The sequence below is a fragment of the Nicotiana tomentosiformis genome, chromosome 3 (genome assembly GCF_000390325.3).
Source record: "Nicotiana tomentosiformis chromosome 3, ASM39032v3, whole genome shotgun sequence".
NCBI lineage: Eukaryota > Viridiplantae > Streptophyta > Magnoliopsida > Solanales > Solanaceae > Nicotiana > Nicotiana tomentosiformis.
Window position 1 is genome coordinate 21,774,859 of NC_090814.1, and position 72,089 is coordinate 21,846,947.

The 72,089-nt window shown below is 39.1% G+C and overlaps 2 protein-coding genes and 1 long non-coding RNA gene across 3 annotated transcripts; 1 reads left to right on the forward strand and 2 right to left on the reverse strand.

The window, feature by feature from the left end:
• Window positions 1–13,270: 13,270 nt before the first annotated feature.
• On the reverse strand, window positions 13,271–14,314 carry LOC104118929 (non-specific lipid transfer protein GPI-anchored 14-like). Its single transcript, XM_009630320.4, has 3 exons — window positions 13,884–14,314; window positions 13,565–13,657; window positions 13,271–13,464 (listed from the first exon to the last, which is right to left on the reverse strand). Exons 1-3 carry the CDS (start codon window positions 14,209–14,211, stop codon window positions 13,352–13,354), a joined length of 534 nt encoding a protein of 177 aa, XP_009628615.1. The 5' UTR covers window positions 14,212–14,314; the 3' UTR covers window positions 13,271–13,351.
• Window positions 14,315–14,871: 557 nt separating this feature from the next.
• On the reverse strand, window positions 14,872–26,462 carry LOC104118930 (carbon catabolite repressor protein 4 homolog 1-like). The gene is made up of 12 exons (XM_009630321.4): window positions 25,827–26,462; window positions 20,349–21,099; window positions 19,790–19,876; window positions 19,635–19,718; window positions 19,452–19,538; window positions 19,271–19,357; window positions 16,617–16,670; window positions 16,443–16,534; window positions 16,193–16,307; window positions 15,838–15,985; window positions 15,519–15,670; window positions 14,872–15,368 (listed from the first exon to the last, which is right to left on the reverse strand). Exons 1-11 carry the CDS (start codon window positions 25,988–25,990, stop codon window positions 15,525–15,527), a joined length of 1,815 nt encoding a protein of 604 aa, XP_009628616.1. The 5' UTR covers window positions 25,991–26,462; the 3' UTR covers window positions 14,872–15,368; window positions 15,519–15,524.
• A 27,529-nt stretch (window positions 26,463–53,991) lies between these two features.
• Window positions 53,992–57,650, forward strand: LOC108946434 (uncharacterized). The gene is made up of 3 exons (XR_001970736.3): window positions 53,992–54,108; window positions 54,189–54,258; window positions 57,352–57,650. It is a non-coding gene; the product is annotated as an uncharacterized lncRNA (long non-coding RNA).
• The last annotated feature ends 14,439 nt before the right edge of the window (window positions 57,651–72,089 follow it).

The window sequence follows — 72,089 nt, forward strand, 5'->3', positions numbered from 1 at the left end:
TGTCTACATACTTCTTATCCGGACAGATGTATTTATTTAATTGATTCTAATTGCTCTTGTTATATGCTTGTGATATAGTGACACCAAGTTTTGGGCGCTTGTTGGATAGTTGTGGCCGTATTTAGATATTGTCATTGATTTTGTACTTATGATATTGAATTTACATTTATTTTGCATTGTTATTTATATATTGAAACGGTTAATAGCTTAATAATTGGATAGTGCGATGTTAATTGAGTGTTGGCTTGCCTAGTGAGCGGGTTAGGCACCATCACGGCCTTTGGTGGTATTTTGGGTTGTGACAAGTTGGTATCGAAGCTCTAGGTTCTAAGGGTCTAATTAATCATGAGCAGGCCTAGTAGAGTCTTGTGGATCGGTATAGAGACATTAGTATCTATCCGCGAGAGGCAATAGGGCTTTAGGAACTTCCCCTTTCTTGATTCATTATCATGCGACTTTGCTTCGACTTGAAGCCTACATCTTCAATTCCTTCCTATTCATTCAGATGTGATGTTGAGTACTCGATATCAATTGTGCACCTGGAGCGATGATGATGATGCAGAGGTAATGTGGGATGAATTTTTCCATGTATTACGATGCCATACTACTTCGTCGCTTTGTGGAGGGATTTTCTATCTATAGCAGCCCAGTCCTAGTGTTGCCCACATGTTTTGGGACATACACAGTGTATTGAGATATTACATGCGCTGGCCTTGGCGCAATGTCGCGACAGTTGAAGCTCGTAACGTGATTGGAAATAGAAGCCATTGTGCATGTATTTAAGACTTAGAGACGTTATTCGTATGGACTGTCATGAGAGGTTTATACTGACCATCAAAGTCTTCAGCAACTGTTCAGACATGAAGATGTGTATTTGAAGCAGAGGAGAGTTTGGGTAGCTTGGCATTTACTCCGGTGAAGGGAAGGCATTTGGATATGAATGTTTAGGCCTTGGCTTATAGATTTGTGAGATTAGATATATTTTAGCATAGTAGAGTTATTGCTTGTGTGGTTACGCGGTTGTATTTGTTTGAGCGCATCAGAGCTCATCAGTGTGATGATCTTCATTTGCTTGTCCTTAGGGAAAGGTGGATCTAAGGAGGTGGTCCTTTGTGATAACGGAGTATTGCAACTTCAGGGTCAGAGTTATGTTTCTAGTGTTGATGATTGGAAGGAGTTTATCCTTGAGGAGACTCATAGTATGTATTAATCTATGCATTTGAGTGTTGTGAGGAGGTGTCATGATTTAGAGAAGCATTATTGGTAGGTAAGGACGAGGACGGACATAGTTAGACATGTCTTGCGGTGTTTGAATTGTCAACAGGCCAAGTACGAGCATTAGAGACAGAGTGGTTTACTTTGGGAGATGGCTATATTGGAGAGAAAGTGGGAGTGTATCATATTGGAATTTGGTTGTAGGGTTGCCACGGACCTTGAAAAAATATGATACCATTTGGAACATTATGGACAATTGACTTAATCTGTGGATTTCACTCTGGTGATGACTTCTTACATTTCAAGAGTTCAATCATGACGAGATGGGGTTTTGCTTGAGATAAAATGGAATGTGAATGCTTGATTGTTATCTTGATATGCAATACGGTCTCGAGTTTTTGAGATGTTGATGGATCCTTCAGTTGTTCATTGGTGGAATAAAGCAGATTCTTACAGGTTATGGTCGAGTGTAGACTCGGGAGGATCAATCAATTGCATAGTGGTTGTATCCGAGGCAAGGTCATAGAAAGATATTGATATAAGGTCACATAGGTGGGCTATCTCCCATGAGAAGGTTGAAGGTTGCATGATTTCTTATGAGGTTCATATAAAGAGTTTTACCTTCTACCCAGTGGGATGTATGTACTACGATATGGGTCTAGAACGCTTGAGGAAGATGGCATGACTATCACAAGGTTGAGTGTGCATTGGGTTGATAATTTAGGATGTGTTATGATTGGTTTAGCATGAGCTTATGAGAAATTCAGCCGAGTAACAGTGTGGGATCATGGACGTTAAAAAGGAGCAGTCATTACGAGTTCTTGGGTTATATAATTGTGGCTTGAAGCCAAGTGGGTGCGTCTACCATTAGTGATTGGGTAACCTAGTCATTTGTTGTTACAAATTCTGGACTAAGGGGCGCATGTGGATTAGATATGTCTTATGGAGGATGACTTCAAGGATGGTTCGAGCAAGGAATTGTTGGTTACATGTTGTATTTTACCTTAGTGATATATGGAGGTAGTGGAAAGACTCAAGTTCGATGTTGTTCTGTGGAGATAGTGTGCAACGGAAAGGATTCGCTCGGTTGTTTCTTTTTTGAATATTTATATGCTAACAGAGCACTAATCATTCAGCTTGATTGGCTATGTATCGGGACAAAGACTGAGTGGATGACTCTCGAGAAGGTTCTAATGTATTTAAGATTCGGTATATGGTATCTAAGGATTTCTGAATTTTTGTGTGACTAAGGATATGAGATTTGTGTTGGATTGTGAAAGAGACTTGGAGCACTTTTGTATCATTATTGGTTCTGCGAGGAAGTGTTTGAGAGATAAAAGAAACAACTTCAAATGCATAGAAGATCTCTTTAGAGCAGATATTTTAGTTTGAGGTACTATTTGGTGTATAGGAGGGAATAAAATAGCTTATGAGTCTTACGAGGTTGAGATTTCATATTGGGATCACTTGGGATGAGTTTTGATTGAGGTCTATAGTGTACTGGGAAAGAGTAATGTTGTCGTGAAGGCGATTCATGAGTAATCTAAAGAAGTTAGGTCCGTTTAGCAGTGGCTTGGATCAACATAGTAATAGAGATGATCGGTCCTTTGGTATAATAGGGTTTTACATGTGCTTTTGTGGTAAAACTTTTGGATCTAGAAGTCTATGTGACTTGGTTGATTTAAAGGGATTCAGTTCATGGCTTGGTTATGTGCAAATGGATTTTGAAGAGTTTGTGATGATTTCTGACCACGACTAGGGAAGTTTGTTGCGTTGTGATTTTGTCACGACCCAAAATCAACTAGTCGTGATGGTACCTAGCCCAACCCGCTAGGTAAAAGCCAACTAACAATCAACATATTCCAAATGAGATTAATGAGAAATAAATGATGAAATAATTAAACTTTTATACAACAACCCGAGAACTGGTACTACAAGTCATGGGCCACTAAGACCTAGATTTACAAAACTACAATGAAATAATTACAACATCTGTTTGGAATGTACATGAACAGAATTTGAATCTAAAGCTACCAAGGACAAGTGATAGCCATGACTGGAACGCGGGTACATCTTCAATGCCAGCTCTCGCTATACACAACAGCATCAACTCCAAGATTTTCACGCAAGCTGAAGAAGTGTAGTATGAGTACAACCGACCTCATGTACTCAATAAGTATCTTAACTAGCCTAGGTGAGGTAATAGCAGCAAGAATTATAAATGATACTCACCAGTCACTTGTACAAATTCTTAAATCCAACAGGTATAGAACAGATATATGATTAAATCAAGAAAACACAGGTAAAATGACCTTGGTGCTCACAATACTTTGTTTTAAAGTGTTCTACTCAGTCAACAATCCAACATATAAGGAAGGTATGCAAATAAATCAGGTAAACAGTTAAGGAAATTGCAAGTAAAGATGAAATATAATAACCAAATATCAGTATGTTGTAGCTTGCAACCCGATCTAAATAACAATAAGCCAAAAAGGCATGTTGCGGTGTGTAACCCAATCTAAATAACAACCAGAAACTTGTCGGTTTCTCACAATCTGTGTGTACACCATCAAGAGAGAAATATGAGTGGGTGACCCTTGGGGGATGGATCTATATCCACACACGAGCACGGCCAACTCAACGTGCTATCAGCCCGGCGTGGTCACAGGCTCAATATCATAATCCACCCAACGTGGTCACAGGCTCAATATCAACCGCACGGACAACTCACGTGATACATGGACAACTCACATGCCATAATATTAGTATCTGGATCTGCACAGATAGCTCATGTGCTGCACGGGCAACTCACGTGCTAATAATCACAATGCGCTCGGCGTGGTCACAGGCTCAATATCACAATCCGCCCGGCGTGGTCACAAGCATAACAACACAATCCACCTGGCATGGTCACAGACATAACAACATAATCCGCCAGGCGTGGTCACAGGCATAACAACATAATCCGCCCAGCATGGTCACAGGCATAACACCACAATTCGCCTGGCGTGGTCACAGGCATCCAGTCCAAATCATATCACATAGAAGCAATTATATACGAACACATGTATGTGATGAATAAATAACAGATTTCATGCTCCTAGACTAGTATAATGACATGCTAAAGTGTAGGCATGTGCAAAGTGCGCTATCATAGCTCAAATCGGCAATTTCATAACAGAAATAGCAATTTTCAAGTTTATTCAGGGAATTAGCCTCTATGTAACCTCAACATGGCTCAAATAATTCACAGCAATGTTACAAATACGAGAAACAATATAGCTTAAGGCTTAACAGTCAATTATAGTCTTATCATAGCCTAAGCGATATTCCGAGCATGGATAAATAACCCGGTGCTCGCACAAGGGCTCAATCCCCACACATGTGCGCACCCATAGCACGTAGCTATCACAAATAACTCAGGTAACTAGTGCCTCAACCAAGTTTAGATAAGATACTTACCTCAAGCAAGCCAAAGCAAATACCGAGAAAGCCAAACAATACTCTAAAATTGTCATCCCATACAAATCAACCTCCGAACGGCTCAAAACTACCCAAAAGCAACTCAAAAACATCAAATAATGCCTTAGGAAACAAACTCAAGAGATAAAGGTCGAATCTTTAATCAAATACCCAAAATCAACCAATCGCGAGAATGGCTTCCGTGATCGCGATTCACAATGCCCAAACAACAATTTGCTCTTCGGGAACGTAACCCAAAGTCCGCGATCGCGATGCACATCCCTGTAGCCAAAAACCAACAACTAAAAAAGGGCATAGAAATGGTCTGAAACTCACCCGAGCCCCGCGGGACCCCGTCCAAACATACTAACAAGTCCCAAAAACTATTACGGACATACTCGAGGCCTCAAATCACACATAATAAAATCAAAACCATGAATCGACGATCAAGATCAATCTCTTAAGTTCATAAACTTTGAACCAAGCGTCTGATTCAAGCCTAACCAATACGGAATGAATCCAAACTTTGCATACAAGTTCCAAATGACATATCGAATCTATTCCAACTCCAAGAATAACAATCTAAACCTATTAACATCGAAGTCAACTACCAGTCAAACTTATGAACTTTCCAAAGCTTCAAATTGCCAACTTTTGCCAAATAGTGCTGAAACCTTCTAGGAACATCCAAATGCAAATCCGAGCATACTCCCAAGTCCAAAATAACCATATGGACCTGAAGGGACCATCAAAACTCCGAGCCGAGTTCAAATACACAAAAGTCAAACTTGGTCAACTCTTCTAACTTAAAGCTTCTAACATGAGAATCATTCTTCCAAATCAACTCCGAATCACCTGAAAACCAAAACCAACGATACACGTAATTCATAATACATCATACGAAGCTACTCATGCCCTCGAACCATCGAAGGGAATGCAAATGCTCAAAATAACTGGTCGGGTCGTTACATTCTCCCCCACTTAAACATACATTCATCCTCGAATATGCCAAGAGTCTTTCTAAAGCCATCAAATCACTATGTATATTCACCATGCTCATACCCGGGAGTGATCACATGTCACCCCAATCCATATGCGTCCGTCAACTCAACATAACCGAAGATTCTTCCTTCAACCTTAGTCCAAAAACCTTGGAACCCGCTTTCCAACATCCGGAATTCATTACAAGGCGCGAATCTCGAATCTCGCATCCATACATTGTGCAAGTCTGAATAAGATGTACCAAGACATAACCATAACCCAAGATATAATCACATAATACACCACATAACTCAGATACTCATAGCAATAACTTCCGGCCACCATAGCTGCTCAATAACAAATCAAGTACCAGTAACAGACTTTGTATCAAATAAAGCCTTGTTTTATCCCTTTATATACTACCAATGATGAAAGAATCACGCAAAAACTCATAACCACTCATCAGATCAACAAGTCATAGAGCTCTCTCATCCGACAAGAACCATAACCAAATTCTAAGCCGATTAGTGACATTATCCTTCCAAACATACTGTAATCAAATCTGATAGCACCATTTCTAGGTCTAATGACCTCATCCCATCAATTACAGCTGATCTACTGGCATGCTACACCAATACAGCCTAAAGCCACAAGCCGTGCAATTCGTACACCAATAAGCAACAACTCAAGTGTACTCAAATATGGAAAATAATTTAAATGAGAGAACCGTCTTGCAAGCTCAACAGGTACCGCCACAAGCGCAATGCTATGAACCCATCACAAATAGTAGAACTAAGACATATGAATCTAACACGAAGGGTCATATCCCAACATGACTCCATCGTAATACGTGACCTAATCCAAACATCGGTCCATATGAAATACCTCGAGCTATAAGGCTCCAAATCAACAACCGTACACAAATCAACAACAAATGCCTAAAGTGTGTGACCATAACCATGGAGAAACAGATAGCACAATATACCTCAAATGGGAAAGACCATAACCAAGGCACAATCAACCATTCACACAACCAAGAACCATCTCGTTAGAATTTCTCCACAAGGCCCAAAGAGAAGCATCTTATGAGCAAATAAACAATAGATCACAAGCCATTGTAGCATAGCAAAGTAACACATAGAACCTATCAAAACACGAACAAGCTCACTCTAACCAAATGACATACCCCACAACAATAGCAGTGCTAAGTAAACAAATCTGACTCAATGTAGACTACATATCCTCAATAGGCCTACCTGTGGCCTCCAATCAATTTCGATCCTCCCGAAATAGATAGATAACCTTCCCAAAGATCCGCTAAAACCTATCCATATCACATACCATCAGATGTCTAACTCTGGTCATATCTTTATAGTCCGCAACTAAGGAATAGTCCTCCTCTGAGACCCCCATTCTCCAAATCACGAGAATATAGAAATCACCATATCAGATCCCAACTCCATCACTCGAATAACTAACATCTCCCTCATACACAATCATCTCACAAGAAATACGTCTATCATTCTTCCGTGCCATATAGAAAAATATGAACATCAGGAGTTGATCAACCAGGCGAGTACCGCAATACCAATGAAGCATCTGTAAGTCAAAACACAAGGCGTCTTCTGAAATGCACACTCTTCTCAGGTGATACCAGATAGTGACAGCATTCTTCTAAACATCATAAACCATCCATATTGTTTGGAACTCATGACCTTCCCTTCGAAACTGAACTACAACCATATACATAAAATTCTTAATTCCACACGTCGCACCACATATATCATACCATCATATGAAAATACGAGAATTCCATTATCAACTCTGAATCACAAGGAGAATACACATTCAATCATCCGAAAACCTTCCAATTGATCCTATCTAGGAGACAATCACGGTACTCAACATACTCCTCGTGGTGATAGAAAAATATCCATCTCAAGTCGTGGTAGAGATCACCGAGAACTCTTTGAAATCCATTAGCACACGACCAAGCCATCAGAACTGAATCCATCTAACTCAACCAAGTCTCGTAGGTCACCAAACCCAAGAGTATTTCCACAAAATACCGGTAAAGCCTCACCACACCATAAGAACCAAAAGAACCGATCATACCATTATCATACTGATCTAACTTACTACCAAGTTGCTCTATTTATCTGAGTTCCTTCCGAATTACCTTTAAGTTAACACTTCTCCTTGCCAGTAGACTACGACTCTTAATCCAACGCTCACCACAAGAGATCCTAGCATGAAACCACATCGCCCTAAAGCCCATAAGTCATTGTATTCCCTCTTAAGCACCCCCAAAGTACCACAACTGAGATACCCACTCTAAGGAGACATTCTGTGAATCTGAAGTTCTTTCCTTAACCTCTCTGATACCGAAATGCAAAATTCATATTGATACAAAAATATCGCGAGTCCTGACACCACCCAATACTAGTCTCAAATTTTTGCCATTTATAACGAAAATTCCTCAAATACCACATATGCATCTTGAACACATTAGAACCTTATCAAGGGTCATCCACCTTATTCTAATCTCATATGCACCGCTCAAACAAGCTGAACGACATATGCTACATTAGCACACCAATACCCAAAGAAGTAACCTCACCTTGACGCACTAAAGTGACTCTATTTTCTTATCACATTACATCCATCACGAATAATAAAACCAAATCATTCAAAGATTTACATATATCCATGAATTGTAATACATAATGCATCCAGAAACTTCCTTACCTAAGTCAACCTCAACATCAACATCTGCAAGTCATAACTGATCCTCAAGCATGCCTCAGACCGAAACTAATACAACACATAACCATGCAATCTAATCGTCGATAGCTGGCTCCCCCACTTGGCTCAAAGCCATAGAACAAAGCATCTGATAACCCACAATACCCTTACTCCATTGCTACCATAATCCCACACTGAAATTCAACTGAATTCTTCATAAGCTCATGTAACACAAATCATAAAATGCCTTAAACCATCTGCTAAGCTTACATTACCCTTACTCTATTGCCTTTTTGGGCCATGTTATATATTCTGAGGGCATTAAGGTGGATCTTAAGAAGATTGAGGCAGTTCAGAACTGGACTGGACCTACTTCAGCTATAGAGATTTGGAGCTTCTTAGGTTTGGCAAGTTATTATCATTGGTCTGTGGAGGGGTTTTTTATCTATCATAGCCTCATTAACTAAGTTGACACGGAATGGTGCTCTTTTCAGATGGTTTGACGAGTGTGAGATGAGCTTTCAGAAGCTCAAGACTTCATTAACCACATCCCCAGTGTTGGTATTGCCTATAGGTTCAGGATCTTATACTGTGTATTGTGATGCATCGCATATTGTGTTGGCGCAGTATTGATGCAGGATGGTAGGGTGATTGCCTAAGCGTCTCGACAGTTAAAGGTTCATGCAAATAATTACCATGTGCATGATTTAGATTTGGCAGTTATTATTCATGTGCTAAAGATTTGGAGGCACTATCTATACGCTGTTCCATGCGAGGTCTATACCATCCATCGGAGTCTCCAACATATGTTCAAACAGAAAGACCTTAATTTGCAGCATAAGAGATGGTTGGAGTTGTTGAAAGACTATGATATCACCATATTATATCATCCGAGGAAGGCCAATATTGTGGTCGATGCATTGAGTAGGAAGGCTGAGAGCATGGGCAATTTGGCATATTTACCGGTAGTGGAGAGGCCACCAGCCATGGATGTTTCAGGATTTGGCCAATCGGTTCATGAGATTGGATATTTTGGAGCCTAGTCAGGTTCTCGCTTGTCTTTGTGCACAGTCTTTGTTGTTGGAGAGCATCAAGGCTCTCTAGTTTGATTATCCTCATTTGTTGGTGTTGAAAGACACGGTGTGGCGGGTGGTGCTAAGGAGGTTGTGATTGGTGATGATGGTGTTCTGCGGCTTCAAGGCCAGGTTTGTGTTCCAAATGTTAATGGGTTGAGAGAGTTGATCCTTGAGAAGGCCCACAGTTCACGATATTCCATTCACCTAGGTGTCACAAAGATGTACCGTGACTTGAAACAACACTATTGGTGGTGGAGAATGAAGAAATATATTGTTGCTTATGTCTCTCGGTGTTTTAATTGTCAATATGTGAAGTATGAACATTAGAAACCAGGTGGGTTGACTCAGAGATTGGAGATACCAGAGTGAAAGTGGGAGCGCATCACTATGAGCAGAAACTGGTGGCTATTCTAGACCGGCAGGTTTGTAAGTTGAGATCTAAGAGTTTTCCTTATGTGAAAGTGCAATGGAGAGGTCAGACAATTGAGGAGGCTACATGGGAGTACGAGTCTGATATGCAGAGTAAATACCCTACTTTTTTACCAGTCCAGATACTTTTCTATGTCCGTTCGAGGACGGATGTTTCTTTTAGATATGGAGATTGTGACTACCCGATAGGTCGTTTTGAGTACTAGCCTTAATTTATGTGTTCCGAGACCTCTCATAACTTCATTTGATTTTTTTTATTTCCGTGCATGATCCCTGTCATTTTCCATAATGTTTTACGTAAAACTTTGAAGAAAATATGACTTTTGACTTAAAATGAGGCTACAGTTGACCACGGTCAACATTCTTGGTAACTGAGGCTAAAGTTGACCACGATTAGTGTTTCGCAAAATGCAAGCTTCGCAATTGGGAACAAGAGTTCGCAATTGCGATACCTGCAATTGGGTAAAAGAGGGAAAAGAGAGGACTTAGCTCATTTTACACCATTTCTCAATCCCCAAACACTCTAGAGGCGATTTTTGAAAAACTTTTCTTCCCAAATTCATTGGTAAGCAACTCTAATTCATTTTCTATCAATTCTCCATTACTTTTCATGAGTTGTTAATATCAAATCTATTAACTATATGGTAGAAATTAGAGGTTTTGGAAAGAATTTAGGGATTATGTAAAATTGAGATTTAGACCTCAAATTGAGGTTGGATTTCAAAATAAATTACATAATCGGGCTTGGAGGTAGATGGATAATTGGGTTTTGGTTCGGATATTGGATTTTAACCAAGCGAGCCCGGGGTTGACTTTTGTTGACTTTTCAATTTAGCTAAAAATTGAATCATTTTCACTCGTGGGTAGTTTCTAAAGCTTATTTTGAATTGTTTGAACGATATTTGGCTAGATTCGGTTGGTTTGGAAGCTTGTTCTAAAGGAAAAGTCATGGTTGAGTATTAATTTGGTTACGGAAAGAGGTAATAATCGTGTTTAACCTTGACTTGAGGAAATTAGGATTTGTTGATCTATTTACTTCGTGAATTATGTGTGGGGACGGCGTATATGCGAGGTGACGAGTGTATATACGTTGTCATGGGTAAAAGCATGCGGGTTGGGCTATTTACCTTTATGTCATCACCTATTCCATATTATCTCTTGTTACATACTTTGATTGCTACACGATGTTACTTGGTATCCATGCCTTACTTGTTACCTGACATTTAGTTGTTACCTGTTTTGATTTATTCATTTCTCACTCAATATCTGCTTAGCTGTTATATGTTACTACCTGTGTTAATTGTACATCTTTATTGTCTCATGTCTTTACTTGACTTTATTGCCTTTACGTTACTCATTACACTTTATCATGTTAGATCCGATTACATGAGCCATTTAGTTGTTCTTGTATTAATGAAATGTCGAGGTATGTGATTACGAGGTATTGATTATTCTCTATTTGTACCGATAGTCCCTTGATGTTCTGTACGCTTCATTTATCTTTTGTGTTGAGATTACGTTATTGGTTGTATTGAGTTGTTTATGTTAATGAGGTGATATTGTGAACGTGTTGCGCACCGCAATATTTTTTAAATGAATTGATATTGGGATCGGGTTGCACGCCACAACAAATATTATATTTATGTGGGATCGGGTTGCCCGCTGCAACGGAGTATGATGTGTTATAATTCACTACTAGAAATCCGGTAAAAACCGACCAAAACAACCGACCAACGTTGGTCGGTAATGGCCAAAAACCGACCAAAATGCGACCATTTACGTGTGGACGGTATTTTTGTGGTCGGAAAGGAATACCGATCAAAGTTGGTCGGAAATTACCGACAAACTTTGGTCGGTCAATTAAATTCAAAAAAAAAAATATTACAAAAAAAACCGACCAAAGTTGGTCGGTTTTTTCCGACCAAAGTTGGTCGGTATTTTAATTATGTAAAAAAAAGATTCACCATCTGGGAATCGAACCGGGGTCTATACTGTGGCAGGATACTATTCTACCACTAGACCATTGGTACATTTTGTTTTAAGACTGTCTTTTATTTGATTTATACTCTTTAATTGTATTTTCGCACGAAAATAGCCGACCAAAGTTGGTCGGTTTTATTAAAAAGTAAAATTACCGACCAAAGTTGGTCGGTTTTTTAAATGACCCGCCGAATTAACCGACCAATTTTGGTCGATTTTTTTAATATTAATTTTTATTTATATTAATTGAAAAACCGACCAAAGTTGGTCGGTTTCTTGAAACATAAATTTTGCGGGACTCAAAAATAGTTTCCCGCATTTTTGCGTCAAAGATAACCGACCAAAGTTGGTCGGTTTCGTAAAAAAAAAAAAAAGAAATTTGAAAACCCGACCAACTTTGGTCGGTTTTTTTACCGACCAAAGTTGGTCGGTTTTTGCCGAATTTCTAATAGTGATTGTAGGTAGTTGTAGTACTCTATTTCTATACTGTGATATGAGGTTTCGAGATGATGTTATTCTAGGGCCTTTTGTTAGTTGACCTTCGGGTCCCCGTATTTATGAGTTTACTACTTTATCTATATTTCTGTTTTATATTATTATTATTATTATTATTCGTACATGTTTATAGTGAGTGTCATATCATAACCTCGTCACTACTTCGTCGAGGTTAGGATCGACACTTACAGAGTACATGGGGTTGGTTGTACTCATACTACACTTCTGCATTTCTTGTGCAGATCTCGATATTGGTCCCAGCGGTGTGTAGAGGAGTATGCTCGGATCTGACTTGTCCAGGAGACTTGAGGTAGAGCTGCTTGGTGTTCGCAGACCCTGAAATCCCCTTCTACCTTATTTTTCTGTTTATCTTATTTCAGACAGATGTATTTCATTTAGACTATATTTGCAGTATTCTAATCGCTCATGTACTTGTGACTCCGGATTTCTGGGATTAGTATAGACTGTGTTACTTTTGGTATTTATCTCATGTATTTTAGAGTTTATCAGCCGTTAATTTTTACTGTTCTGCTTTTAAATTGTTAAAAAGGTTAATTAATTAGCCAACGTTGGTTTGCCTAGTAAGTGAATGTTATGTGTCATCACGGCCCCACGGTTGGGATTTCGGGCCGTGACACCCACACAATTTTCACAAATTTCTGGTATTATTCGGGTAACACAACAGAAAACCATGAAACTGGTGGTGATCATGATATGGTTGACGAATTGGAAAACGGCTGGTTGATTCGTTGAAACTGAAGGATGATCTCATATACAATTTTTGCTCATTGAAGGCTAATTTCGTGATTGTTGTCACGTTTCAAGAAATATTATACTCAAGTACGATTCTGAACCAAATAGATATTGACAACCGCAAGAAAAGATGATAAGATTGAACGTGGATTGACATTTTTATTCACAAGATAAAAGGATCATAGTTCTAGCATATAAAGTTCAAGTATCTTTTCCTAAATCATGGTGATCATAACAAATATCAGAACACAAAATGCAACACCAACGTCTCTCCCTGCAGCAAACCATCTCTTGTTGCTAAATTTGATACTTGAACTTGACTGGACATCTGCAATGACCAAATTGTCAAAAGCTGTTAAGAACTGGATTAGTGTTGAAATAACAGCGCTATGCTGTAAACCCTAGTTATAGAAAATTGTATACTATACCGCCTATGTTTGTATTGTTTCCAGTTTTGGAGTGGCTGGCGAAGTCGATAAAAACCTGAGCGTCCGGTGAATTAGGAGCAAGTTTTAGAAGTGCTATCACAGAACAAATGAAGTAGAATTAGCTTCAAATATTAGTAAAGTCAATTAATGAACCACAGTTTTAGTAGTAAGGATGAAATAATTTGTCTGCAGGAGTATATGTAACTATCCTAGGTAAATCTCACAGAACACAGGAGAGATGCTAAGCATATAAAGAAACAAGCTTTGGACATATTTTAAAGTGATGAGATCCTAGCTCAAAACGGACAATATTACGTACCAGGGCATTCTGAAACATTAGTTGGAGCACCGCAGATGTACGGCAGACCGAGTGCTAAGGTGGCATTGATTTTGAAGCCAATATCTGGCTCATTTCTGTCTTTGACAATAAGGCAAAGACAATATTTGGTTTTGTGTAGATCTTTTCTGAGCTGGGCACAGCAAGCTGGGGTGGGAAGTTGAGCATCTCCACCAACATAAGACAAGCAAGATGATAGATGAAGCAGTTGGTTTTGGCACTCTTTTCTATCCTCCGCAAAATCAGAGCTTGCAAAACCAATCATCAACATAAGTAAAAAGTTTGATATTGTAACACTAGGGAATGCCATGAGTAGACGTTAAAGTCTTTAATTCTGTCCTTTTTCTATTTTTTGTTCTTTTTTTGGGTGGGTTTTTGCCCTGAGAGGGAGAACGCTTTTATATAAAATACCTAGAGCTCCCTAATTTTCCAGAAAATTAGGTAAGATTCAAGAGATGGGGGTGGATCGAATGTCAAAAGCCAAATTAAGCAAGTCAGTGAGTGGAGCAAGATTTTGAACTGATTGGCAATACTTGGCTTAAAATAAGGTTTCTTGTGAGTAGCTATTCCAAGTTTTACAATTAAAAGATTCTGAGATATTGACATTCTTATACACTTCATCAAGTTCTCAAGCTTTGTACTGTCAATTACGTTTACGTTCTTTTACTTCTACTTCTTTCTTTTATTTTATTTTTCTTCTTGTTTCCTTTCTTTTTCATGCATTACACTCTGGAAAATGGATTTGGGAACCAATTAAAATTGACGTCAAACACCGTGTATTGCAGATATTTAGGTATTCAACTTTCAAGTTGAGAACTATAAACTTTTTAATTAAATTTTTTTTTTTTTTTTTTGGGGGGGGGGGGGGGGGGGGAAGAAAGACCCTTCTAGGAGTTGTAATCGGCGGTTTTCCTAATGTTACAAAATACGTAATATAATTATGTATATGCGTACTTTGCTACTACGTCAATTCCAGCAAAATTGTATAAAAATATACAACAAAATAGTACTAGATGTAATCAGCCATTTCTCCTGGCAGGTATAGCAAATATACCCATCTTTATGCCAATTTCCTGAAACGCCCATGCCCTATTATCTTTATAACGTTGGAGTATATATTTATACATCACTCAGGATTTTCAGTAAATTAAATCCACAAAACTGAACTACATTTCCTCCTCTACCCCTAAGCTTTTCTACTCGAACTCTGTAACCCTTTTCCCATTGTGCCTTTAGTCTAAAGAACATATAGTGACACGAACCGGATGACTCTTTGAAAATTTAAAGAAAGATTGATTAAAAACTATCATAATTTTCTATGTGATGATAAGGTGGCATGATACAAAGAAGCTGAGCAGCTACCCCACCACGGGATACCAACGTCATTAGTTACCATTCTTACAATTGACATATTTCTCCTTTTTGACTTTTTGTTCTTCTATTTTTCAATTCATCCTCCAGCAAGACCTGCACCAAATGAATATAAGTTATCATTCCCCTATATTTCTGGTAACAAAGTAAACCTCAAAGGGCAAAATGCTTAGTCGACAACAGAAAAGGGCTAGGTTAAACAAGCAATATGTATTTGAAACCAAAATTAACAGAAATATTGCATACCAATTGTCAGCGTCTAGTTCTAGGCTTGCAGCGAAACTCAGCTAAGAGTGCTATATGATCGGAGGACCACTCTGGAGAAGGAAGTGCTGTATCTTTTCTCAAGCTTTCCTCGTCCAAGAGCTCCAACAACGATTCAACAGTTAGAGAGTCCGCTGAAAGCACATAACAAACCACCACGCATATCAGACTAAACATAAAAATCTATAGATAGGTACATAAATTTATAATGTTAAATAAAATTACGACTGCATGCAGAAAGCATACAAGGGAATAAAAGACAAAAATATAACACGTCTTGGACAGAATCATGCAACAATACCAGAATAGAATATATAATCATGAGTCCCAATAAAATCTCTAGTGCAGTTTGTAAACAAGGGTTCATTGGTACTAGGATCCATCCTCCTCCGTTGCTGCTCTAGTCCAAGAACCACAGGCATTCGAGCGAAGGATGAGTAAGCACTGACCTGTACAGAAATATACCAATATAAACAAAATGTGAGTTGTATGGTCAAGGAGCTTATTTAGTCTTCTCACCAAGGGAGTCTAATACAAAAAATACATATTTTTTCCAGTCTGCTCTCTGGAAGAGTAGGGAACATGGGGAAGCAAACATATCTAGTTTGAAAGATAAGAGGGAAAATGGGAGCTTTCTAAAGTTACTGAAGTGATACCAATGGCAGTTGATGCATCAACTTTGTGGCTGGACGCAAAATACCAAGAGGGTCCATTGCTAAATCTGGATGCATTGGATCAACTTTCCCCATTGCCAGAAGTGCATGAGGAGCACTGCATTGCCAAGAGCTTTTATCAGTAATGTTACTGTTCCAGCTTGCTTTTGCATAAAATGAGGAAGGAATGGAGGTACAACTCTTAACAATGCCGATAAGGGGCATGGAATTTGAAATCAAGAAAAAAACGGACCTTCCGGGGACTGAATTAAAATCACCACAGACTAGCATTGGAATGTCAGCACTAGCAGCAATTTTCTCTAGTCCTTTTAAAAGTGTGTGAACCTGAAATGTAAACAAACTGCCAATTACGTTTTTTACCCAGAAAAGACAGTGAACAATTCTATATCTTATCCGTAGTAGTAACCTGCCAAAGTTTAACATCCTTTAACTCTTGATGAACATTTACATGTGTGTTGGCCTGCATTCAGAAATGAAGGAACATTTTCAGTACATGCGTGAACAGGAGAATATTACTACCTACATTTAAGTGGGCCCCAGAATAAGAGAATTTAAAAGATAAATTTTGGCTGCTCCAACCTTCAAAATAACATGCAAGAGATTTCTGTAATAAGCACCAAGCAAAAACTTGTAATGAAGATAATTTTTCTCCAGATCAATTGCAAGTTCACCACAGCATGGTAACTCCAATAAAAGAAATAATTTTCAAGGAAACTGACTTCCTTAGAAGAGAAAAGATACAATGCCCTATAACTTTTTTTTAATAATCGTGTTGTCTGGGCCAGTTTGCGCGCACCTCGACTAATTCCACGGGATACTTGTCAGCTCCCGGGTAACTTTGTCCACCAAGACGTGGCTAAATGGGAAGAAAGCATCTAATGTGTTTGCCTCCGTTGGGATTTGAACCTGAAACCTCATAGTTCTCACTCACTTCATTGGCCACTAAGCTACACCCTTGGGTGCACACAATGCCCTATTATTTACTCCGGGCATCTGTGTAAATTACCAATATGACAGCCGAAATACTGTCATTTCCATGGTACTTCGTCAATGATACCACAATCACAGCCAACATCCATGCATCATGTATAGGGTAAAAATGGCAACACAAGTTAAAAAAACGCAGTTGGTACAACATGGCACTTTAACATAGAGCGCAGCCATAGTGTGATATGGGTTTGTCCCGCTGTCAGTTTATTGCAACATGGTCCATGCACACCAGGACTGTTTCATGAAATACTAATGAAAGAGATCGCAAAAATGCTCAGAAGCCAAAACTGCCTATTGGCAGGGAAGAGATTTGACATTTAATAGCATCTTGCCATCAGTTACTAAAATCAGTTCTGATATCGCTCCCACACGACACCCCAGCTGCAAAAAAAATGGAAAATGGAAAAATATGTGTGTAAGAAGAGAGGAGAATTTCATTTTCTACCGTGGTCTGAAACAGAGTGAGGAGTAAACTTCTAAGCAAGCTATGAGCAGGAGCTAGCAGGTCTTTCTTAGGTTGCTCCTAAATTAGCAGTTTTTGTTGAAGATTATTCTTTCTTTTCATTGTTTGAAGATCATTCTTTCTTAACTTGCATATTTCCAAAACTGTTGTACTTCTCCAGTTTTCTTGAGGCTAACGTCATGAACAAATTAAGAATAAACAAGCTAGCAAGGTAGAGACCAATTAATTAAATTTTGTTAAAGAGTTAATAAGGAAGAACATATACTGGGAAAGAAAACGTAAGTAAAGAATAATTGGGACAAGTAATGAGTGTGTAATAAACACCGATTCGCACAAAAAAATCCTGTTAAACAATCCTATTTTCTTGCTAGAGTGATGATATTCCCTCTTTTCCCGATAACATTAATTGTTTGAAGATGATTCTTTCTTAACTTGCATATTTCCAAAACTGTAGTACTTCTCCAGTTTCCTTGAGGCTAACGTCATACACAAATTAAGAATAAACAAGCTACCAAGGTAGAGACCGATTAATTAAATTTTGTTAGAGAGCTAATGAGGAAGAACATATATTGGGAATGAAAATGTAGTAAAGAATAATTGGGACAAGTAACGAGTGTAATAAACACCAATTCGCACAAAAAATTCCAGTTAAACAATCCTATTTTCTTGCTAGAGTGATTATACTACATATGGAAAGAAAACTGTTCCAGGCATCACAACTGAGTCACAGAGCTCTCTTACTATCCCCCTCAATGATTAGTCTAGATATTTTGTTTCAACTACACTTCATTTCAAAGATCAATATTCTTCTTTAATTTCAGAAACCAGGATTCTTTCAAATAGGACAAACTGATATCACTTTGGAAACCTTAAAAGCATTATGCACATGTACTCCAGAGGACACAAATCTACAATAGTTGAAGCCTTGAAGGGACTTCAACTCTGTCAGCCAAGACCTATAATGAATATGCCTACCAGCCAAAAACCTAAAATGACGCCGAGGGCAGCAACAGGACATGCCATAATGCAAAATGGTGCTTCAGTCGAAAAGAAAACATGAGATGTTCAGCACATCATAAAAATTAAAATGTGAAACCCTCTGCAGACCATAATCATTTAAAGTGCAACCTTCTGTAGATCATAAACTTTCTTTAACATAAAAACCTACACCAAGGCAAATACAAGCACTAGGAAAACTACCTTCATTTATAGGACTTGTACCCATTACAGACCCTATCCATAATATTTCCAGGCCAGATGCAAAAATCTCCAATTTAGAAATCTATTTTGATAATTTCATTAGTCATTTAAGGAAATTCCGCGTCCGTAACTAGCTACTGATTCATCAGTGCAGTTTCTTTACACTAATACAAAAGACACAGTAAGAAGCTCTTGACACTAAGATAATTGAACAATACAACAAAAATGATACAGATGATAGAAGCCAATTTACAGAAATGTCAAAAGCACAGCAACTTGAAATAAAAGACAAACTGATGTCACGCGACATTGTAACAGGCTGTGAGTTATTCCATAGATAACAGCACAGAACAGAACACAGAATTTTAACACTAAAGGGAAAAGCGAACGGAGCACCAGTTCCTTACCACACAAACAAGTTGGCGCTTCCCAGGGTTGTCAATCCCCTGGTTATTGAACTTTGCTTCCAGAACCACAATAAGTGCAACGTTATCCTGTCAAGCGCACAGTAGTGAGATATAAGCCCAGTTCTGAAATGAAATTCTTCAAAAAACAATAAGGAACCACTTGACAAATTCGGTAAGATACCTTAACCAAACGACTTAGTGCGGTCTTCTTTTGGGCACTAGGAACTAAGGCTTCAGTCAAAGATTGAGCAGCTTTATTGAACTCAACCTGCAACAAGAGCATAAGAAGATTTCTTGTTACAATATTAATTCACGAATCATGTTATAAGAACTAAAGCCCATCACAGGAACACAGCTGCCGTACCTCATATTTTTTAACATGTGCAAATCTATCTCGGCGGAAAAATGTGGCACAACCATCAATGGTATTTATATTTCCACCAAACACCTGCATATAGAAAGAGTGTCATTTAAAAATCAAAAACTGTCAGATACAAAAACATACTAAGCACCACGAACCTCAGCTGTTTTCCTTTTGAACAGAGCTTGATAACCATGTTTGTCCAGCTCAGGAGCGAAGAATTCCTCAAAGTGATCACTCTGAACCTGAAAATGGAAACATACAGCATTCAGATACAGGTATTTATAAGTCCAAAGGAAGGCAGTTCACAACACTCATTTAACATGACAATTATATTGGAAGACATATCTAGATGTGGAAAAAAAAACAAATCCTTTAAGAAGAAACTGATTATGCATGCATCAAATTCAGGAAGAAAATATATTTATTTGACCTAAATAAGAGCATATTTCAGGAAAAGGAAATTCAGTAACGCGGTTTTAATGAAGTGCCGGGGCCAGTGTAACCCTTTCAGGAATTGCAAAGAAGCTATTATACACTCTTAAAAGGTCTATCTCCTCTAAATCACTATATAGCAGCACGAAGCTACCCTCCAGAGGAACATGAAAAATTTCTCACACCTCCTGGTCTATCATAGCCAAAGCTATCCAGAGGTACAAGATCCAAGTAGATCAATCAAGTAATTACATATTATAATTTATCTGATGTTATAGCTACCTCTTGAAGGCAAACAATGTCAGCACGATAGCCAATTATTTCACGCAATAGATTTTGTCTCCGATAAGTCCAAGTAAGAGCCCAAGAGGGACAATAACTGTACAATTCATTTGTTGCATATGCATCAGACAGAATGTTGTATGAAAGCACAGTAAAAGTTCCTGAAGATGATAAACGACTATCTAAGTCCAGATGCACTGGTATATCAAGCCCATTAACTGAAATCAAGCGACGTGGAGTAGGAGATGGAGCTGGAATCACTCGAGACGTTAACACGGTACTAGCATGTCCAACAGGTAATTTGGTTTCTGCATCGATGACAGCACATTCAAATTTAAGGACGTGACCAATATCATCTGCAGATGGTGTGTAAGTTTTAGAGTGTCCAACTTCAAACCAAGTTTCACCACCGTTTCTTTGAGCTACAGCTGCAGGATATAATGGTGCCGTTCCATTTGTCAAGCTACAGCTTGATTGCGAAGAAGTCAAGCTCATATTAACACCAGATCCTGTACTATTGAATCGCCCAAATAATTCTTCCTCCTCATTTCCGTTTTCATTCACAGCACTAGCAGCACGTTCATGCAGAACACGATGATGCTGCCATGCATCTGAGAAACATTTTGGCGAGCAATGATAACTCTTGGCAACGGGGATTTTGGCCTTCACACATCCTAGGCATTGCAATGTAGCTTGCTCGGATGGGTGGACGCTGCAGATGGCAACTTTTTTATCACTTTGTATGCGGTACCTGCAAAAGAAGTCATATATCAAACAAGTAAAGGATAAAGAGTTCAATAGATATTGTTTTTCTTGGCAGCAAGGAGAAATGACAGTTCAATAACATCTTTTTAGTGGAGAGAATTGTCATTTTAAGTTAATAAGCCAACGTGCCAGCAGTCAGCTATTATTTCCATGGTATCAACCATAAAAGGCTAAATGTTTTAGCAAACACCAGGTAGCAATCTAGTAACCACATGAGGTTGATTGCTAAGCTGTTCTCAGTGCCCACATGTTTGATTGTTTAGCTGTTTTGGGATTTTCTTTTCGCAAACATGAAACGGCCTACTGGATAGGAAATTATTCATCTTTCTAAGAGATGTTAAAAGCATACATATCTCCATATTAAATACAGATTACGTAATATAAGATCTCGAGGGATAGAAGTCTCGACGAAGACACTACTGGGTTGATACATTAAGAAGTCAACACTGAAAAGTATAAGTGACAACATATACTTGTAAACGACATCTGATTTGTCATTGAATATTTTCCAAAGTGAGTCATTTGTCCTCATTTTTCTTTTATGTATCCGCTTCTGCAGCGCCAAGGTCTGCTAGGGTTTTAAGCGTAAACATTGTAGTGTTGTCAAAGGCGCGCTTAAAGCGTGATTAAGCCTGAAGCGAGGCTCAAGACATGTTGAGCACCTCCCCACGCTTAGCGGACACTTCCGTGTCGTCATCAGGGTTCTAAGGTATACTTCCTTGCCAATGAGCATAATCCCGAAAAGGCGAGACAAAACAATTGATATTTCACTTTCTTATAATTTTTTTCAATTTCTTTATCCATATATTTATTATTTATGCTTATTATTATTAGTCTTGGACTACACATACATATTTGTACTTTTTCTCCCTCGCGCCTTTTTTCATTAAAGCCCGTGCTTTATTTGTGCTTAACGCCCCAATGGACTTTAGAGCTTTTTTGCGCTTTGCGCCTTTGATAACGCTCTAGACGCACTTAAGTAAAGAAAGGCATATTAAAAAATAAAATATATATCACATATATGTAACATAGAAAAAAATAATATAAAAACAAAAAATAGTACAACAACAACAACAAGAACAACCCAGTGAGTTCCCACAAGTGGGGTATGGGGAGGGTAGAGTGCACGCAGACCTTACCCCTACCCCGGAGAGTAGAGAGGTTGTTTCCGAAAGACCCTCGGCTCAAGAAGACAAAAAGAGACAATATATAGTACAGGTATCATCAACATCCATAATTAAAATGCCCATAAAGCATCAAATGTTTTCAGAAGCAAAAATCAAACATCACTATTTCTATAAAAAGAACCCTCTTCTACTACCACCAAGGCTTATAATCTAATGGTACCGGTGGGAGCAATAGGCGTGGATTGAATTCTCACTATCCCTTCCCCTTCCCCTTCCCCTTCCCCTTCCCCTTCCCCATGTAAGGGAACAAATTTTAGAAAACCCGCTCCTACTATGATCCTCAGAGTATAATGGGAGGAAATTGAAAAGGAAAAAAAATTTATGAATCTAGCTAACAGTTTAATTATAGAGATAGGTTGGATACTTGGCTGATGAAGAATTCTTCTTTTACTTGAACTTTTAGTCCTTTCCCTCTCCAAAAAGAATGATACCTTTCTAAAGAATGATACAAAAAATAGTAATATAGACAAAAGAATTGGAAAAATTGCAATTAAGTGAAATATATGGAAAAAAAACTCCATTTCAGTTTTAAAACATTTAAAAGTCTGATTCAGATGCAAACAATGAATTTTTAATTTTTAATTAAAATTTTGCAACTTTTCTTATACTAAATCCTATTTTCCTATTCCTAATTGTTAACATATACATCCATAACATTTCCATAATAATTAACAGTCCATAGTTTTGCCAACTGTATTTATTGTTTAGTTCCACTTTTTTCAAAACATAGTTCTCCGGCGACGTGGCGCACATCTTAGTGCCTTTGTGCCTGCATTAGAGCACCGCCTAAGCAAAGTGAAGCACACAGCTTGGCTGCAACTAGCTTCAAACTCTAGTGTTCTTCCAGCAAGCCAAAACCGTTATGTTTATTGTCGTCATACTTGTGTGCATTAATGTAAATGATTTTACACAGTCAACAAAAAGATGGAAACCAACAAGCTGCAAAGCACTAAGCCCACATAAGAAACCTTTTTTACTAAATGCAACTATGGAAATTGCGCTAAAATGGAGATGAAAACTTTTGTTTATGTCAACGTAAGGAATGAAACAAAATAATTCTCCAAAGTTTAAATAAAGTAAGACGAATGAGCGACATCTCGAACATTCTACATTTTCGAAACTCCGAGGGCCAAAAACTTTAAAATGATGCACAGTATTATGTTTTATCTGTTAATATTAAAAGTATTTTTATTGATATTTTTCTCCAACCACTGAAATTCAATAACATCTACGTAGTTATGCAATTCCAGTTTCAAGATTTATGGTGCCATTGCATTCTAAACCTTTTGTATCTAATGCTTCCACAAGCAATGCTCAAAGTTTTTTAGACGGCAACATGTCTTCAACGATTATAAACATAAATCGCCTGATTTATGACAAGTCTCTCTTAAAGCAAAAAACTAAAAATTTTAATAAAAGTTTCTTTCACTAATGAGATATAAGATACATACGCTATCAAAATCGACAAGTAAAAGCTCTTGTTACTATAATGCCATCGTATTGTGAAAAGTTATGGAAATAGACCGTTCGAATTTCTTTTGATATGATATAGCCACTAAACGCTCTATAAAGTCGAGCATCACATATTCACTTTGTTTTTTTTGAAATCTGAAATTGAAAAATCATTATCTTCACTGAAATATGTTTCAATATAACATTCAAACTTGGAAGCACGATCTTTACCCGGCTTAACCACTAAGAACCCCATTGCGCAAGGAACATAAACGTCGTCGTGGAGAGCAGCCTTTATAGCGGCAACAATGAACATGCTCCTTTTTATTTTCTTAATTGCTTTCAGTGCAGGTATATCATCAACACAACGACTCTTCTAACCATAGCTTCTTAAAAAGGTTACTTTTTTCTTTTTCTTTTTTTAAATAATCGAGAACTCTTAGAGGGCCAGCTGGAACGTAGTTCTTTTTCTTATTCTTTTTATTTTCTTAACTGCTTTCAGTGCAGGTATATCATCAACACAACGACTCTTCTAACCATAGCTTCTTAAAAAGGTTACTTTTTTCTTTTTTTAAATAATCGAGAACTCCTCGAGGGCCAGCTGGAACGTAGTTCTTTTTCTTATTCTTTTTTGGGGGTGTGATAACAAAAATGTTACATATACGTCTTGCATGTTTAGTTATTTAGATCGTAAGAACCTATTTGGGAACTTGACACTAGGATTAGACATAGCCAATCCTACTTTTCTAGTTTGTCTATTTTAGGTCTAGTTCTATTTAACCTTTGTTGTGCAAAAATAGGATGTAATCAGGATTTCATTTCACCTTATCTGGCAGATTAATTCATCTGACTAGATTATTGTAATAAATGGCAAATATGATATTAAGTATACAACCTAATATGTATAAAGTACCATAAAAGAGGCTCTTTTGCCTAAGATCAAGTATTCACTCGCTGAATTTGGATTCAGGAATTGCACAAGCATGTAATAAAACACATAGAGAAGTTCCACAATTGGAAAGTCATTAGAGAGAATAAAAATCTACAGTTCCTCTAACGGACATGATGACGTTATGTCATCCACACTAGCAACGCATGCAAGTTTGTTGACTAGTGAAACACATGGAATTCTTCCAATCCTATTTCAGTGCATGCACAGTACCATAAAAGGGAAATTCCAGTTAAATTATCCATCATATTTCATCTAAGAAAAGGATCACATCATCCAATTTTTTCTCTATTTTTTTTACAATGGTGGTACGGCTAGTTTGCATGCACCTAACAAACAGCTAAAGTGAGGATCACGTCATCCAAACAAATGATGTAAAGCGCACTTAGGCCCTGAAGCTCAGGTTGTCAGCTTCGTCTCGCTTAACGGTGCTTTAGTGTAAGCATCAACGTGCTAAGGGGTTTGCATTTTCACCGATTGGCTCTTATCTTTAAAAGCAACAGCACTAGGCAATAGATATAGTTGAAAAACTGACACATGAGTTGTTAAGAAAAAATCATGACTGAACTGTTAGTTATTAGCAATAAGAAATTAGAAATTTAATATAAGAAAATTAGCCACAAGCCTCTAAAGCCTACAATTATATCTTCTCATTTAAATCAGAAATTTAAAATGGTATTTGAACTTGATTGACATAATTTCAACTGCATATATATAGCTTGGTTATAGATTTTACATTCTTTTGTGTAGATAATTAGTTTTTGTGTTTATCGTTAAATTTCTTTTTTTGTTGTGTGTCTATTTCTTTTCTTTATTGTGCTTTTCTTCGCCAAAATCAACGCTTTAATTACGCTTAAAACCCTTTTTTGCTCTTAACTTTTAACTAGTTTGGCTCCTATACTAGATTGTGAAAGTAGTTGCACCTCACACTCTAGAATAATATCTCAGACTCCACGATAATATTATTGTGGCAATCAAAATTGTAGAAGTGAAATCAAGCCTTAACACATTTCCAATAATACTCTGGTAAGGATTTTTGAACGATTACTTTAAGGATTGGATTGGGGGAGGAAGGGCAGAGTTTACAAAACAGCAAAAAAAAACAAAAAAAAAAAAGGAACTGACCACTTATATCTCAAAAAACAGCCGTGAAGAGGAGCAGATTCAGGGATATCATCAGAAAGGAGTGAGGTGGCATCAGTGGGACGGCGCAACAAAACATAAGGCGTAAGTTCACAGCCTACTATTGGAATGTCCGAGGGGAGATGCACCCGCACCACACTCAGCATTCTTCTCCACCTTCTTCACAAATGGTATTTAAATTATTAAACCTCTCTTCTTCTATTTGTATCAACACTACTGATGCAACTTCTACTACTACTACTTTTAATAGTAGTGGGCGGACATGCGGCCGATCCGCCATCACCTGACTTCTGCACCAATCGCCAGCCTTCCTTCTCCCTCAATATCCCCAACTAAAAGAATAAATAACCACAAGAATTTACAACAAAAAAAACCTAGAAAATTAAACAAAAAAATCGAAGAGATCTTCGATGAAAATGAAAATGAGGGGAAACTTTGTAGGGTTACAGAGAAATTGATAAATTAAACTGTGAAATGGAAAAGAAGAGTTTAGAGAGGGGGTGGAACGGGGGAATCGGTTGATTGGATGTGATTTTAGGGTTTTACAAACAGATGAAAGCAGAGAGAGAGAAGGGGGGAAATGGGGGAAGACAATCGTGTCTAAGCTTTCTAAATTCAAGGGAAGAGCCGAAGAGGTATTTATATTTTTAAATTTTTATTACCACCACTTAAATTTAAATATAATCGAGAAAGCTCCACTTTTGTTCAAGTTTTCATACTACTATTTAGTGTTTCGTTTTGGATCGATTTTTCTCTAAAAAGAAATCAAATTAAGTAAATTGGTTTTTCAAATATTAGAACCAAATCAAATCAATTAAATTGGTTTTTTATCGATTCGATTTTTGTTAGTTTTTTAGTTATTTATCGGATTTTTTCTTAAATATGAGACATACCAAACACGTATTCCGGTTACTATATTTTTAACGTAACATTATCAAATCAATTGTTCTTTGAGAAATCTATCATTTACCAAGATGTATGGATAATAATTGAATCAAATAGTGATGAATAATTTAATTACTCAATTAAAAATTAATTATTTTTAACAAAAAATATTTTTTTGTATTTAACAAAAGAAAACTACCATCAAACTAGAATGTAAAAGTAAATAATTAGATTATTATAATAGCAAAGAACTAGATTAAAAATACAAACGACTAAGTGTATCATAAAATTTTAGAAATTTTATATAAAAATATACATATATATAAATATAAATAATTATTTAAATAGCTACTTCAATAGTCGGTTTGGTTCGGTTTTTTCGATTATTTTTTATTTAAACTAAAACCAAATCAAATTTGATCGATTTTTAAAATTCAAAATCAAAACCAAACCAAACCTAAAAAGTATCGATTTTTTGGTCGGTTTGGTTCGATTTTTTGTTTGGTTCGATTTTTCGGATTTTTATGAACACCCCTAGTAGTATTATTATTAACCGATTATCTATAAGATAGAATCAGATTTTTCAACATAGGATCAAATGGTGGTAATGGCAGTACTACTCTATGTTTAGCATACTCCTATTACTTATTAGATCTAAGAAATTCACCCTATTTTGAATATAAATCAGCTTGGCAAATGAGTTTATTTTAAAATATTTAATATTCTAGAAATATAAAAATTATTTACCTTTTCTTAAAGAGTTAATACCTAATATCCCCTAACTTATTCACGTTATGCAAGTTTAATACTTAAACTATAGGGTTTTGTTGTTGCCCCCTAAACTATACCATTTCCTTTCTAAAACCCCACATTCAATGCCAAGTGCTACTGAGAGCAACTTTACTCATTTTGTATTACGTGAGAGCGAGAAAATATGCACAAATAGAGTTTCCATGTGGCATTTTACATGTTTTTTTGTAGAATAAACTCTTTTTTTTATCTCAAAACTCTACATCTTTTTGCTAATAACAGTAAACTAGTTGAAATACATAATCTTAGAACAATAGTAATACCAAAAATAATTTAACAAAAAAATGATAAATTCAATTGCCAATTACGAATAATCAACCTCGAATATTGGGGGCATCACCCTCGGATAGTTACAAGGAAAATACTTTGTGCCGACACGGTCTCGATAGGTAAATTTTGTAAGGGTCAAACGGTCGAACGAACCATGCCTATGTATATTACTCGAGCCCTAATGGCAAACATGTACGCATGTTAATCTATTAAAAAAAGTATTTTTTTTTTCCTTGCTAGATATTGCATTCCTTAGAGAAATATTTACTTTATAATGTTGTGCTTGTGATCTATTGTGGAAACTGGCTTAAAAGCCGGTCACAACTAAAGTTCGAACAATTGACCCCGCACTCGGGGACTGCCATCCAAAAAATCGATATGATCGAATTACTAAAACCTCGAGATTGTAAGACCTTAAAAAGGTAACCCTCGATTTTATAGGCCACGGTCACGGCCACCCCACTCGGAGACTGTTACTTCGAACAAGTTTGAAGTATAACAGGGGAACAAGCCCAAAAAGAGAATCCCAAGCTAAAGGCTACGGTCAAATTAACACAGTTCAGAGACGTCCGATTTCCGTTATAAAACAGGCCTTTGAATATTTTTATAAACTGGTTAAAAAGGCTGCCCTCGGCTGAATTACTAAGGGTCTCGACAATATCGACCCTCGAAAAGCCTAATGGGTACAAAGTCGTTCAAACTCTCAAACAAATTCTTTATTTTATGCTAAGGCATTACGAAACAAAGGGTCTCAATAATAGTTCAAACTTTCGAGCAAATCCCTTATTTCATGCTAAGGTACAACAAATTTTATATTATTAAACAATAAACTTTTCAAGCCGAAAAAGGGGAGAAAGTCATTCTTTTTACTATGGTCGTATCGGCCTAATTCAAGAGCCTAAATGGCCATTTTATTTCTGAGTTCGAGAAATCATCCTCACTCAATTAAAACCTAAGGGTCACCCTACTTCGAGTTTGAGCAAGTACTCACTCGATTAAGACTACACTAGTCCGACTTCGGTCTAGTTGCCTAATGTCCCAAACTTATGAGCAAAATCTCCATAAGGCATGAAGGCATGAATGAAATAGAATTTTCACGAGGCAGGAAATAGAATAAAGATAAGTCAAAAAGAAAAAAGATCTTTTATATATATACGAAGATATTTACAAGGACCGACCAGGGTCCCGCACAAAAAATCAAAAAAGAAAAAGCCCAAGATTCTTAATTTTCCTCAGGGGCAGCTTCTTCTCCATCGAGGTCCTTCCCATTCTCGAACCCGCTCTTGCTGCCATCATCATCATCATCATCACCGGAAGAGGCCAGCGCTCTAGCATCGGCTTCATGCTCTCAAGCCTTTATTATCTCGTTGGTAAGATCGAAACCTCGAGCGTGGATCTCCTCGAGAGTTTCCCCCCGAGATTGGCATTTGGCGAGTTCAGCAATCCAATGTGCTCGAGTTTGAGCGGTCTTGGATGCCTCTCTCGCTTGGACTTGAGCGGCTTCAGCATTGGCCCGGTAGACGGCCACGATCGCCTCTGCCTCGGCCTTTGCCTTTTCGGCATCAGATTTGGCCTTTGCAAGTTCGGAAGCCAACTGAGCCTCGAGCTCCTCTATTTTCTTTGCCTGGGCTGAGCTCTTCTCCTTCATGCCTCGAAGCTGACTTTCGACCGACGACAATTGGGCTCGAGCAGCCTCTGTTTCAACAGCAAAGCGGTCCATACTTTCTTTCCACCCCAAGGTCTCCGCCTTCATCATGTCGACCTTCTCGTGGAATTGCTCGATCCTCTCGACCTTCTGCTGCAGTTGTGAGACTGAAATGTTAGCCACCGTTCCCGAATCGAGCCCATGAGCTTTTAAGATTTTTATTACTTTCTCAATCAGGTCGGTCTGATCTTTGTGAGCCGTGACCAACTAGGCTCGGAGGTCCTTGATCTTTTCTTCTTTTGCCCACCGAGAAGGTTGAGGGCATTCCTCTCCTCGGTAAGCCTTTGAATGTCGGCCTCATACCGACTCAGCTCAGCTCGAGACCGAGAAAATTCTTCCCGATTAAGCGTTGAGGCCTACGCAGAAAGAAGAAAAGAAGTTAGACGGGAAGAGAAAAATGAACACAAAGGTAATACCAACAAAGGGAGTTAAGGATTACCCAATTTAGAGCATGCTGCGCTTCGTTTGAAAAGGCTCGATGCCTCGCCCGAGTCCTTTCTCGAGACCTCCAAGTCGCTCAGGCCGGTAGCATCTTCGACCCTAGTAAAGTAATCACGGAAGAGGTCCTCCCTTCCGTGGGTTCCTTCGATGGAGGGGGTCTTCAAGGCCCGAGCCTCTTGAATCATCTCCTCAGAAAACGAGAGGAGCAGCGGTGAGCCTACAATTTCTATTGCCCCGAATGGATCATTTGGGGCATTCTCTCCATCTCGAGGGGGCTCGAGACCAGCCTTTACAGCCGTACCCACCGTTGGCTCATTATGGTGGGAGGCATCTTCAATCCTCAATGACTCGGGGACTTCGCCAAAGTCTTTTCCCTAGATCCCCTCATCTAGAGATGGAGCCTCTGCAGCATTCACCGATTCAGTGGTCTTTGCGGCCTCGGTGCTCATAACCACTCAGGCCACCATCCCGGAGTCGTCTTTTTCCTCTTCTTCCTCTTCCTCCCTTAGACATCGAACATAGTCTTCGGTCAGAAGGATAATGTTCTTCTTCAGCTTACGAGCCTTCTTCTTCTTAGGTTCTGGATCCTCGGAGGTTGAGGTCTTTTTCCTCCTTTTGTCCTTCGTCGGTTTCGATACCAGGATCGAAGTCTCCTCCTCACCAGATAGGGGCCTCATGACCGCATACTTTCCCAGGCCTGTACACGAGAAAAATTGAATAAGTAGAAGAAGGGCATCTTAATCGAATCATCAAATACACAAAAAAAATGGGCTTACCATGAGTCTCGGCCTCCCATCGGCCCTTTGATAATTTGTGCCATGAGCGCTCGGCGTATGTAGAGGTTGAGGCCAAGTTTCGAACCCAACTCTCGAGTTCGGGAATCGCATGGGGCATCCAAGAGACTGCTACATCATGGAAAAAGACATCGACGAGAAAAGACAAAGGAACAAATAATACATGGAAGCTAACAGTGAGACAGTACTTATGATTCATGTTCCACTTCTCAGGAAATGGCATCTTCTCGGCTGGGATTAGGTCGGAAGTCCTCACTCGAACGAACCGGCCCATCCAGCCTTGATCATTGTCCTCGTCTATGCTCGAGAACAACACTTGGTAGCCCGACGTTGGAGTTTTATTAACCTGCCTCGATAGAGGCGGAGGCTATACAATATGATAAGGTGATCGAGGGTGAAAAGGAGCCCCTCGATTTTGCTCATGAAGAATCGGAGCAGAATAACAATTCGCCAAAAGGAAGGATGGATTTGGCCTAGGGTTATTCGATATTGACGGCAAAAATCAACGATGACGGGATCGAGTGGGGCCAGTGTGAAAGGGTAAGTGTAAACACTTAGAAACCCTTCCACATGGGTGGTGATGTCTTCTTCGGGGGTCGGGATCACCACCTCTTTGCCCTCCCAATTGCAGTCTTTCTTTACCTGCTTAAGGTACCTCTCAATTATCGAGCATATATACCTCGACACTGGCTCGCATCGACCAGGAATCGACGAGGCTTTATCGATCTTGAAATCGGAGTTTAGCGTGCACCCCCAGGAATGCATTCCTCAAGACGAGGTTCCACCGGCGTTTTTCCGCAGGCCAATTGGGAAGATGAAGCAGCTTCTTTTTGTGGTACCATTTTCGATGTTTTTGCCATTTTTGTGTAAGTTTAAAGGAGAGGAAGATAATAGGACTTTGCGTTTGAGAAAGGATTAACAGCAAAACCTGAAGATTTGTAAAAAGAAAGAACTTAAGAGATGTGAAAGCTTTGGAGATTAGAAGGAAGTGAAAGTAAAGTTTGAATCAATGAGGACGGGGTCTATTTATTGATTTTACGGCGACGGTTCAAAGGCACTAGTGGCCGACCACCAATTGACACTCATTAATGACTTGGAAAACTGTACTGACGGGACGTTTCGGTCACTTCCGTCGCTTACATCACGACAGTGACGTCATGGCAGGTCGAGGTAAAAATAGAAGGCTCAATTCGTTTCTTGTCATTACACTCCAAAAAATGAGGGGATTATCTGTACACGGTTAAAACCGAGCCCGCATAATTTTTCTATCTGACCGGGACCGGGGAGCTGCATCGAAGGTCGGCCCCGTAGTGGATCAGACTAAGGTACAAGGACAAAGTACCAAGTTCGTGATTCGAGGTACCTGTTGAGATCGAGGCCAGCAGCGATCGAGACCGAATAAGACAGGCATCGAGCAAGATCGAAGATAACATAATAACGGATAGGCGAAATATCCGCGACTGGTTGAAGATCATGGCGAAAATCTCGGAACGGATTAAACTAGGAACGGTTAATTAGCTAATCATTGGATTTTCTTCTGTAACTAGAGTTATACCATAAGTAGAATTCCTCTACTATATAAAGGGGAGTATTAACCATTTGTAAGGACACATTGTTCACAGACATCAAAGCTATATAATTTTCTTTTTCATTTATACTATTGTCCATCATTTTGTTGTATTTTGATTGTTCTTACATCAACCAGTTCGAGGGTATCCAAACTTGAGGGCTGAGTTTCATTCTAACACTGGTTTGGTTTATTTTATAGTTTATTTCTGTTATTAATCTTCATATTTATCAATTGGTGTTAAGTGAAATCACGTGTCCTTAGAACCATATTATAAGTTTAATTATTATCCAATTTTAAGGGTAAACAGATATGATTTGTGTCTGCGTATTGCACGGGGTACTAATACTAGTTATTTTTAAAAAAAATTTGAGTATGATAGATTATCAACAACTGAAAATATGTTATCCATATTTTACTTGATTTATGAGAGCACTAACTTGTATCCTTATTTTATTATGCCTTACTAATCATATTAGGCGTTGCAACTCGACACATACCAATTGTTCTTATAATGATATCTTCGTCGTATCTTAGTCTACATATGACGTCTTTCTAAAGCACTTCATATTACGCATGATGGATTATATAATATAATCAATTTTATTTTAAGTGAGACAAAGAATATACAACTCTTATTAAACATAACTTTCTTATCTTATATATGTGTAAAGCGATTATTAAGATTGTACATATTCTATTGACTAATTAGATGAATATTGAGAAAAAATAGTTTATTCTTCTTATAAGCTTACTCAAAATTATTCTTATTCATTTTTGCTTGATTTATTGGGTCTGTATTGTAATTGATTGGATTAAAAGTAATGGCATATAAGGCTAAGATAAGAAGAAATCTCAGGTACGTGAATAAGATGAGAATAGATAAGCCATAAAATATAGAGTAATGCATTAATGAATCGTCTTGACAGAACAAAATAATATTCTTGGAACCCCAAAAAGAAAATATAAGAAACAACTTACGATTTTCTTTTTTGAAAAAGAAAGTCGCATACACACACAAAAAAGTGAACATCAATTAAATGGAAAGTCAAATAGTATTTGGTTCAAAGTCCATATAATTATGTTGTCGAATTTTGGTAAAATCTTATTTGCTTTTGAAATCTAAATTTTAGACCTTTTTACATAGTTTAAATAAGGAAGCACTTAATAATCAAAATTTTAATATATTTCAAAGTCCTAAAAATTAGAAAAAATAATTAAATGATAATTCTGTCCAATGTAAATTCTGATTTTGAATGATAAAAAAGGCGAACGACATTATGCTAAGGGGTTTCGTGCTTTTAATATAGTATAGATAGATAGTTATATATAGAGATTCTTAATGCTCTAATTAGTGCATGGTTAATTGAGTATAATATTTAAAGGGAGATATAATAGGTAGTTTAGACAAATATATATATATATATATATATATATATATATATATGTGTGTGTGTGTGTGTGTGTGTGTATATATGTGTGTGTGTTGAGTATCTTTTGTATCAGTGGAGTATCAAATATTAAATTTTATAATAACTCTAATTTCTTTATGCCATTTTATGTCAAAATTTTGCTTTAGCTTTTTGAATGTATAAATTTTACATGTTAGATCTGTTACGGGTAAAATCGGGCCCACTGAGCACCCCGATTTTTCGGTGAGGCAAACGGAGCAGGGACGCGACCGTAAGGAATTGGAATAAGAGTGAGGAGCCCCTTGTATCGGGGTTCGAGCGAAACACCTGCCCTCGGAGGCATCTGGACCACGTTCTCCGGGTCCGATTCGAGTCCCAAGACTTCGGAGAACATTACCAAACAACCACACACGACTAATAAAGGGCCGTAATGTCCGTGCCCAACCGGATATTATGGCGTGAATCTCGCCCCCTATCGACAAAAAATCAGTGATTAGCGAAAATAAAGATTTTTACCTTTCTTAGGATTGTACTTAGGGTAAAACTCCCCTGCTATATAAAGAGGAAGCTTATTATTCATTAGATACATTATAACACGCATATCAAGGTAATTTACTTCTATTCCTTCTGTTTCTAAAAGTTATTCAAAGTTCTTATTTTTGTTCATAAGTGCAAGCTCGGAACCGAAGGCAGGTTCCTCGTTAAGCCATTAACTGAGCTCGGGATCATTCTTATCATTGATTTGGCCATTTATTACGTCTTTTATTTGCTTAATCTAACGTCATTGATCACTTGTATTGAATTAATTAATATATTCTTAAAATTACGTATAAATTCAATTGTTATCCGTTTTTAAGGGTAAACAAGGTCAAGTTCTAAATGTATTTATATAAACAACATAACTTTTGGTTTGTTACAAAAGTAACAAATATATTTACTTTTATATCAATTTGGAATTTAAACGTGAATTTCAAAATGAATACTAAAGCATAAATTAAGCACAAAATCAATTAAATATATATTGTATATCTTACAGAAACAATGCACTATATATATAACATTAAATAAGCAAAGAACAAATCAAGCTTATCCGCCTGTTTGATAATAAAATTAGAAAAAACAGAAAGAAAAGCAAAAACAATAAAAGGACATTATGGAAAAAGAAAGACACGAAAAAAACAAAAAAGGAAACCCAACTTTGAGAGTTCAGAGAGACAGATTTGCTGGAGTTGGAGAGGACCTCCTTCGCTTTTTTTATTTTTTTTTAAGACTAACACGTCTGAATCTGAATACACGTCTGAATATCAAAATGTATATTAAGATTAAGGTATTTGAATTTGAATACACATCTGAATGTCAAGATGAGTAATAAGATTTGAATACTAAATGATTAAGACTGTTTAATTTTTAACATCTGAATGCATAAAAATTTACGTTTATTTAAAAATTAATAAATATAAAATTCAAATAAAATACTAATTAATTTAATATTACATCACTAAAATATATAGCTTTTTAAAATATGATAGTTGCCGGTGGTGATGACTAACGGTAGTGCTTGTGAATGCCGACTAAAAGCGGTGGTTGGTGGTAGTTTAGGGTAGTAGCTAGTGGTGATTGGTAGCGGTAGCTATTATGATTGAGGATGGTGGTGGTGGGTGGTGATATTTAATAATGGCGGGTGGTGGTGGTGGTAGTTGTGATTGAGGAAGATGGTGATGAGTGGTGGTAGTTTATAATGATGGACAGTGCCAGCTATGTTTGTTGATGGTGATGGGGTGGTTAGTTGTGGTAGTTAAGGTGGATGAGTGTTGGTTGTCGTTAATGATGGTGGTGGGAATGATGGGTGGTGGTAGTCAACAATGGTGGCGGCTATGATTGAGGATGATGGTGGTGGTGGGTAGCATGGTGGTAGTTGATAATGGTAGGCGGTGGCGACAGTTAATAATGAATATGGATGATCGTATCTTAATAAAATTAAGTCTCTGTTATAGATTTTAATGATACAGACCTATTCAGACCCATTAAGTGATTGTGAAGTAAAAGAAATAAACACACTTAACGATTAAGATTTGAATAATTAAGATTCAGACTTTGAAAATAAACACACTTAATGTCTCAGATCTGAATGATTAAGATTCAGACCACCATTAAGTGCAAACAAATGAGGCCAGTGGGTTCACATTAAGTGATTGTGAAGTAAAAAAAATAAATACACTTAACGATTAAGATCTGAATAATTAAGATTCAGACTTTGAAAATAAACGCACTTAATATCTCAAATCTGAATGATTAAGATTCAGACCACTATTAAGTGCAAACAAATGAGGCCAGTGGGTTCACATAAGTGGTAGACGGGTTAGGTTTGGGCCACTTCACGTGTTACAACTGGGTTATTTTATTCTATGGGTTAAAATGGGTTCAACCCAAATTAGCCGATCAGCAAAATCTTACAAGTCCAACCCGTTAAAAATTGGCGAGTCAGGCGAGTTACATGGGTTTGAGCTTATTTTGTCACCCCTGATATTAACTTGAGTGTCAAGTCAAATTAAAGGTTAATTAAAACCTTATAAATACTCGAGTAACATGTTTTGAACCATCAGGTACAATTCTATATTGTTTTAAGAAAACATCTTTAACATTTTACATTAACTAATTATTGGAAAATATTTTAAAGAACATATGAGAAAATATTTTACAGATACACGCATATTGTGATGACCCAAAATATCATTTTTAAATTTAATAAGTAATTCTGTGTTCTAAGACCTCGAAAAGCACCATTTATCGTTCCTCGACTTGTGTGCGCAGTCCGTATAATTTTTCGGAAAGTTTTTATGTGAAAAATGGATTAAAATGTGAAATGGAGCTTTAAAACTCAACTAAGTTGACTTTGGTCAATATTTTGAGCAAACGGACCAGGATCAGTATTTTGACAATTCTGGTACGTCTGTATTGTGATTTGGGACTTAGGCGTATGCCCGAAATCGAATTTCGAGGTCCCTAGCCCGAGATATGTAATTTTGATGAAAAATTAAAAGTTTGAAAGCTTAATGATTTCTAAGAAATTACTGATGTTGGATTTATTGACTTCGGGTCCGTATTTTAGTTTCGGAGCCCGATATAGGTCCACTATAATATTTATGACTTGTCTGCCGAATTTGGTGAGAATCGGAGTTGATTTGACGTGATTCAGACGTCCGGTTGTAAAAATATAAGATTTAAAGTTTTCTTGAATTTGTTTTTTGAATTGGTGTTCGATTCGTAGTTCTTGGTGTTATTTTGGCGATTTGTTCATGCAAGCAAGTTCGTATGATGTTTTAGGACTTGGGTGCATGTTTGGTTTGGAGCCCCGAGGGCTCGGTTTGGTTTCGGGTGGTTAACGGATCATTTTTGGACTTAAGAAAACTGCAGAAACCTACTTCTGGTTTCCTTCTTCGCGTTCGCGAAGAGCAAATTGGGGCTGACACATTTTGTTCTTCGCGTTCGCGAAGGCTTGAGGTGTGAATCTTTGCGTTCGCGATCGAAGCCTCGCGTTCGTGAAGGGAAAGAGGCTGGCCAAGACAATTGCCTTCGCGTTCGCAAAGGGCATCTCGCGTTCGCGAAGGCCAAGCCAGGCAAGCTTCGCATTCGCGAAGAGTAAAATTGGGCAGTAGGAATTTGTGCTTCGCGAACGCGAGGCACTGACCGCGTTCGCGAAGGGTAAAAATCCCAGAAACAGAGCTTAAGTTCTGAAAATAGGGTTTCGACTTATTTTCAACTCTTTTCTATTTTTGAGCTCGGGTAAGGCGATTTTTGGGCGATTTTCACGGAAAAATATTAGGGTAAGTGTTCCTTATCCTATATTGATTATATTTCATGATTTCATACTCATTTATATCATGAATCCGTGAATTTATGGAAGAAAAATTAGATTTTTATAAAATTTTCCAAAAACGAAAATTTAAGATTTGAAGGTCCCTTTGACATCTGAATTGGATAATTTTTGTATGGTTGGACTCGTCTCGGAATGGTTGTTCGAATTTCGTAAATTTTTCTGAGATTTGAGACGTGGGTCCCACTGCCGAATATTTTAATAAATTTTGGATTTTATCCGAAAAATTAGTAAATTCATATGGAATTAATTCCTATGATTCGTATTGAGTATATTGAATGGTTTGTGAATAGATTTGAAGCTTTCGGAGACAAATTTATAAGGAAAAGTTGTGGTTGAGTAATTGATTGGAATTTGCAAAGCGAGGTAAGTGTCGTGGTTAACCTTGACTTGAGGGAATAGAACCCTCAAATTATTTGTTATATGAATTGCATGTGAACGATGTATAGGCGAGGTGACGAGTGTCTATACGTCGTCAAATTAATTGTTTGCCTGCTTACTTGAAAAATCATAAATTGTTTTAAATCATGAATTAATTATTATAATAATTGTTTCTCTCCTATTCTTTATCAAATATTAATTTTTGAATTTCTACATTAATTGTTACATGCTATTTGAATTATGTGCCTTAATTGTTATTTGACATTTAGCATATTAAATATTAAACTGCATATTTTCTCTCTGATTTCCATAATAATTTGCTATTTGCCTTTGTTTGTTTCATAATTAAATCATAATTATTGTATGCTTGTTGTCTTATAATTTTATATTAATTGTTATATTTATTGGAGAAATTTCTTCTATAAGAATTGGTAAATGAATACGTTGGAGGAGCGGGTTGCACGCGACAACAGAATTAATTATAATCAATATATTGGAGGATCGGGTTGCACGTCGCAACAGACTTATTAAAAGTCCATATTGGAGGATCGGGTTGCATGTCGCAACAGACTTATTAAAAGTCCATATTGGAGGATCGGGTTGCACGCCGCAACATATATATATATATATATATATATATATATATATATATATATATATATATATATATATATATATATATATATATATATATATATTGGGGGATCGGGTTGCACGCCGCAACAAACTTGATTAAAATGAATATATTTGAGGAGCGGGTTGCACGCCGCAACAGAAATAAATGTGAATATATTGTGAGAGCGGGTTGCACGCTGCAACAAAATTGATGGAAATAATAATTGGTTATGACTGCTGAGTTGGCTTCAATTATTTTAAATGAGTTACCTGATTTATTTCTATTATTGTTGTTATTACTAATATTGCGTACAAGTAATGTAAGTGACCCGCCTTAGCCTCGTCACTACTTCGTCGAGATTAGGCTCAGCACTTACCAGTACATGGGGTCGGTTATACTGATACTACACTCTGCACTTCTTGTGCATATTTCGGAGTTGGTCCCAGCGGCGTGCCATAGACTTGCTCGGATTTCAGCTACTCGGAGGAGACTTGAGGTATAACTGCATGGCGTCCGCAGTTCTGAAGTCCCCGTCTATTTTACTTTAGCTGTGTGTTTATTTCCAGACAACTTTATTTTATTCAGACTTTTATTTGTATTATTCTAGAAGCTCGTGCACTTGTGATACCAATTCTGGGATGGTATTTAGACACCGTTATTTTTATGGATTATTCACTACATTTCAGACTTTACTTCCACATTTGTTCTTTGATTATTAATAAATTTAAAAATTATTTTAAAAATAGATAATATTATTCTAACGTTGACTTGCCTAGCAAGTGAAATGTTAGGCACCATCACAATTCGAAGGTGGGAGTTTCGGGTCGTGACACACATTTATTGATATTAAATTAAAATTAAATATTAGACTGGATACGTGATTAAGCCTTGAGTCATAAGGGCAAAACGCATAACAGCCGGATGAGTGACTCATAATATGTAGTCATTCCTACATAAGCCAAGAGTACTACATTTGACCAAATCTTTCACTACAGCAAAAGCTTGTCCAGCATAACCAATTTTTTTTTTTTTTTGGATTAGAGAGCAAGTAACATTTACCAAATGACATCTACATCAAAACCATTCTTTTTAACTCTTCCCCAAGAAAAATGTTAGTCTAAGGCCCTTTTCTATATGCAACTTTTATTCGACTCATTAACCTTGACAATTTCTTGTGTAAGCTTAGGAACGTACAAAGGAGAAGTAGAGTCCCCCTCATTAGGGTGTCAATGATTCTACCGGTTATTTTATAAAATTTGTATCATACCAATTTTTCGGTTATTCTATTATGTATACCAAAAATTAGACTTTTCGAAACCGTCCCAATCATGTTGGTTTCTCGTCGATATCGGTACGATCGGTTAATTTTCGATATTTTTTATATGTCATGTAAAAGTCACTAGTAAAAGTAGAATGCAACAACATACATACTTTTATAAGACTCTCTAGATAGTTTTAATATTTAAATGGTGGTGAATTAAGAAAACATGAAAGATGGCCATAGTATAGATCCATCAACTACTCTACAACAGCGTAAAAGAAACTAAACAAAGACAAAAAAAAGATAAATCACACAGTAGAAAGATATTAACCAAGTTGGGACTCAAGAATAAAGTCTATAGAAGATTAAAATATTCAAAAAGATAAATCTAAATTATACGAAAGGAAACATATTCAATACATTATAGTTTGCTACTCTAACGAGCACAAAACACAACATGAAATTAATGCTCGTTATCAAAAGATATTATAGTAAAATTATCGTCTCCACATTTAAGCAATGTTCAAGTAATTTTTGGTTTACTTGCTATTCAGGATGATCAACACTTATTTTGGAGTAATTATCACTACAAATAACTACTAAATTAAGGTTACGACTAATTAGACTTGATAACAGAGAATGAGAGTTGAACTAAAATCATTGGCTATTAATATGAGAAATAAGGGTAATGACATAATAGGTGCAAGATAGTTATTCGGGATTTAATTCTGTTTAAATTCACTTTCAATGTTCTAATTGTAACGACCCGACTGGTCGTTTTGAGCAATTGCGTCCGGTTCGGCAGTTTGAGGTCACGAGTAGCTTAAAACAGTGTAATATGACTTGCGTGCATTATCGGTTCGGGTTTTTGAGGGGTTCGGAAATGATTTTTAGAAGTGACTCTCATTTTGAGAAGCTCGAAGTTGAAAGAATTGATCAAGGTTTGACTTTTAAGTATTCGAACTTAAATTTGATTTTCGATGGTTCCGATAGGCTCTGGTGGTGATTTTGGACTTAAGTGTGCGTCCGGATTTGGATTTGGAGGTCCGTAGGGTAATTTGAAGTATTTTGGCAAAAATTGGAAAGTTAAAGTTTTGGAGGAGTGAGAGGTTTGATCGAGAGTTGACTTTGGTGATATCGGGGTTGGAATGCGGTCCCGAAAGTTGGATCAGCTCTGTTATGTCATTTGGGACTTGCATGCAAAATTTGGTATCATTTGGAGTTGATTTGATATGGTTCGGACGCTTGGTTGCGATTCAAGAAGTTCTTGAAGTTCATGGTGATTTTCATGCATTTTGGCATCCGATTCATGGTTCTGGAGGTTATTTTGATGTTCCGATCGCGCGAGTGAGTTCGTGTTATATTTTTAGACTTGTGTGGGTGTTTGGTTTGGAGCCTCGGGGGCTTGGGTGAGTTTCGGATTCGTTTCGGATTGTTTTTGTTAAACTTTTGAGTGCTGGTTCTAGTTTAATCGCATTTGCGATGTTTTGGTCGCAAATGCGACTATCGCATTTGCGAAGCAGCCTCGCATTTACGAACCTGGGCTGCTGGGCAGGAATTCTTCGCTTTTGCGAAGAATTCCTCGCATTTGCGAAGGTTCCCTGTTCGCATTTGCGAAGACCTTAGCAAAAAAAACCCTGTTTCGCTTTTGCGATGTTGTGTCCGCATTTACGGAGGTCGCATTTGCGAACCCCCTGTCGCAAATACGACATCTTCAGCCTGCTACTAGCTGGGTATTCCGAGTTTTAGCTTCATTTTTATCATATTTTGAACCCTAGGTCCGAGAGTGGGCGATTTTGAGAGGGGATTTTCATATCAAATCATTGGGTAAGTGCCTTTATTTTCAATTATATTTTGTGATTATACCTTAGATTTAACATCAAATTCATGGGAATCTAAAGGACAATTTGGGAAAAACTTGTAAAATCTTTCAAAATTGTAAAATGATGATTTGCAGGACGAATTGGTATCAGAACTTGATAATTTTGGTATGGTTGAACTCGTATCGGAATGGGTGTTCAAGTTTTATAAATTTTATCGAGTTCCAAGGTGCGGGCCAGGAGAGTTGACTTTTGTTGACTTTTTACAAATTGTATAAGGATCATAGCTTTGTTAATTGAAATTATTTTCTCATGAATTGTTTGATGTATTTAAGTCGTCTTTTGGCTAGATTGAGCCGAGCGTTGGTGAATTGGTAAAGAAAAAGCTAAATTGAGTATTGAGTTGGCCGAATTGAGGTAAATATCTTGTCTAGCTTTGGGGGGGGGGGGGAACCACCCCTTAGGAATTGAGTTAATTGTGCTATCTTGTTATGTGAAAGCCGTGTACGCAAAGTGACGAGTGGGTACACGATCTATATGTGGTATTGACCGGTTTAGATTGTCTAGTCGCTTCCCATGCCTTTGATTAAATTGTCATAACATGAGGTATCTCGTTGTTAGGCTACTCTCACATGCTCTATTTGACGTTGTTAGCACTTATTGTACCCCTTACTTGTTGTTTGACCCTTATATGCCTTAACTAAAGTTATTGCCTTCCTTATTGCCTTGTTACCTCTTAATTGTTGAGTTCTTCTATGACTATGTACATATCTGCTACATGTCCAAATTGTTGTGATTGCCTGCTAGTTATCATGTGCCTTAAATGCCTTGTCATTTTGTAAAGGTTGTTGTATTCCTTTGATTTTACGTGGTTCCCTTGTACCGTGTACTCATACCCTTGATTGTAGAAATTCTGGTAAATTTAGTTATTGAATTGTTGTTGTTGATTTAAATTATTATACGGGGGATCGGATTGCACGCCGCAATAGGTGAAATAAGGGAGGATATTTATATTGTGATATTGTTATTGTACGGTGGGATCGGGTTGCATGCCGCAACAGGTGAAATAAGGGTGGATTATTATGGTGAAATAATGGTGAATTATGATATTGATATTATATAGTGGGATCGGGTTGCGCGCCGCAATATATTTTATTTATTGTTATGATATTGATGTTGATATTGTACGGTGGGATCGGGTTGCACGCCGCAACAAGTAAAATAAGGATGAATTATTATGGTGAAATAAGGGTGAATTATGAAATTGATATTATATGGTGGGATCGGGTTGCGCACCGCAACATATTTTGTATTTTGTATTCCCTGCTTTATTGTATTGGCTTCAATTCCTTCGTACGACACTCTAAGAAGTTGTAATTCCGGTTGTCACTATTTTTCTGAGGGTTGAGTTATTGTCATTGACTTATTGCTGTCATTTTCTGAGCTCTTTTCCTAATACTATCATTCTGGTGAATTGATTTTCAAGGTGAATTTACTACGTTGAGTCATTACTTCCCGCCCTGCTGAGTCGTTAGTAATATAGTGATTTAAAATAAAAGAATTAATATCATGCTACCTTGTGTGACTTTTAAGTTAGAACTCGCCGTATATTTCAGTTTTTATTATTTCTAATAATTGTTATATTTATTTCAATTGATTTCTCAGCTTAATCTCCTTAACCTGTCTGAGGTTTTTATTTTACTTAAAAAGGAATTGTTATTATGTTTTAATTTAATAAGTTCCATATTAAATGCAATAGCTTATTCGATGTTGTATTTTATTTGAAAATGTTATTTTTTTTCACTCAAATGATTTCTAAAATAAACTAATCTTTCTCGTTGATTTCCTATTTGGTCTAGAAACTGTAAATTTACTTATGATATATAGATGGAATCTCTTGAACATCTTAATTAGCATTTGACATGGACATTATGTACCGAGTAGCACGTGGATTTTGTCGTGCAAAGCGAGATGGAAAGATGTGGGCACAAGGTGCCGTGTGTGTTAAAGGTTTAGAAGATGTGATTTATGGTATGAGATTACGAGAATTGGGATTATTGGAATCGTGTATTAGAAACGATTTGATTGGTTGAGTTGACATCATTTCCCTACTTGAGCACATTTATACTTACATGTATCCCAACTATGTTGTTGTTTAATTACTTGGCTAATTCTTGTTGCCATTCGTGTTTTCCTTGTCGCTACTACTGTTTGTAATCCGATTTCTTTTTACTATTGGTATTGCTTGATATTCCTTCCTTGTTAGATTTATGTTATATCCCGCACATGATTATATGTTTGGTAGGTGTCTTGACATGACCTCGTCACTGCTGTACCGAGGTTAGGCTTGACACTTACTAGGTACCACCATGGTGTACTCATGCTACGCTTCTGCACATTTGTTTGTGTGCAGAACCAGGTACTTTGGATCGAGTTAGTTTTGAAACTTACGCTTGGTGAGGCTGGAGACTTCAAGGTACACCTGCTGGGCGTTCGCAGGCTCTGAAGTCACATTCTATTATATTTATTTCCATTATTTCCTTTTATGTCCGAAACAGTGATGTATTCATTATGTAAAATTTCTCCTAGAAAGGCTTATGACTTGTACTACCGGTTTTGGGATTGTAAATTATAACGACCCGGCCGATCGTTTCGAGAGTTATAGCCCCGTTTCCTCCATTTCTGCTTCTTTTGTGCTTTACAACTTGTATTATGTCTTACCGGGTTGGTTGGTTCGGGTCCGGAGTGGTTTTGGAGTGAATTGAGACACTTAGTCTCTTAATTGGAAGCTTAAGTTAAAAAAGTCGACCGGATGTCGACTTGTGGGGAAACGACCTTAGATTTAAATTTTTATGGTTCCGTTAGCTCTGTTAGGTGATTTTGGACTTAGGAGCGCGTCCGGAATATGATTTGGAAGTCCGTAGTAGAATTAAGCTTGAATTGGCGAAAGTTGGAATTTTGGCAATTTTGGCCGGCAATGGAAATTTTGATATTGGGGTTGGATTGGATTTCCGGAAGTTGGAATAGGTTCATGGTGTAATTTTTGACTTGTGTGTAAAATTTGAGGTCAATCGGACGTGGTTTGGTAGGTTTCGGCACCATTTGTGAAATTTGAAAGTTTAGAAGTTCTTTAGGCTTAAATCCGGGTGTAATTGGTGTTTTGATGTTGTCCTGAGTGATTCAAAGGTTCGACTAAGTTCGCATGGGGTTATATGACTTGTTGGTATGATTGGTTGAGGTCCCGGAGACCTCGGGGTGATTTCGGGTGATTAATGGCTTGATGGGAGTTGAGGAATTGCAGCTGAAGCTGCTGCTACTGGTGTAACCGCACCTGCAGAGTGGGAACCGCAGGTGCGAGCCCGCAGAAGTGAAGGAGGAGTCGCAAATGCGGCTAAGGAGGATGTTGGCAAAGGACGCACGTGCGATGGAATTCCCGCACCTGCGATGGTCGCAGAAGCGGATTTAGGGGCGCATGTGCGAGTTTGGACCGCAGATGCGATGTAGTTCCCGCAGATGCGATGTAGTTCCAGCACCCGCGAAGAGCGCAGATGGGGTCACTTGACCGCAGGAGCGGAGGCAGTGTGTAGGGATTTTTCCTCAGAAGCGGGACCTTGCCCACAGATGCGGCTCCGCATATGCGAAAATGGAGCCGCAGGTGCGAGAAGTCTGGGCAGAAATTTGGGGATTATGAGAGAGATTTCGGAGTAATCACTGAAGCAATTTCCTTGTGCCTATTTATCTTCAATAATGGTGTTTCCCTACTGATTTTGCACCTAGTTGGTGAGTGTTTGAGGTGAGATTTGGGAGATTAGGGCTTGGGAATTGGAGAGTGAATTTTGGGGTTTTGGAAGGGCAATTGAGGTTGGATTTTGATAAATTTGGTATGGTTAGACTAGTGAGTGAATGGCTCTCGGGTTTTGTGACTTTCGTCGGGTTTCGAGATGTGGGCCCGGGTTGAGCTGATTTCGGATTTTGGGCTATATTTTAGTAGTTTTGTTGTGTAATTGATCCTTTTAACCAATATTGATTATTTCGTACTGTTTGTGGCTAGATTCAGGGCATTTGGAGGCCGATTCGAGAGGCTAAGGCATTTCAGAGTAGGATTTCTGTATGGTTGAAGTAAGTAACAGTCTTAAATTTGGTTTTGAGGGTATGAAACCCCGAGAATTAGTATAATGTGAATATTTAGAGGTGACACATATGCTAGGTGACGGGCGTGCGAGCGTGCACCGTGAGGGATTGTGACTTGGTCCGTCCCGTGAGAGTATAAAGTCGAATACCCATTGTTATTACTTGTTTTCCTTGTCTTTGAGCAATTGACTGCCTTTCATGTTTGAAACCATGCTTAGGCCATATGATATCACTGTTGGGACACGCAGTGGTCGTATACTTGTTGAATTGACTGCTAATTGTTGTCTTGTACTCACTCACAGTCTTACTTGTGTATTATATCTCTGTTTCCTAGGGGTGGGCATAAAATGCGAAAAACCGAATTTCGAACCTAACCGAATTAATTTGGTATTTCGGTTTCAGTTTATTTCAGTTTATTTCGGTAATTCGGTTCGGTATACGGTATTGGATTTTTGATATTTCGGTATTTCGGTATACCGAAATAGTTTAGTCCAAGCCCAATTTTATTTTTATTTTTTAGCCCAATAATCTTAAGCCCATACCCCAAAAGTCCAAAACCCCTAATTCTCTAATTCCTTACCCTTAGGCTTTAGCAAAGTTCCACCAAACAGATTAAGAACTTCCAAAAATCTTGAAGCAGAAATGAAAAGTGTAGAGACATCAACTATCTTCGGCATTGAGCTTGAATGGATTGTTCAACTATCCTTCTTTTTTACTTTAGGATAAAGTATGGCTTTATACTTGAGGCATCAAAGGAACTGTTGCTTTTTATGTGTAAGTTGTAATACTTGGTGCAACTATTTCTCTTGTATTAGCAAATGGTATTATAAGATGCTTCCCTTGCATTGCCTCCATTTTTAGTCAAATGCTTGTAAATAATACTAGCTGTATTGGTTTCAAAAGTTGAAACGTATCTTTTCAACCCAAAGAACTACAGATTTGAATAGGCAGAAGCCTCATAACATAGCATGAGAATTTATTTGAAAAAGCTACGGTCAACATGGATTACATTAGTTAATGGAGTGGGGGAGATAGTGAAGATTTGGTTTAAATCGAAACCGTACCAAACCAAAATAAGAAATACCGAACCGTACCGAAATATTTTGGTACGGTATTTGGTATACACAATTGATAAACCGAATACCGAACCGAAATTCTTAAATACCGAACCGAAGTACCAAATGTCCAGCCCTACTGTTTCCTCTCATTTCTTGTTGATACTTGTTGTATTCTCTGCTTGGGCTGGTTATTATGATATTCTGTGTGCCCGAAGGGTTGGAGAGGTTAGTGACTGAGATAGGGCCTGAGTGCCGTGCTGCGAGCTGTGAGATATATGGATCAGGTTGCACGCCGCAACAAGTCTTCAGACTATATATATATATATATATATATATATATATATATATATATATATATATACTTGGATCGGGTTGCATGCCGCAACAATATTGGATCGGGTTGCACGCCATAATAATATTGGATCAAGTTGCAAGCTGCAACAATATTGGATTGGGCTGCGTGCCGCAACAATATAGCGCTTGGGCTGAAGGAGCCCCTCCGAAATCTGTACACCCCCAGTGAGTGCAGGTACCTATTGAGAGTGTGTATTGAGGGTTGTGAGCGGAGAGTATGAGCTTTTGAGATGAGTTGAGTGACTGCTGCCTTGAGAGGTTGTACTTGCTTTTATTTATTGTTGCACTTAGTTGCTATCTGATGTTGTTGTGAAATTTCTAGAAGATTCATATCTGTTTTACTTGAGCTCGAACTGATTTGACTTATACCACCAGATTTGAAAGCATGTTCACTCTTTACTGATTTTTTTTGAAATGATCTGTATTATTATAGTTCGTCACTGCTTCTCAATTCCTTATTTAATTATGTTACTTGCTGAGTTGGTTGTACTCATGCTATACCCTTTACTTCATGTGCAGATCCAGGTGTGTACGGTTCTGGCGGTCGCTGAGTTCGTGCGTGTGCTGATTATCGGAGACTTACGAGGTAGCTGCCGGCGTCCGCAGTCCTTGTTTCTCCTTTCTTATTATTTTTTCTCTCTTGTATTGTCATTTGGCATAAACGGTAGTAGACTCTATTTCTATATTGGTTATTTGATGCTCATGACTTAGTGACACCCCGATGTCGGGCTATCATTCCGCACTTGTGTTTTGGGTTTTTACCCCGTTATTGTGTAAACCTTCAGTTAGTTTAATTTCTTTAGCTCACTTCTGCTATATATTGAAAATATATTGAGAATGTCGGCTTGCCTAGTTCCACGATAGGTGCTATCACGACTGGTTAGGTGTTGCGACAAGTTGGTATCAGAGCTTAGGTTACATAGGTCTCACGAGTCATGAGCAGGTTTAGTAGAGTCTTGCGGATCGGTACAGAGACGTATGTACTTATCTTCGAGAGGCTGCAGAACCCTTAGGAAACTCCACATTCTTTAATTCTTGTCGTGCGAATCTGTTGATTCTAGTAACTAAACATATGTTGTTTCATTCTCTCACAAATAGTGAGGACTCGTACTACCGGGCATGATCGACAACCACCAGTACCACTAGCCAGGGCCGCGAGAGGCCGAGGTCGTGGTAGAGGTAGAGGCGCAGCCTGCACAGCAGCTAAGGCAATACCTGTAGATCCACCAATTACCCTAGATCAGGATCAGATTCCAGTTGTTGATGCACCAGCTCAGGCACCACTTGTGCCTATTGTGATTCCAGGCCTTTAGGAGGCCTTAGCTAAGATTCTAACCACGTGTACCAGTCTTGCTCAGGCGGTCTCTGTTCCAGCTACAACAACACCTTCTCAGGTCGGGGGAGGTGCTCAAACTCCTGCTGCCTGCACACCAGAGCAGGTGGTACAGGGATTCCAGACACCAGGGGCACCACCAGCCCAGCCGGTTGCAGCTTCTCAGGACTATGTGGTTCCTAATATGCCTGAGGATGAGCAGCATAGATTGAAGAGGTTTGGGAGACTCCATCCTCCATCTTTTAGTAGTGTAGAGGGAGAGGATGCACATGGTTTCTTGGACAGGTGTCAGAGGATACTCCGTACATTAGGTATTCTGGAGACCAATGGGGTCTCGTTAACTACCTTTCAGTTCTTTGGGGCTGCATTCAGTTTGTGGGAGACTTTCGAGAGGCGTAGACTGGTCGGCGCAATGCTCCTTACCTGGCAGCAGTTCTCCGTTATCTTTTTGGAGAAGTTCGTGCCTCAGTCCCGCAGATAGGAGATGCGCAGGCAGTTTGAGCAGCTTCGTCAGGGTGATATGTCTGTGACACAATATGAGATGCGATTCTCGGAGTTGTCCTGTCATGCTATCTGGTTGGTTCCCACATACAGGGAGAGGATTAGGAGGTTTATAGATGGCCTTACTTATCAGCTGCGATTGCTTATAACCAGAGAGAGATTGTCTGGTGCTACCTTTGATGAGGTTGTCGACATTGCTCGTCGGATAGAGATGGTTCGCAGTCAGGAGAGGGTTGAGAGGGAGGCCAAGAGACCTCGTGGACAGAGAGGATTTAGCGGTGCTCCTTCTGGGGGTCAGTTTCATCACGGTAGAGGACGTCCTTTCAGACATGCTCAGACGGTTCGTCCAGTTCACCATGGTGCATCAACTGGCCATGGTTCTCATAGCTATCAGCAAGGTCGTTCATCTCTCGGTGCCCTCCCAGCGCAGAGTTCATCCCGTGCTCCATCGGGTCAAGGTTCGTCTATGCTAGGTCCTTCTACTAGTTATCCCAGTGCTCGGGGCTCCCTTTAGTCCTATGCACCAGCACCGGGGAGTTGCTATGAGTGTGGGGAGTTTGGTCACATGAGGAGAGAGTGTCCCCGTATAGTGGGAGGTCCTATTCCGCAGAGGAGCCAGTATATATCAGTAGCACCAGCTCCTCCACCACCCGCTCAGCCAGCCCGGGGTGGAGCCCAGTCAGATAGGGGGAGGCAGATCAGGGGGTGTCCATGCCCGTTTCTATGCCCTCCTTGCCAGACCAGATGCCATTACTTCAGATGCTGTGATTATAGGTATTGTCTCAGTTTTCCACAGAGATGCCTCTGTATTATTTGACCCTGGTTCCACTTATTCATATATTTTCTCGTATTTCGCTCATTTTTTAGATATGCCCTGTGAGTCTTTAGTTTTATCTCTTTATGTATCTACTCCTGTGGGTGATATTATTATTGTGGACCGCGTATATCGGTCATGTGTGGTGATTATTGGGGGTCTGGAGACCAGAGTGGATCTTTTGCTGCTCAGTATGGTCGATTTTTATGTGATATTGGGTATGAATTTGTTATCTCCATGTCATAGTGTTCTAGATTATCATGATAAGACTGCGACGTTAGCAATGCCGGGGTTGCCGAGAGTTGAGTGGAGCGGTTCTATAGACTATGTTCCCAGTAGAGTGATTTCATACTTGAAGGCTCAGCGGATGGTTGAGAAGGGTTGTCTATCCTATTTGGCTTTTGTGAGGAATGTTAGTGTAGAGACTCCTACCATTGATTCTGTTCCGGTGGTACGTGATTTTCCGGATGTGTTTCCTGCAGACCTGCCGGGCATGTCGCCTGACAGGTATATTGACTTCGGTATTGATTTGGTACCTGCCTGGCATCGACGGAGTTGAAGGAGTTGAAGGGACAACTTCAGGAACTCCTTGATAAGGGGTTTATTCGGCCTAGCGTGTCACCTTGGGTGCACCGGTTCTATTTGTAAAGAAGAAAGATAGTTCTTTGAGGATGTGCATTAACTACAGGTAGTTGAACAAGGTCACAGTCAAGAACAAGTATCCTTTGCCACGTATTGATGATCTATTTGACCAGCTTCAGGGGGCGAGGGTGTTCTTCAAGATTAATTTGAGGTTGGGGTATCACCAGTTGAAGATTCAGGATTCGGATATTCTTAAGACAACTTTCATGACCCAATATGGCCATTATGAGTTTCTCATGATGTCTTTTGGGCTGACTAACGCCCCATCAATGTTCATGCATTTGATGAACAGTGTGTTTCAGCCCTATTTGGACTCGTTTGTTATTGTATTCATTGATAATATCCTGGTGTACTCTCGTAGCCAGGAGGAGCATGGCCAGTATCTGAGGATTGTGTTACAGAGATTGAGGGAGGAGAAGCTTTATGCAAAGTTCTCCAAGTGTGAGTTTTGGCTCGGTTCAGTGGCATTCTTGGGGCATGTGGTGTCCAGCGAGGGTATTCAGATGGATCCAAAGAAGATAGAAGCGGTGCAGAGTTGGCCCAAACCGTCCTCAGCCATGGAGATTAGGAGCTTTCTTGGTTTGGCGGGCTATTACCGTCGTTTTGTGGAGGGTTTTTTATCTATTGCATTGCCCTTGACCAAATTGACCCAAAAGGGTGCTCCATTCAAGTGGTCAGATGAGAACGAGGAGAGTTTTCAAAAGCTCAAGAATGCTTTGATCACGACCCCAGTTCTAGTTCTACTATCAGCTTCTGGTTCGCACACAGTGTATTGTGATGCCTCGCGGATAGGTATTGGATGTGTTCTGACGCAGGAGGGTAGAGTGATTACTTATGCTTCGCGCTAGTTGAAGACCCATGAGAAGAACTATCTTGTCCATGATCTTGAGTTAGCATCTATTGTTCACGCCTTGAAGATTTGGCGGCACTATCTGTACGGGGTTCATTGTGAGATCTACACTGATTACCGGAGTTTGCAGCATCTGTTCAAGCAGAAGGATCTTAACTTGCATCAATGGAGGTGGTTGGAGCTTCTCAAGGACTATGATAACACCATTCTGTACCATCCCGGGAAGGCCAATGTAGTGGCCGATGCCTTGAGTCGCTGGGCGGAGAGTTTGAGGAGTTTAGCGTATCTTCCAGCAACAGAGAGACCTTTGGCATTGGATGTTCAGGCCTTAGCTAGCCAGCTTGTCAGATTGGATATTTAGGAGCCGAGTCGGATATTAGCTTGTGTGGTCTCTAGGTCTTCTCTTTATGATCGTATCAGGGAGCGTCAATATGATGACCCCCATTTGCTCGTCCTCTAGGACAGGGTTCGGCGAGGTGATGCTAGAGATGTGACTATTGGTGATGATGGTATGTTGAGGATGCAGGTTCGGATATGTGTGCCCAATGTGGATGGGCTTCGGGAGTTGATTCTTGAGGAGGCCCACAGCTCGCGGTATTCCATTCATCCGGGTGTCGCGAAGATGTACCAGGATTTGAGATAACACTATTGGTGGAGGAGGATGAAGAAGGATATAGTTGGGTTTATGGCTCGGTGTCTCAACTGTCAGTAGGTTAATTATGAGCATCAGAGACCGGGTGGCTTGCTTCAGAGGTTAGAGATCCCATAGTGGAAGCGGATCACCATGGATTTTGTAGTTGGGCTCCCACGGACTTCGAGGAAGTTCGATGCTATTTGGGTGATTATGGATCGACTGACCAAGTCCGAGCACTTCATTCCAGTTGGTACTACTTACTCTTCAGAGAGGTTGGCTGAGATTTACATCCGCGAGATTGTTCGCCTTCATGGTGTCCCAGTTTTCATCATTTCAGATAGAGGCACACAATTTACATCGCAGTTTTGGAGGGCTGTGCAACGAGAGTTGGGTACTCAGGTTGAGTTGAGCACAACCTTTCACCTTCAGACGGACGGACAGTACGAGCGTACTATAAAGATATTGGAGGAAATGTTACGCACTTGTGTCATTGATTTTGGGGGTTCATGAGACCCGTTTCTGCCGCTAGCGGAGTTTTCATATAACAATAGTTATCAGTCGAGCATTCAGATGGCTCCGTACGAGGCTTTATATGGGAGGTGGTGTAGATCTCTGGTGGGATAGTTTGAGCTGGGTGAGGCTAGGCTCTTGGGTACAGACTTGGTCCAGGATGCTTTGGACAAGGTAAAATTGATTCAGGAGCGGCTTCGCACAGCGCAATCTAGGCAGAAGAGCTATGCTGACAGGAAGGTCCGTGATGTGTCTTTTATGGTTGGGGAGAAGGTTCTGCTGAAGGTAACACCCATGAAGGGTGTTATGAGGTTTGGGAAGAGGGTAAAGTTGAGCCCTCGGTTCATTGGGCCTTTTGAGGTACTTCAGAGGATCGGGGATGTGGCTTACAAGCTTGCCTTGCCGCCTAGCTTGTCGAGTGTGCATCCAGTATTTCATGTTTCTATGCTCCGGAAGTATATCGGCAATCCGTCCCATGTTTTGGATTTCAGCACGGTTCAGTTGGATAGTGATATGACTTATGATATGGAGCCGGTGGCCATTTTGGAGCGGCAGGTTCGGAAGTTGAGGTCAAAGGATATAGCTTCAGTGAAGGTGAAATGGAGAGGTCAGCCTGTGGAGGAGGCCACTTGGGAGACCGAGCGGGAGATGTGAAGCAGGTATCCACACCTATTTGAGACTCCAGGTATGTTTCTATACCCGTTCGAGGACGTATGCTTGTTTAAGAGGGGAAGGATGTAATGACCCGGTCGGTCGTTTCGAGAGTTATAGCCATGTTTCCCCTATTTCTGCTTCTTTTGTGCTTTACAGCTGTATTATGTCTTACCGGGTTGGTTGGTTCGGGTTCGGAGTGGTTTTGTAGTGAATTGAGACACTTAGTCTCTTAATTGGAAGCTTAAGTTGGAAAAGTCGACCGAATGTTGACTTGTGGGAAAACGACCTCGGATTTGAATTTTTATGGTTCTGTTAGCCCTGTTAGGTGATTTTGGACTTAGGAGCTCGTCCAAAATATGATTTGGAGGTCCGTAGTAGAATTAGGCTTGAATTGGCGAAAGTTGGAATTTTAGCGATTTTGGCCGACAGTAAAAATTTTGATATCGGGGTCGGATTGGATTTCCGGAAGTTGTAATAGGTTCGTGGTGTCATTTTGGACTTGTGTGTAAAATTTGAGGTCAATCGGGCGTGGTTTGGTAGGTTTCGGTAGGGGTGGGCATAAAATCTAAAAAACCAAATTCCGAACCGGACCGATTTGATTCGTTATTTTGTTTTCTATTTTTTTGGTATTTCGGTCTAATTCGGTATTACATTTTCGGTATTTTGGTATATCGGTACGGTCCTCGATATTAGGATCTTAAAATTTCGATATACCAAAATACCGAATTTTAAGTTGGATCTATAGCTATAGTGCCCAGCCCAAGTGTTATATCTAATGCCCATTGCCCAGTGCCCCAACCCAATCCAATAAGGCCCTACTTTCTAATCTTTCACTTATCTGATTCGTTCAATTAGGGATTAGCCGATTAGGGAATTAGAATTTAGAAAGGGAGAAAGACAGAAAGTCAGAAACGACGATAGTTTCTTTCAGCGAGAAGACCTTTGCTGTGAGAATACTAACAATATATAATCTTAGAAGTTATGGATGGTTACCCCTGATTAATCTTCATTTTTTTGTGCTTTACAGATATCCTTTTGATGAAGCTGCCACTGTGGCTATATCTACTGTCAAAGAATTTGGCACTGACCTCAAAGAGGTATTATCTGCTTATGAATTTTGGTTTGCTCAGAGCTTGATTGCAATATAGGTCACATATCTGTTGAGACTAAAATACTTCATAGTGTTCTTATCTTATGTTGGTGAAATTGTTCGCCTGAAGTTGATAATGGTGGATGTGGCTCCACTGTTACTAATAGTATGTTGGCATCTTGTTCCTAGTTTTTGTTTTCTTTTTGCTGATAAATGTATATATGTAATTACTAGCATCTTAATAGTACCCAAGAAAGTGATTGTATATAATGATTTGTGAAGGCTTAAGACCTCCATGAAGCAGCCTGAGCCTCGTCCTTTACTGCATACTATTCTGATTGAGACGAACAATTTAATAACTTAAATAGTTAAATGTCATAGTAAAACATAATGTTTATAGCCTTGTAATATAAAAGTCACATGGTCTGAATTTTCTCCTGTAACTTCAACTCTATGTATTTCCCGTGTACTGGTCTTGACAACTTTCTTATATACTTTAGTATGATTGCACATTTGGAACTTGGAAATTCTTTTCATTCGCTATGATCTTACGTGGAAGTTCTGGAACAGCTTGTGTGCTCTTAGTTCAACTTTTATTCCCTTAAAACTAGAAGCTGTAGAATCTGCAGAATTGAATATAAAAGAGCCATGTCTAGATGTTGAAACACTGCAATTGCTTGAGTAATTAGAAGATGCAGAATCTGCAGGCGTCAGCTGCACTCCTTAGAATTGTGAATTGTCAAAGAAAATAATGGTGCTTAACTACTTACTGTTAGCGACAACGTTGTCAAAGAGGGCTAACCAAGTTAGTTTGAATTGTGCACTGTTGCACTCCTTAGTCCTTAATCGTTAGTTTTGCTTATTTAGCGATTATTAAATCGAAACCGTACCGAACCAAAATAAGAAATACCGAACCGTACCAAAATAATTTGGTACGGTATTTGGTATACACAATTGATAAATCGAATACCGAAATACCGAACCGAAATTCATAAATACCGAACCGAAATACCGAATACCCACCCCTAGGTTTCGGCGTTATTTGTGGAATTTTAAAGTTTAAAAGTTCTTCAGGCTTGAATCCAGGTGTAATTGGTGTTTTGATGTTGTCTTGAGTGATTCAAAGGTTCGACTAAGTTTGCATAGGGTTATATAACTTATTGGTATGATTGGTTGAGGTCCCGGAGGCCTCAGGGTTATTTCGGGTGGTTAACGGCTTGATGGGAGTTGAGGAATTGCAGCTGAAGCTGCTGCTACTGGTGTAACCGCACCTGCGGAGTGGGAACCACAGGTGTGAGCCCGTAGTAGCGAAGGAGGAGCCGCATATGTAGCGAAGGAGGAGCCGCATATGCGGCGAAGGAGGATCTGGGAAAAGGACGCAGGTGCGATGAAATTCCCGCACATGCGATGGCCGTAAAAGCAGATTTAGGGGCGCATGTGCGAGTTTGGACCGCATATGCGATGTAGTTCCCGCACCCGCGAAGAGCGCAGATGCGGTCACTTGACCGGAGGAGCGGAGGCAATGTGTAGGGATTTTTTCGCAGAAGCGGGGCCTTGCCCGCAGATGCGGCTCCGCAGATGTGGAAATGGAGCCGCAGGTGCGAGAAGTCTGGGCAGAACCTATAAATACAACACTTTGAGATTTTTCACCATTTTCATCATTTTTGAGCTCGAAATTTGGGGTTTTTGAGAGAGATTTCGGAGTAATCACTGAGGTAAGTTCCTTGTGCCTATTTATCTTCAATAATGGTGTTTCCCTACTGATTTTTCACCTAGTTGGTGAGTGTTTGAGGTGAGATTTGGGACATTAGGGCTTGGGAATTGGAGAGTGATTTTGGGGTTTTTGAGGGGCAATTGAGGTCAGATTTTGATAAATTTGGTATGGTTAGACTCATGAGTGAATGAGCTCTCGGGTTTTGTGACTTTCATTAGGTTTCGAGACGTGGGCCCGATTGAGTCGATTTCGAATTTTGGGCTATATTTTAGTAGTTTTCTTGTGTAATTGATCCTTTTAACCAATATTTATTATCTCGTACTGTTTGTGGCTAGATTCAGGGCATTTGGAGGCCGATTCGAGAGGCAAAGGCATTTCAGAGTAGGATTTCTGTGCGGTTGAAGTAAGTAACAGTCTTAAATCTGGTTTTGAGGGTATGAAACCCCGAGAATTGGTATAATGTGAATATTTGGAGGTCACGCACATGCTAGGTGACGAGCGTGCGAGCGTGCACCGTGAGGGATTGTGACTTGGTCCGTCCCGTTAGAGTATAAAGTCGAATAGCCATTGTTATTACTTGTTTTCCTTGTGTTTGAGCAATTAACTGCCTTTCATGTTTGAAACCATGCTTAGGCCATATGATATCACTTTTGGGACCCGCAGCGGTCGTATACTTGTTGAATTGACTGCTAATTGTTGTCTTGTACCCAGTCAGTCTTACTTGTGTGTTATATCTCTGTTTCCTCTCATTTCATGTTGATACTTATTGTATTCTCTGCTTGGACTGGTTATTATGATATTCTATGAGCCCGAGGGGCTGGAGAGGTTAGTGACTGAGATAGGGCTTGAGTGCCGAGATGCGAGCTGTGAAGTATATGGATCGGGTTGCACGCCGCAATAATATTGGATCGGGTTTCACGCTGCAACAATATTGGACCGGGTTGCATGCCGCAATAATATTGGATCGGGCTGCGCATCGTAGTAATATAGCGCTTGGGCTGAAGGAGCCCCTTCGGAGTCTATACACCCTCAATGAGCGCATATACCTATTGAGAGTGTGTATTGAGGGCTGAGAGCCGAGAGTATGAGCTGTTGAGATGAGTTGAGTGACTGCTTCCTTGAGAGGTTATACTTGCTTTTATTTATTATTGCACTTAGTTGCTATCTGATGTTGTTGTAAAATTTCTGGAAGACTCATATCTGTTTTACTTGAGCTCGAACTGATTTGACTTATACCACCGAATTTGAAAATATGTTCACTCTTTACTGAAAACTTTTGAAATGATCTGTATTATTATAGTTCGTCACTGTTTCTCAGTTCCTTATTTAATTCTGTTACTTGCTGAGTTGGTTGTACTCATGCTACACCCTTTACTTCATGTGCAGATCCAGGTGTGTACGGTTTTGGCGGTCGCTGAGTTCGTGCGTGTGCTGATTATCGGAGACTTACGAGGTAGCTGCCGGCGTCCGCAATCCTTGTTTCTCCTTTCTTATTACCTTTTCTCTCTTGTATTGGCATTTGGCACAGACTGTAGTAGACTCTGTTTCTATATTGGTTATTAGATACACATGACTTAGGGACACCTCGATGTCGGGCTATCATTCCGCACTTATGTTTTGGGGGTTTTCCCGGTTATTGTGTAAACCTTCAGTTAGATTAATTTCTTTAGCTCACTTCTGTTATATATTGAAAGCATATTGAGAATGTCGGCTTGCCTAGTTTCACGATAGGCGCCATCACGACTGATTTGGTATTTGGGTCGTGACATAAATTGTATAGAGATTTTTTTATTTCGAAATTGTTCGATGTTAGTAAACATTGTCGTTATTTCAGTTAATGTTAGACTTACCTAGTTTTAGAGACTAGGTACCATCACGACTCCTTTGGAGGGATTTTGGGTTGTGACAAGTTGGTATCAGAGCTCTAGGTTCATAGGTGCTACGAGTCATAAGCAGGTTTAGTAGAGTCTTGCGGATCGGTACGGATATGTCTGTACTTATCTTTGAGAGGCTATGGAAACTATTAGGAAATTCCACTTCTTTCATTCCTTGTCGTGCGAAATCGATTCAGCTTGAAGCATATATCTTATGTTCCTTTACATCCACTCGTGTATAATATTGTGCTCTTAGTGTTTGCTATGCGCCAGTGGTTTGTGATGCTATAGATGGGCTACAAGGGAGCCAGGGATGCTCAAACATTGTCTCAATGTGTCGCCCAGATTGAAAATGAGGAGGTATTGAAGTACTATTCTGTTGTTCACATAAGGGTGCAGCAGGTTCTGGCGTCGGATTAATAAGTACGAGCTTGGGAAGGTTTGATTGGTTGATGAGTGATCGCGATCGTATGGGGTCACGAGGTGGTTGTTGATTGAGGATAGCTGGTGGTATTAGAGGCTATGTGGTTCGTGTGGAGTTCCTGCTCAGTGGAAGGTACACATTATCATTCAAGGCACTGAAGGAAATGAGTTTGACTGTCACGCGAATTGACGTGCGCTTAGTAGATGACTTGGAGTACATTGTGATTGGTGATGTACGAGCTGTGAAGGTTAGTTTTGCGGATCATCAGATGTTGTTTTCTATGGCTTCGCTCCAAGTTGGGGAGTCCACTAGCGGCATGCAGATTGCAGAGTCAGGTGTTATATCAGTTTTGGCCTGAGATGTGTATATATATGGTATTGGAAGTTTCCCCAAAATTTATATATGATTAAGACCTGAGATCTTGCATGGGATGATGTTGGGGCTTACGGTATTTTTGCGTCATTAATGGATCTATATTTCAGTATCAAGGGGGGTCGGAGAAATAACTCCAGATTCACAGAAGGTCTATTCAGCGTGGGCATTTTGGTTGCGGCATTATGGGGTACTTCAGAGGAAATGCAGTGGTTTATGAGCTTCTGGGATACATGGTTCATGCTAGGATTATCTGCATTTGGGTTTTGATTGGTATCGTTGCGTATCGACAGGAAGAAGTATTACCCTAGAGGAAAGACAAGGAGTAACCGAAGAAATGGGTCAGCTCTGTGGTGTTGGGTCAGCATAACAATGGAAGTAATTGTTCCTTTTGAATGAGAATTCTCTACCGGCATTTGTGGCAGTACTCTTGGGTTGGACGATTTGTGTGGCTCGATTGAGTTGGGGAGATGCGGTCCTGATGGTTTAGTTGCATGCGGGCGGGTCTCGGAGAGTTCTCGATGGTGTTGGCCACGACTTGAATCGATTGTCCGCTACGGGCATAAGGAATATGTTGTACATTATGGTTTTCTCCTGGATGGATATTAGAAGTTAATAGAATGTTGGTATTATTGGATATCACATGTGAAGAGCGTGCATTTTAGGAAGGAACTTTATGTTTTTGTTCGCATATGCTTGGCTAGCGGTACGGTGATTACTGGGTTTTGAGACTTCTGAGGTTCAGGTTTTGTTACGCGGCCGGAAAATCTATATGGGTGCTTCAGTAAGATGATGAGGTGTGAATGATGTATCAGCCATTCGAGTAGCGTAGTTGAGTTCGGGTATGGAAATTTTGGTATTCATGAGGTTTTGGGGCTGGATGTCCTCATATGCGGACTGTTTCTTGTTTGCAGATTGTGAAGAAATGTTGAGAATGGGATAACTGATAGCATACATTATCGATAGGTTGCTATAGACTTTTGGAAGGATATTTACCTATTTGGGAAGGATCAGGATTTGGTTTGGGGGCTATTTGAAAGCTCAACGAGAATGTGTACTTTATATCGGATTAGGTTTGGGTACTCTTATGAAGTTGATATCACAGTTATGTTACCGGGCAGAATGGATACTATTTGTGCCCCTGGCCTATGTTATGTGCTACTCTCTTATGCTGTGATAGGCTATGAGGTTGTATGATTATTCTTCACGCATGTCGTAATTCCGTTCAGGTCTTATGGTCATGTGGGCAAGATGGCCCTCGTGATGTTGATTTACTCATTGCACCTTAGTTGTGCTTGCTTTCTTCCATGTTTTATTATTTTTATTCATTTTTCCACAGTAATACTTGTGCACTCTACTGTGCTTGATATCAGTATTCATGTGATCAGTGAACCCGAGAACTTTGGCTTGATGAGTATCTGGGACCGGGATGCACGTCGCAATGGATGTTATGTGGAATTCCCTTTCCTTGTGTTTATTTAGTGTTTTATTTTCCCTCTGTGGGATGATTTAATGAAATCGTACTTTTGTTGTTACACCTATTGCACTTGTTAGATAATCCCCATACCTTGATTTTCTTCTATTTGTACTGCATAACTGAGTTATTGATGTTTGGGTGTACGCACCATGTGGTGTGAGAATCTATGTGGTTCCGTGATGAGTTGTTAGTTGGGCTGCTTGTATTGGCTGAGATGAGGTTTTTAGACCTGAGGTTCACACTATCATATTGGGGGTGAGGAGTGTTTGGAAGTATGAGGCTATTTCCGCTAAGATTTGGGCAATGGCCCTTGACTGACGAGAGAGCTTCTTGACTTGTTGACTTTATGGGCGGTTATGAGTTCCCGCATGTTTCTTTATCATGTGCAGCATTGTGGAGGTCCGGAACAAGGTTCTATTCAATGTGAAGTGTATTGCCGACATCCAGAATGTTATTTGGGCAGCTATGGTGGTCAGAGGTTATTGCTACGGGCATTTGAGTTGTGTGGAACATCATGTGATTATACCTTGGGTTGGAGTGTGGCTCGATTCAGCTTGATCATGTTTATGCAATGTATTGATGTGAGATTCAGATCCTATGGTGAGTTTCATATGTTGAGGCCTGAGGGTTGGGTTCTGTCCTAAGGCTATGGACCAAGGATGAAGCGAGATCCTCAGATAAATTGCGTTGTCAGTCCTACCTAGGTTTGGGTGATGGGGGAATCACCCCCGGGTGTATCATGTAGTGATTTGATGGCTTTGGAACGACTATGGGCACGTTCGAGGACGAATGTATGTTTAAGTGGGGGAGGATGTAACGACCCAACTGGTCGTTTTGATACCCGAAATCTCAACTTACACAACAGAAAACACATAATGAGTATAAATTATCTATAGTTTATCTCAAACACAATTAAAGTGTATCAAATAATAGGTACAAAATAGCCAAAAATTCAAATGTCTAGCCTATCATCAAACTCATAATCGCTAGAATACTTTGTGTCTTGCTAGTAAATATGCTGAAAATAATTTAGTTTCAGTAGGAGTAGCATAATAGGTTTGGGAATTAGGATTTTGATTTTAATTACTTGTTGGTTTGTACCTATTTTTATAATTCCAAGGCCCAAGAAAAAAATAAATTATTATTTTTAAATTTAATATATAAATATATCTTTCACAGTAAATTTATTCGGTACAGTTCGGTATTCTTTTGATTTATTTTTATAAACTAAAAAATCTACCCTAATTATCGGTGTGGTTGTAGATTTATATAAAAAAATCTACGGTCTATTAAAAGAAACCTAAAAATCGATTCAGTGCGGTACAATTCAATTGATTTAGTCGGTTTTTAAATATTCATTGACACCCCTACCCTTCGTCGCGTCAACGTCTTATAACAATTCGAGAATTGTAAGAAAGTGAGAGTTGGATTACTTCTAGTGTATTTCAATTTTTATCGGCAATAACATCAATTTTTTGAAACCACATAGTAGCCATGTGAATGGGTCGTGTGATGAAAGACAAGTTACATGGTAGTCCCTACCTATTTAAATTAATTAGGCTCAATCTTTTGACACGTGAATACTCGTCACCTAATATATTGTGGAATGTAATATTTAGTTAAATATGAAGTGCTCTATTTTTATTAACTTTAAATAATGTGTTGTATGATCACTTTCTTATCAAGCATTAGTGAAATACGTCTATCTCTTTATTCTTCCATATTCATATGTCAAGATCTATTAAATTCTTATATCTTTTTCGAATTTAAAGTGATATTTCGATAATTTAAAATTAAATAGAACATATCATTATATAAGTATCATATTGATTTTTATGTTTAATTATTAAATTTAGTTAACGTTGAAAGTGTACATCAATGAAAAATTATTGTCACACGACTAAAAAAATAACTATCATATGTTAATAGATCATATATTTGTCAATTTTTTAAATTTTACTAAACATATATTTACTTATCAAAAATTTCATAAAGTAAGATTGAAATAATATTCATGTAACAAAAACAAATCCTAAAAACCCGACAAAACCGAACCAATCCAAACCGATATAGTTGGTTTGGTTTGGTTTTGATTAAAATCGAACCAACCCGGTCCATGTACACCCCTAGTTGGGAGTATTTCACCTTCTCAATGTAGATCTTATCATTGTTATTAATTGATATTCCATGATAATATGTGTGTCACCCTAGACGAATCTCACATCAATAAAATACATAAGAGGTATTGGATATATAAGAAACTAAGCTTTAAATCCTAATGATGCATTTTAAAACTGTGCGAATCTAGGCCCAAGCAGATAATATCAAGTAGGCTTGGCTTCATTGCAACCTTGAATAATGGCAGGTCAAAACTCAACGTTCAAGTGAGTTTAAGCAAAACTCATATTTTTTAAATGATGGCGGGACAAAATCCAATAAGTACGTTGATCTCCCTAAGGAGGTGTATGTGATACTTTAATCCAATCTCATATTGATAAAACACTATAGAGATGGTGGATACTGGATATAGAAGGAGACAAGCTTTAAATCCTAATAATGCGTTTTAAAGTCATATGAGCGTAGATACAAAACAAGCAATATCACCCGTGGGCTTGGAATGAAAGTAATGGTAACCCTCTCCTTTACTATTTGATGAGATATCATCTTTTACTATTTGATGAGATATCACACGTAGATAAATAAGTGGTGTTTGAACATATATGTCACACCGACCATGAGTTAATAAATACATCTAGCACATCCACAAGAGAGAGGTACAATACACATACACAAAAAGAACATATAAAATATATATGTATGCATATTGTAAGGGTCCGTCAATTTTGATGATTAACTAGTGAAATTATTCGCGCTTCGCGCGCAAGCATAAAGAAGTTATCATTAAATTTATAAAATGATACTTTGATTTTTTATTTTTTTTGTGAAAGGAAGAAATGAAAAAAAAAAAACTACTAAAAAGAAAGTGACAACTAAACTGCTGGCAACATTTGACATGTAAAATATTCTTAAGGACATAAAATAACTCAAGAAATATATGATAATTAAAGTGATTTTATGAGATAAAATTCAGATATGACCGACTACTTTTGGGATTTTTATAAGTGGTAGCAAATACGGGTAAATCAATGTTTCAAAATCAAGTTTCCACCATATTCCAAGGCAATCATGTGCAAACATTAAATTGAAATATTTATGAAATTCATAGACATACATCTCAACTGTCATCATCACTCATGGGTATAAAAAAAATTAAAATATGGTAAAATAGCAATGCATTATTTTTATAAAAGAAAATATGTCTTTAATAATTTGACATTATTGTATGTTTCGTTTAACATTTTATAGACAAAAATAAGTTAGCCACAAAAAGAAAAAAATCAATAACAGAGATCGAATTACAAAAAAGTGAGAATGCAAGAAATTACGGGAAGAAGGAATTTTGAAAACTGCAAGTTTAAAGAGAAAAAGAAAAGGAAGATGAGTTAATAACATATGGCTGGCTTCTTTTCCTCCTTAGGTGGACTCTTGGTCCTTTCAGAGCTAATGATGTCTTCCTGCAGCTCATATCTTCGTATTATCATGCCCAATTTCTTTTTTGTGTCATAATATAGTTTGCAAGATCACCATATTTCCTTCATTTAATAACAGAAACTGAAAAAATATTGAAAATTAAAGGTTTTAGAAACTGAAAATGGGGCAGGAGATAGTTGAGAAGCTTTCTGTAACTGAAATAAACATAATAAGATGTAACAAATAGAATAGAAAATGATCAATTTCAATTATTAAAAAAATTATATAAAAAGAATGAAGGGAAAAAGCGAAAAGGGATAAAACAGATAAACAAGATTCTTGGCAAAAAAAGGTGTCAACTTACCTTGTTTATGCCCTCTTATATATAGAAAGAGAGAAATTATTTCTTACTTTAACTTATCAGCCCATATATGTTCATGTTCTTTGGATCGCACAAACGAGATTAACGCATCCATTTTCCAAATCAAATAAGTACGAAATAGCAGAATAATTAAAATAAGTTAATGGCCTATAATTGATACTTTTTAACTTATGAATATATAATCCTCCCCCCCTAAATTTCACTTTTATTATGTGAAAACAAAATGCCAACTAAAACTGTGAAGAAAGATTGTATAGACTTGTTGAAGGACCCTACTTCCCCATTATATAGTCACATTCACTCCTCTAGGCAATTCTTCATCAACATGTTCATTAATAAGATTTTAAAAATGTCAAAAATTCCAAAAATATGCACTGACAAAAGGCAATAAAATAATTTTGAAGCTATCACAGTAACATAGAGGAGTTATAGTCAGTGCTGCTTGGGGCATTAAAGTCAAGAAATGTAGCTTTTCCTTAAAGTTTTAAATTGAAATTGTTAACTTGCAAAATTTCCTTTTCTATTTTTTCGATTCCCCTTCAAAACTTTCTATCGCTTAAAGAAAAGGACGTTTCATTATTGAATCATTGAGTTAAGAGTATTGTATACGGTCGAAATAAATCTCGGCCTTAGCACGTCTGATCGAGTTCGAACGATGATCTATCGAAGTAAGAGCCCGAAGGTGGGACAAACTAACCTCGAACCCCGGGAGGCCGATCCGCGTCGAGTTCGATATCATTATCAAGTTCGAAACGAAATCGAACCATAATGCAGAGTAGATCTATCATGCTGATAATCCAGAGACCAACCAACATTGATCTCGAATTAATTCGAGGGCTCGAGCCAGCATCGGGCTCGAGCCAAGATCAAGAGCTCGAGTTGAAATCAAGTTCAAACCAAAATCGAGGGTTCTAAGCAAGATCGAGCTCACAGACAAAAGCCGTTGCAATCCCACTAGAGAGAATCTTGGCAGAAATTGTGAAAAAGCTGACTTATTATGGGTCTCCCACTGAATGTTTATTTTATTATGCTTAGAGCCAAATCCCTCCACTATAAAAGGGCTTGGTTACCATTTCTGGAAAACAAGTTTTTCTAAGGTTTACATTGTAATAAAAGCGTTATATTCTTCTACAGTAAAGAATCGTTCTTTCAGATTTCTTAGATTGATTCTATTTGTTGAATCTTAAGATTCATTATTCCTGACAACCTTATCTACTTCGAATTCTCTGCAATCTATATTTATATTTCTATTTATCCTTACATTTTGTGTTAAGTTACGCCACATATCCTCGGAACTACGTGTAAATTCAACTCTATTCATTTTTTAGATAAACAGTTTGGCGCCCACCGTGGGGCCGAGGATAACAGTGGTTATTTGATACAAATCTGAAAAAATACGCCATTGTGCTTTGCGCTTATTTTCGAAAGCATCTAGAATTTCGGATCAGCTACGAATAACCACCAATCAAATGGCTTCACCGATCGATAACGAAGCCGGCCTTCAAGATGAAACCAACAACTTGGCACCCGGGGCCGGAAGGCCAATTAACGATGGCACCGAGGCTCGGATCGAAGTACCCGAAATTCGGGCCGAAATACCATTGGATGTCAATTCACAAATAGCTTTGGAGGCAAATCAGCGTTTCGAACCGGAAAGAAGTATTCAGGGCGGTACTCGATCCGTCGCCCGAGACACCCAAAACGCGGGAGAAATCGGGGCCAGCTTACGTATGATCTTCAAGATGCTACAAGCCCAACAAGTAGCAATAGCTCAGTTACAGAGCCAAACTTGCGCACAAAGCAGGCCGTATTCCAATCCACTTCGGGAAGTCACCCCCAGAACAGAGCCCGCCATAGTGAAATCTAACGAGCAAGAATCGGGGACTACTCCCGAAATTACTAAATTGCTCGAAAAACTCACAAAATGAGTCGAAGCCAACGACAAGAGGGTGGAAATGTACAATGCCAGGGTCGATCAAATCCCGGGGGCTCCACCAATGATAAAGGGGCTTGATTCGAAAAAATTCATACAAAAACCTTTTCCGTCGAGTGCGGTGCCGAAGCCAATCCCCAAAGAATTCTGTATGCCCGAAATTCCCAAATATAACGGTACGACCGATCCTAACGAACATGTCACCTCTTACACATGTGCCATAAAAGGCAACAATTTGGAGTACGATAAGATCGAATCCGTGTTGTTGAAAAAGTTCGGGGAGACCCTCTCGAAGGGAGCGATGATCTGGTACCACAATTTACAGCCGAATTCCATCGATTCTTTTACCATGTTAGCAGATTCGTTCGTAAAGGCACATGCTGGTGCCATAAAGGTTGCAACAAGGAAATCAGACCTCTTCAAGGTAAAGCAAAGGGAGAATGAAATGCTGAGGGAATTCGTATCCCGATTTCAAATGGAACGCATGGAATTACCCCCGGTCACAGACGATTGGGTCGTACAAGCTTTCACCCAAGGGTTGAACAAGCTAAGTTCGATAGCATCACATCGGCTAAAACAAAATTTGATCGAGTATCCTGCGATAACTTGGGAAGATGTACACAACCGATACCAATCGAAAATTAGGGTCGAGGATGATCAGTTGGGAGCTCCGTACGGACCTGTTCATCAGAACAGGACAGTTACTAAAAGACAAAAGGAGATCGACAGAGAACAAAGGTCGAACAGAGACCGATATCGACCGTACGTTGTAGATTGTGTGAACAACGGTTCAGCACGCAATATAATTCGGAACAATCGAAGGATTGATCGAGGGCAAAATTCTCGGGGACTTATGAGTAAGAAAGGCTTTGATAAATATGCCGATCCTATAGAAGCACCTCGACTATCAGAATATAACTTCAGCGTTGGTACATCTGCTATCCTATCGGCTATCGGATGCATCAAAGACACTAAATGGCCTCGACCCATGCAGACCGATCCTGCCCAAAGAAATCCCAACCAAACGTGCGAATATCATGGTGCCCATGGCCATATAACGGAAGATTGCAGGCAACTAAGAGAGGAAATAACCCGCTTATTTAACAAAGGGCACCTTCGGGAATTTCTGAGTGAGAGGGCGAAGAACCATCTTAAAAACAGGGATTCCAGCAAGCAAAACGAGCAAGAAGAACCACAACATGTCATTCACATGATCGTCGGCGGCATCGATACACCTCAGGAATCAGTGCTTAAACGCATTAAAACATCGGTTATGAGGGAAAAGCGATCTCGGACTCAAGATTACGCACCCATGGGGACATTGTCCTTCGATGATGAAGATGCAGAAAGGGCCCTCATCCAACCTCATAACGACGCACTGGTAATATCCGTATTCACGAATAAAATTAAAATTAAGCGTGTGTTAATCGATCCAGGTAGTTCGGCTAACATCATCCGATTGAAGGTCATAAAACAGCTCGGCCTGCAGGACCAGATCGTACCCGCAACTCTGCTTCTAAACGGGTTCAATATGGCATGTGAAACCACCAAAGGCAAGATAATCCTACCAATAAACGTGGCTGGAACCGTTCAGGAAACAAAGTTTCATGTGATCGAAGGCGATATGAGATACAACGCCCTTTTCGGAAGGCCATGGATCCACAACATGAGAGCTGTACCTTCGACCCTACACCAGGCCCTCAAATTCCCGACATCAGGAGGTGTCAAAACGGTGTACGAGGAGCAACCAACCGTGAAGGAAATGTTCGTCGTCGAGGAAGCTAAACCAATATACTCACCTTCACCACCGATAAAGGGATCGGGCTCAGAAGGAGAACGGGACACCAAATAGCAATCACAGATATCGACTTCGACCAAGCCAGATAACCAAAAGACTGAAGAGGATGATGATCAAAGGGTTTCTCGATCTTTCATGATTCCCGATGACTCCGACACCACCAAATCAACAATCGAGGAGCTTGAGCAAGTCATATTAATCGAGCACTGGCCCGAGCGAAAGGTATACTTGGGAACGGGGTTGAGCCCCGAACTCAGGAAGAAACTCGTTCAATTTCTTATCGATAACATCGATTATTTTTCCTGGTCCCATTTAGATATAAGAGGGATCCCGCCGGACATAACAATGCTTCAGTTAAGCTTGGACCCCAGGTTCAGACCGGTGAAGCAAAAGAGAAGACCCCAGTCCGAAGGAAAGTACGCATTCATAAAAGACGAGGTAACCAAGCTTCTCAAAGTAGGGTCCATTCGGGAAGTAAAATATCCCGAATGGTTAGCCAACGTAGTTGTAGTGCCTAAAAAAGGGGACAAACTTAAAATGTGTGTGGACTATAAGGATTTGAACAAAGCATGCCCCAAAAATTTCTTTTCGCTGCCCAACATCGATCGCATGATCGATGCCACGGACAGCCACGAGATCCTCATTTTTCTCGATGCCTATTCCGAGTATAATCAAATCCGGATGAACCCGGAGGACCAGGAAAAGACTTTATTTGTCACCAAATATGGAACGTATTGTTATAATGTGATGCCCTTCGGGTTAAAAAATGCAGGGTTTACTTACCAATGCCTAGTAAATAAAATATTCAAAGAACAAATAGGAAAATCAATGGAAGTTTATATTGATGACATGCTAGTTAAATCCCTGCGCGCAGAGGACCATTTGACCCATTTGCAGGAAACATTCAAAATTTTGAGGAAATACAACATGAAGCTCAATCCCGAAAAATATGCTTTCGGGGTCGATTCGGGCAAGTTCCTCGGCTTCATGGTGTCATATCGGGGAATAGAGATTAACCCCGATAAAATCAAGGCCATCGAAGACATCGTCGTTGTGGACAGCGTGAAGGCCGTACAAAGGCTAACGGGTCGGCTTGCAGCCTTAGGCCGGTTCATTTCAAGATCATCTGACCGAAGTCATAAATTTTTCTCTTTACTCAAAAAGAAGAACGATTTTGCTTGGACCCCGGAGTGCCAACAAGCATTAGAGGAACTAAAGCAATATCTATCGAGCCCACCACTACTTCACATTCCAAAAACAGACGAAAAACTTTATTTGTACTTGGCAGTACCGGAAGTCGCCGTGAGCAGCGTCCTAGTTCGAGAAGAGCAAGGTACGCAATTCCCCATTTATTATACGAGTCGAACCTTAGGAGAAGCGAAAACTAGATATCCGCTCCTAGAAAAATTGGCGCTTACACTGATAAGCGCCTCAAGAAAGTTAAGGTCGTACTTTCAATGTCATCCTATATGTGTGTTAACCACTTACCCGCTTCGTAATATTTTGCACAAACCCGAGTTATCAGGCCGACTGGCCAAATGGGCCGTCGAACTCAGTGGGTACGATATCGAATATCAACCCCGTACGGCCATCAAGTCTCAAATTTTAACAGACTTCGTGGCCGATTTCACGCCAACTCTCGTACCCGAAGTCGAAAAAGAACTCCTGTTGAAATTAGGTACATCATCGGGGGTATGGATCCTTTTTATGGACGGGGCTTCGAACGTGAAAGGGTCCGGGCAGGCATAGTTTTGAAACCACCCACGGGTAACATTATTAGGCAATCTATTAAAACTATCAGGTTGACTAACAATGAGGCCGAGTATGAAGCCATGATTGCAGGTCTCGAGCTAGCTAGAAACTTGGGAGCAGAAGTCATTGAAGCCAATTGCGACTCCTTGCTGGTGGTGAGTCAAGTAAACAAAACCTTCGAAGTTTGAGAAGGTAGAATGCAAAGGTATTTAGATAAAATGCTTGTCACTTTGCGCCATTTCAAACAATGGACTTTACGGCATGTACCACGGGAACAGAATAATGAGGCCGATGCGCTTGCGAATTTGGGGTCGTCGGTCGATGTAGATGACTCGGGCTCGAAGAATGTTGTTCAACTTTCGAGATCGGTAATCGAAGAAGATCATGCCGAAATAAATTCTTCAAGCTTAACCTGGGATTGGAGAAACAAGTATATTGAATACTTGAAGAGCAGGAAACACCCATCGGACCCTAAAGATTCCAGAACCCTGCGGACTAACGCTGCTCGATTCACGTTGGCTTCGGACGGAACGCTGTACCGAAGAATATTCGATGGACCGTTGGCAGTATGCTTAGGTTCGAGAGATACCGATTACATCCTATGGGAAGTGCACGAGGGTACTTGCGGGAATCACTCTGGAGCCGATACATTAGTTCGAAAAATAATCAGAGCAGGGTATTATTGGATCGATATGGGCAAAGATGCAAAGGAATTTGTTCGTAAATGTGACAAATGTCAAAGGTTTGCACCAATGATCTACCAACCCAGAGAGCAACTCCACTTAGTCATATCCCCATGGCCGTTCATGAAGTGGGGAATGGATATCGTCGGCCCTCTGCCATCGGCCCCAGGTAAAGCCAAATTCATTTTATTTATGACTGATTATTTTTCTAAATGGGTTGAAGTGCAGGCGTTCGAGAAAATAAGAGAGAAAGAAGTTATAGACTTTATTTGGGATCATATCATATGCCGATTCGGGATACCCGCCAAAATAGTGAGTGACAATGGAAAACAATTCGTTGGCAGCAAAGTAACAAGATTCATCGAAGACCACAAGATAAGAAGGATACTATCGACGCCATATCACCCCAGTGGGAATGGACAGGCCGAATCAACGAACAAAAATGTCATTCAAAACTTAAAGAAGAGGTTGAACGATGCTAAAGGGAAATGGAGAGAAATCCTGCCCGAAGTCCTTTGGGCATATCGGACGACGTCAAAATCCAGTACGGGGGTAACCCCATTCTCCTTAGTAAATGGGTTCGAAGCATTGATACCAGTCGAAGTTGGTGAACCCAGTACCGAATTTTGATTTGCGATGGAAGATTCAAATAACGAGGCTGTGAATACCAGCCTTGAACTATCGGACGAAAGAAGAAAAACTGCTCTTGTCCAATTGGCCGCCCAAAAGCAGCGAATTGAAAGATATTATAATTGAAGAACCAAGATTCGCCATTTCAAGCCTGGGGACTTAGTGTTAAGAAAAATTACTATCAATACCCGAAATCCGAACGAAGGAAAACTAGGACCGAATTGGGAAGGACCATATCAGGTGCTCGAGAACATCGGAAAGGGACCGTATAGGCTCGGCATTATAAACGGCAAACAACTATCAAGCAGCTGGAATGTATCACATCTAAAACAGTACTACTGTTAAGGTACGACCTTTCCATATTCGTTTATATTTCAAAACTGACCCCTGTAGAAGTCCGAACAAGGGTTAAGATGGATCTCTCGCTTGAAGGCACGCGTTGCACTCTTTTTTCCTTAGACCGGTTTTATCCCAAATGGGTTTTTCGGCAAGGTTTTTAATGAGGCAACCATTGATCGTGCAACATTTACAACAATATCTGAGGCCTTGCAAGAGAGTTATTTCACAACAACATAGTTCCAATAGAAAAAATTGTAAGAGCCAAATGGTCGAAGCGAACCATGCTCATATAGATTGGCCCGAACTCAGACGTGTAATAACGTGCGAAGAAAGTTCTCTTCTTTATCGACATCTTATATCCAATGAAAATTCCTCTACTTTGAGATTTATTATGCAATCAGAATTAAGATAAATCGACCACTAAGCCTACGAGCTACTTTTATTTTTCGAGTTCGAGCAAACACTCACTCGACCATTGCGCCTATGGGCTACATTACTTCGAGTTCGAATCATTTACTCGACTAAGCCTACGGGCTACTTTTATTTCGAGTTCGAGCAAACACTCACTAGACCATTACGCCTACGGGCTACATTACTTAGAGTTCGAATCATTCACTCGACTAAGCCTACGGGCTACTTTTATTTCGAGTTCGAGCAAACACTCACTCGACCATTGCGCCTACGGGCTACATTACTTCGAGTTCGAATCATTCACTCGACTAAGCCTACGGGCTACTTTTATTTTTCAAGTTCGAGCAAACACTCACTCGACCATTACGCCTACGAGCTACATTACTTCGAGTTCGAATCATTCACTCGACTAAGCCTACGTGCTACTTTTATTTCGAGTTCGAGCAAATACTCACTCGACTATTGCACCTACGGGCTACATTACTTCGAGTTCGAATCATTCACTCGACTAAGCCCAT

What these genes read in the sequence shown, in the direction of transcription:
- LOC104118930 (XM_009630321.4), bottom strand. Translation starts at nt 25,990, where the DNA reads ATGCTGAGTGTGGTGCGGGTGCATCTCCCCTCGGACATTCCAATAGTA. An exon ending in TTTAATTCAGTCCCCGGAAG is followed by an intron (nt 16,308 to 16,442) that starts GTCCGTTTTTTT and finishes TTGGCAATGCAG; the next exon opens with TGCTCCTCATGCACTTCTGG. An exon ending in TGATTATATATTCTATTCTG is followed by an intron (nt 15,671 to 15,837) that starts GTATTGTTGCAT and finishes ATGTGCTTTCAG; the next exon opens with CGGACTCTCTAACTGTTGAA.
- LOC104118929 (XM_009630320.4), bottom strand. Translation starts at nt 14,211, where the DNA reads ATGGCATTCCCTAGTGTTACAATATCAAACTTTTTACTTATGTTGATG. An exon ending in TAATGTTTCAGAATGCCCTG is followed by an intron (nt 13,658 to 13,883) that starts GTACGTAATATT and finishes GTTCTGTGATAG; the next exon opens with CACTTCTAAAACTTGCTCCT. An exon ending in AAACAATACAAACATAGGCG is followed by an intron (nt 13,465 to 13,564) that starts GTATAGTATACA and finishes TGGTCATTGCAG; the next exon opens with ATGTCCAGTCAAGTTCAAGT.